Source organism: Lactuca serriola, chromosome 6, assembly GCF_051521515.1.
Source record: "Lactuca serriola cultivar US96UC23 chromosome 6, Lser_US96UC23_V15, whole genome shotgun sequence".
Lineage (NCBI taxonomy): Eukaryota > Viridiplantae > Streptophyta > Magnoliopsida > Asterales > Asteraceae > Lactuca > Lactuca serriola.
In genome coordinates, this window is record NC_136413.1 from 23,799,532 (window position 1) to 23,871,620 (window position 72,089).

At 34.8% G+C, this 72,089-nt stretch overlaps 6 protein-coding genes across 10 annotated transcripts; 4 read left to right on the forward strand and 2 right to left on the reverse strand.

The window, feature by feature from the left end:
* Positions 1-3,351: 3,351 nt before the first annotated feature.
* LOC145057454 (rop guanine nucleotide exchange factor 14-like) lies at positions 3,352-12,375 on the forward strand. Of its 2 annotated transcripts, XM_079005299.1 has the most exons (9): positions 3,352-3,625; positions 5,848-6,032; positions 9,458-9,850; positions 10,568-10,722; positions 10,824-10,898; positions 10,984-11,241; positions 11,404-11,757; positions 11,861-12,029; positions 12,104-12,375. In XM_079005299.1, exons 2-9 carry the CDS (start codon positions 5,948-5,950, stop codon positions 12,139-12,141), a joined length of 1,527 nt encoding a protein of 508 aa, XP_078861425.1. In that variant the 5' UTR covers positions 3,352-3,625; positions 5,848-5,947; the 3' UTR covers positions 12,142-12,375. The 2 variants fall into 2 exon arrangements, with proteins under 2 accessions (XP_078861425.1, XP_078861424.1); XM_079005298.1 differs by having other exon boundaries at positions 3,353-3,625; positions 11,861-12,375.
* Positions 12,376-15,866: 3,491 nt separating this feature from the next.
* On the forward strand, positions 15,867-18,523 carry TRM9 (RNA-binding (RRM/RBD/RNP motifs) family protein). 3 transcript variants are annotated; one of them, XM_079006790.1, is made up of 8 exons: positions 15,867-16,003; positions 16,606-16,912; positions 16,991-17,092; positions 17,235-17,321; positions 17,398-17,523; positions 17,621-17,863; positions 18,016-18,081; positions 18,220-18,523. In XM_079006790.1, exons 2-8 carry the CDS (start codon positions 16,610-16,612, stop codon positions 18,274-18,276), a joined length of 984 nt encoding a protein of 327 aa, XP_078862916.1. In that variant the 5' UTR covers positions 15,867-16,003; positions 16,606-16,609; the 3' UTR covers positions 18,277-18,523. The 3 variants fall into 3 exon arrangements, with proteins under 3 accessions (XP_078862916.1, XP_078862915.1, XP_078862914.1); XM_079006789.1 differs by having other exon boundaries at positions 15,885-16,063; XM_079006788.1 differs by lacking the exon at positions 15,867-16,003 and adding an exon at positions 16,105-16,430.
* A 3,624-nt stretch (positions 18,524-22,147) lies between these two features.
* On the reverse strand, positions 22,148-23,518 carry LOC145058451 (N-terminal acetyltransferase A complex catalytic subunit NAA10-like). The gene is made up of 2 exons (XM_079006357.1): positions 23,085-23,518; positions 22,148-22,601 (listed from the first exon to the last, which is right to left on the reverse strand). The coding sequence occupies exons 1-2, from the start codon at positions 23,382-23,384 to the stop codon at positions 22,350-22,352; spliced, it is 552 nt and encodes a 183-aa protein (XP_078862483.1). The 5' UTR covers positions 23,385-23,518; the 3' UTR covers positions 22,148-22,349.
* Positions 23,519-38,463: 14,945 nt separating this feature from the next.
* On the forward strand, positions 38,464-41,094 carry LOC145056596 (growth-regulating factor 3-like). 2 transcript variants are annotated; one of them, XR_013685836.1, is made up of 5 exons: positions 38,464-38,551; positions 38,642-38,893; positions 38,978-39,335; positions 40,361-40,761; positions 40,968-41,094. XR_013685836.1 is itself a non-coding variant. In XM_079004292.1 (4 exons), exons 2-4 carry the CDS (start codon positions 38,686-38,688, stop codon positions 40,701-40,703), a joined length of 909 nt encoding a protein of 302 aa, XP_078860418.1. In that variant the 5' UTR covers positions 38,464-38,551; positions 38,642-38,685; the 3' UTR covers positions 40,704-40,960. The 2 variants fall into 2 exon arrangements, 1 of the variants encoding a protein (XP_078860418.1); XM_079004292.1 differs by lacking the exon at positions 40,968-41,094 and having other exon boundaries at positions 40,361-40,960.
* A 486-nt stretch (positions 41,095-41,580) lies between these two features.
* On the forward strand, positions 41,581-43,698 carry LOC145056594 (UDP-Glycosyltransferase superfamily protein). Its single transcript, XM_079004290.1, has one exon. The coding sequence runs from the start codon at positions 41,809-41,811 to the stop codon at positions 43,342-43,344; it is 1,536 nt and encodes a 511-aa protein (XP_078860416.1). The 5' UTR covers positions 41,581-41,808; the 3' UTR covers positions 43,345-43,698.
* Positions 43,699-44,953: 1,255 nt separating this feature from the next.
* Positions 44,954-47,744, reverse strand: LOC145056593 (protein NUCLEAR FUSION DEFECTIVE 4-like). The gene is made up of 3 exons (XM_079004289.1): positions 47,271-47,744; positions 45,992-46,854; positions 44,954-45,605 (listed from the first exon to the last, which is right to left on the reverse strand). Exons 1-3 carry the CDS (start codon positions 47,577-47,579, stop codon positions 45,155-45,157), a joined length of 1,623 nt encoding a protein of 540 aa, XP_078860415.1. The 5' UTR covers positions 47,580-47,744; the 3' UTR covers positions 44,954-45,154.
* Positions 47,745-72,089: the final 24,345 nt, after the last annotated feature.

The following is a 72,089-nucleotide window of genomic DNA, read 5'->3' on the forward strand; positions in this document are numbered from 1 at the left end:
ATTCTGACTCTATATGAGTGAGTTATACGCATTTTAAAAAACATGAAAAATGTCAAACCGATTTCGATTTTTAAAACCGGGACCGGTTTTCATAAAAATGGAGAACCGGTAACTGGACCTTATTACCAGTTCTGGTTCGGTTCTGGTCCGACGGTTCTAATATTCATCCCTAGTTGAGACTGTGTGTCAACAAACCCAGTTGGTTGGGTTGAGGCCATGGGCCAACAAACCCTATATGCATGCAATGCAATTGTATTTCCGATGTGTTTGGTATTTTGGGAAACTCACTAAGTTTGGGCTTACAGTTTTGGATTTCTTGTTTCAGGTACCTCAAATGATCGGGGAAAAGCAAATGTTTGATCGTACACGTCCTTTGCAGTTTTTGATTTTCACCTAATTTGAACAATCTAATTTTGAATGTTTATATTTGACACATATGTTGTGATTTGGGTTTTATGAAAATAATGGTTTTATCTAAATGAAAAATAAAAAATTTTATCATGATTTTTGGGATGTTACGTATAATTACATTTAATGCATTAATGTTTCAAATAACAAAGTAATAAAAAAGTGGTTATTATGATTTTTTAGATTAACTTTTAGTATTATAAAACTTGAATTATTAAAACGTCTTCTAAACTTCAATGTTGTATACTAGAGTTATCGGGAAATCCATATAAGTTTTTAAAAAACAAGTTTATTAAAATTTCTATTTTTTAACCACCTATAGACTTTAAAAAACAAACATTTTTTTTCAGCTACATATATTTTATACACCTATTCTTTTGTAGATGTGGTCCGGAAATTACATACATTTTATCTCTTCAAAAACAAACACCTAATATTACATTTTATTTCAAATTTGATAGTAATTATGTTTGCTGCTCTTTAATATAAGTTCTTCTACTAAAAAAATTTCTTATGAATGTAAGCTTTATTGATTAAAAAATACAAATAATTTTATAAATGGTATGAAATATGTTAAAAAAATGAATGAAAGTGATGTATATAATCTCTTATATGACGGTGTCCCACGAATCCGATTATCGCATGTAAACTTAATTTTTATTTAATAAAATGATTCATTCAACATAATAGAAGTTTTAAATAGGCATAACGGGTAAACGAACAATAAGTTGGGTTGCTAATCCTTTTTGGAAGGTCAAACTAATTTTTTTGAAAATCACATTTATAGATGTAGGGGTCATAACAATACTATGAATGACCCGTTAGACTCTATTAAGGAGTTTCACATCATCTGACGCAAGAAAACCAAAAGTATCAGACACGAAAAATATAAACGCGTATTGATTTTTCATGCACGTTTTCTCATATTTAATCACTTTGACTTAGACAATTTTTAAAATAGACCGTCTCATAGTGAAAACCCCACTCTCCAAGCCCACAATAGGAGAAACTCTTGTTAGATCTAAAGTTGCGTGTTTCCCTCATGTTCATCCAAAACCTAAAATGTTGGTTGGTTTAAACGTTGATTTTCTTTCTAACAGGCAGGGCCGGTCCAGACGGAGGGCGACCTGGGCGACTGCCCAGGGCCCATGTCTCTAAGGGGCCCAAAATTGCTAGGCTATATAGTATATATGTATATGTTTTTTGGGGACCAAGTTAGTCCAACCTAAAATTAGCCCAATAAATTAAACAAACCGGCTTGCCATAACCACGTGTCTCGTCTGAACTCTGAAGTGGGATCAAAGAAAATGCAAATTAGGGCGCTAAACTGATAATGAAATCGACATCCTCGATAACTGAATCGTCATCTACATTATGCGGGAATGCCTCGTGAATCGATGAATTATTTAAGGATAATATTGTTCATGATTCATCTCATACCGTTCCATTATCGATTCAAGACTTGTCATCATCATTCTTATTTAGTCGCTTCTTTCTTGCTCATCAGAAGGCAAATACTATTCCTAAAGACCTAAACAAATCAGAAGACTAATCTCGCCTTCCTAATGATTTCCGAACTGAATTGGACTCTCATATTCCTATGAGGTCTTCTCTGTTTCTCACATTAGACCTTCTTTGTTTCTCACATTAGACGTTCACTGCTTCTTGCTTCTAGAATCTTGCAATCTCTCCATCCCATGTGCTTATTATTAAACTGGACCAGTTAAGAGATATCACAATTCGGGTATGGTATGAGATTCTGAGTTGTATATCTAATTTGTGTTCCTGGTTTTTGAATGGATTGCTAACATTTAAGCCAATTCAAATCTTGACATACACCTAACTTTTATTACTGGTTTTTGTATATCAGATTCTTGTTTTTGGCTTTTGTTTTTCAAAGCTTTCAATTTATATTTCTAATTTTTGCTTATATATCAAATTTCTGAAGTCATTTTCATCCTGAAATAGTGAAACTCATTGCTCTATGTTTCAGATTCTTCAGTCAATTAGGTAATGTGTTTGTATTCTTCTTCTTCTTCTTATTATTATTATTATTATTATTATTATTATTATTTGTAATTGTATAATCGTAAGTTTTACTATTCCGAATTTTCTGATGTCTGTTGCTAACTTGATTCTTCAAGTTTGAGCTTCAAAGTATCATTACGACTTGATCAGAATTTTTGGTTATCATATATTTTTCTTTTTATTTTATTTATTCCATTTATAACTTTTTTTACTGATTTTTTTGCAGCTTTCCTTGATATTAGGCTACCAAAAATTTTAGGGAGAAACCAGTTGTATTCATACAATATTTTGTAAAAGCATTGCTTATTTGTTGATGGTTTCACAAATCTAATGTATAGAGAAATGTATGTTACATAAATTTGATCATGACATCGATGTATCTAAAAAATCCAGAATAAGTATTTTACTTTGAAATAGTTGTACTTGTTAAATGTTGTGGGTATATTTGTGTTTTTTTATAAAATGATTTTTGTAATGGCATTTATGCTTTTGACTTTTTGTGATATTTATGATGTGAGGGTCTTTTATTTATTTTTGCCCCGGGCCCAAACTATGTTTGGACCGGCCCTGCTAACAGGTCAGTCAAGAAGTTCACATGTTTTCTTTTATTGACAGAAACCCCAATACGATTATAACATATGAGCACGATTATTACTCATAAACCCATATAGTTAAACGGTTTAGGCGAATTATGTATGTATCTAATAAATACGATTAGTGTCGAACCATATGAAAAATGTAATCATACATAATTACATATTATATCGGGCTATTTTTCTAACTGCCAACCCGAGACATGAGAACCAATATGATTGCCACCCGTATTACCGGTTTAGTTACTCGGACTATCCACCACATATCTAAATTGGAGAGGGAACAAACCAACTACTGCTCCACTGGATCCCATACTCCCCCATCATTATAAAATAAAACGAAATTTCTCTCTTTCTTCTTTACCGTTGCATTTGCTCTTACACACACACACTGACACACACAGTAACAGCATCACTCATAGATGGTGGATTCCAATTAAATGAGCATTGCAGCAGTTTACCTACCAATTTGACCTTCTTCCTTCTTTCTCGCTTTAGATTCTTCATTAATGGCGATGGCAATTCGATGCATGTCTCGTTGCAGTCATATAACTCATGAAGAAGAGATTAATCAATCAAATGCTCTGATCCAGAAGGTATATTCCTCTCCCTTTATTGCTAAATCTGTTTTCTTTTCTGTGAACGATTGATTCGAAATCCGATCAGATTTGAAATACACAATTCTGAAATTTTGGTAATCTCTTTGATGTGTGCAATCAGCAATGCGATCTTCAATTTTGCGTGTAATTACTAAAACTAAAACATTTCTTTTTCTTTTTTCAAAATTATCTTAGCTGTTCCTATGTGATTATAAAAACTTAAAGAAATTAACATTTATTTATCGTTTAAGTTATATAATATATATAAGTTTAAAATTTGAATAATATTTAAGCAAAGGTTATTTTCAGAATATTGGTTGGTTGATCGGGGATGAATTTTATTATTTATGCCTACTATGCATCATACTACATGATATATATTTTTTGTATATACTAAATTTAGGTTTCACCATTACTTTTTGTACTTTGTGAAACTAGATATTTCTATTTTATATAATATGTGGTAACTAGGATCATCATAGAAAACGTTATTCTTACTTTTGTGAGAGAGTCATTGTGTAATTATGTAAAGAAGGAACAGCATTAAAAAATATGTTTATCTTATAGAAAAATAACAATAAAGAACACCAAATAAATAAAATTAAATGCCAACTTCACTTATGAAACTATAAAGTTTGTACTCTCAGAAAACGAAAATTGATCTTCCCTTGTGATGGAGACAATACGACGAAATGATTATTATCATATTAATTCTTACATTATAAACAGATATCTGAATTTCTATGTGGACACGTCTGGTTTCTAACATCACAAATATATTATCTTATTAAATTTTATTATAAAGCTTATATTTAAGTATTTAACAATGAACGCTATTTTTTTATTTATATTATATTTTAAATGATAAATAATAAGAAGAAAAAAAAAGACATATAGAACTTCTATTATGTCTACACCGTTAAAGACAAATGGTTACCAAATATATATATATATATATATATATATATATATATATATATATATATATATATATATATATATATATATATATATATATATATATATATATATATATAAAATTTAGTGAAAAAGGTAACCGCATAGAAAGGTAACAAATTTTTATCATTTTCTAATTTAAGATAACCACCTAAGAAAGTTCTTTACCTTAATAAGAATTTTTCAAACGTCAGTTTTTTCTTCGACAAAAAAAAAGGTTAGATTATATGAAACCAGAAGAAGATCAAAGGTGGTTTTATACTTTTTAAAACATATCTCCCAACGAGTCCTCGGTTATTTTGATTTTTATGAAGGAGATCGTGTAGATACATTTTTGGTATGTGTCATTTTCTAAATTGACATTTAGCTAACCTTTGTTATCAGTTATTTGTCATTTTTTGTCTGTAATTATTTTAATTAAATACACCATTGGCATTTGGTAATGTTTTCTTTCTTAGTTTGTTACAATGTCAGTGTCATTTTAAGGTTGATAACCCTTCAAATTAAAAGTAGGGAATTGGTTAGTACATTCAAAGCACCTAGCTCATTAAGTCCATCTGTGTAAGTAATACTATGATAGTATCATTTTTTCATCTAGGATAAAACAAATTTTGTGGAATATGTAGCTTTTCAAAAGTCTTGTTTATTATATATATATATATATATATATATATATATATATATATATATATATATATATATATATATATATATATATATATATATATATATATATAACGAGAAGAATATGAAGAAATAAAATCATGTTATAATTTGTTCACTAGAAAATTTTATATCCATGGACCTTTTAATTTGAAATGATAGGCAACATTAATGTTCCAACTGTGACCAACTGCAATAATGTTTCATGTTTCATTGTTAAAATACATATGTAAAGTTCATTAATAGATATAGTTCAAAATGAAATTGTTGACAATCATAAATAATGTTCAATCATAATCTTTTTAAAAAAGAAATTGTTAACAATCATAAAAAATGTAAACAATCGTGATTTTATCTCGTTGCCATTCAATTCTTACACCAAGAGGAATGTTTAAATCTTTCAGTATTAATTTGTTGAGATAGATTTCTGGTTATGTCTTTATACCGGTAATACAACCATTTTATATCATTAAATGTTGAAATTTTGTTCCTGTTTATGCAAAAATCCAAAATAAGTCGACAATGAGGAATGGAAATACCTATGAGAATCATAACTTTATTATTATTATTTTTTTTAATGGATTATTGTTGTGATACAGGACCTTGGTTCCTAGTTTTTGTAGTCCCCGCCGAAAATAGCATCTGAAAAGCTTTGAGGCACATACATTAAATTTAAATATAGATAATAGTCCATTAAAGATGGTGTTATTGAGGAGAAGACTCGCTTGTTGTACTTGGAATAGAGAGATCGGCAATAGCATCGATTTTGATCAAACACCAAACGGTATATTCTCTCTCTTTTTTCTTTTTTCTTTTTCCTTCACGCACACAGACATATGGTTACGAATTCATAATCAAGAAAATTTATATACCTTAATTTCTTTGCATCTAATTGATAAAACTCATTGGTTTTGTTTTCTATTTTTCAAAATTTTAATAAGTAATGATATTTTTGATGAGTTGAACCATTTGGGCTTTTTATTGGGTTTCAAATCTTGTTAGTTCTTATCCAATGTTACAGTGTTTTTTAGGTTTTCAACTACTAGAAATTTTTTCTTTTTTTCAGATGTAACCAGTGAGAATTTGTTATTTTTTTCAAACCAGCAACTATATAAATACTTTGAATTCTATAAAATCTAACATTTTCAATTAATTACCGAAAAAAACTTAAAGTTGGTTTTTAAAAGAAAAACAAAAACTAAAAAAAATTAATCGTTAATCCAAAAAAAGAGAGAAAAAAAACTATAACGGTTTGTATGAAAAGTAGATAGATTAGGAGGATGTTTGGGATTTCATTAAAAAAACAATTTATGGATTTACTGTTTTTTTTTAAAATCAAAAAGTCAAAAAAATATATATTTAATAATAAGAAAAAAGACTTTTAAAATATATTATCTTCAATCCTTCAAAAATAACATTTCAATAAGTTTGGATTTCTGATTTGTCAAAACTCTTTATAACCATTTAGATTGTAAAAGACGAACCTTAAAATATGTATAAATTAAGACAAATATTTTTTAAAAACAATTTATCGCCTTATTGATTTTTCCTATAACAAAGTTAATTCAAACATTTAAAAAAAACATATTTTCACAAAAGTTAATTCAAACATTTAAAAAAAAAACATAGTATTTTCAAACACTCTCTAAAGTCTGGATAATAAGATATAAATTTTAACAAGTCAAGTGAAAAACCTTTTTCGATGATATTAATTTGTCTGCTTTTGGATTTCTTATATACATGGTATATAATTCTATCTAGTCTTTTATGTAGGAATAAAAAATAAGTAAATATCTTCATGCATTTTCTTCTTTTTTAGATTAAAAGTGTCGAAATCAAGAAAGAGATTTAAAAAAACAGAATTAATGTTATTTACATGTTATAATCTTATACGAATAGAACGATATATATATATATATATATATATATATATATATATATATATATATATATATATATATATATATATATATATATATATATATATATATATATATATATATATATATATATATATATATAAAAAGAATATTTAATTTTTCATAAAAATCAAACTTTATTAGTGAAAACTTGAATGTTTAAAATTTCAAAAATTGTTGTGAATTTGGAAATAATTGCCGTGATTCAAGTGTCAACTAGTGCCTAGAAACTAGCGGCATGTTGTCTTGTCATGTCTTCTTTGTAAATAGTGTGTGGATGTTGATTCTTCTACCCACTTAAGTACTATCAAACATTGTTGAAAGCAACAACTAATATGTTTTGTGAAGTCCCATACGTCGTCCATTATTGTTTGTGCCACCAATTATTTTCACAATGCTTAGAGAAATATTTGAAATTCGTAAATGAAAAGTGCACACTTTTCTTTTATGATAATGCTTGAGAACTCACTACAAATGAGTAGAGGTAAATAATAATAATAAATAAATAAATGTCATCTATTGCATTTTTGTTACTTGAGTACATAATCCAATTGTATTTAAAATATATACGTACATTTTGCCTGATTTTAGGGGGAAAATGAGTGTGTGACTTGTAGGTTACGTCATAATTTCTAAAATAAAAAATAAAAATAAGGTTTTTATGTATATAACAAGATGACTACTTTTTTAAATCAAGGCCAAAACATTGGTCATAAGTTTTTCTTTACTACTTATCCCGAAAAATTAGTTGTGTTTGTCACGTTTAACTAAAAAGCTAAACTTTTATTTATTTATCAATAATTTATTGCAAATAACTTATCAAAAAACTAGCTTGTAAATTAGTATATAATCTACAATAACCTATTTTCATAAGCTTATTAAACACTAAATTCAAATAATCTCGAAAAATATATTAACTTATACATACCAAATATTGCGTTAGTAGTTGGGATGAAAAAGCTAAAGAAATTCGAATACGAAAGTCGAAAGTGATGGCGAAATTGCCATGAAAATTGCATGGCTATTGTTTACCAGATATTTATTTATCGACCGACATGGAGATAGTGGTCCTTAATTTTTTGACTTTTTATTTATGTAACTAGTTGTACTACACCCACACCCAGAAAAGAAATAACTACAAGATACCTAAATGGTGGTGGTGGGGACACAATAGTCATTTTCTAGCTTTTGAAAAGTCATAAAAAAAAAAAATGCTTAGTTCATCTCCGGTTTCTGATTCTCTCCATGTTACCTTTCATGATTTCATTTTTCCTTTTCGATTAAATTTTTTTAAAAGCAAAATATTATTCATTCAAATTATATTAAAAAAAACATTAATCACTCTATAAATATAATACAATGTGCATAATGTGTTATGTGGTTGTCCTAGGATACATGTTACAACCTTTCTTGTTGCATCAAATAACGGTCGACTTGACTTGGTACTTGGTAGTCTGAAATTTTGCTTTTTATAGTAAAAAGGTACCATATTTTAGTATTATAATAGCAAAAATATAATAATGGCTACCCTAAAAAATATTATTGTAGATTTGTTTCTATCTTAGCCCAAAAATAATGAAATTGACTTATAAAGGTGATTAAACTTTAAATATATACCTTTTGAAACTGTGGATAACCATAAAAAAGGGGGAAATAACACTAGAACCAAAAGAGAAAGAAGAAGAAGAAAATCTATAAAATGGAAAATGGGAAAAAGAAAATAAATGAACTGAATAATACAAAGTTGTACATTAGTAGGGTACTCAAGGACCAAGGTCGACCCAAAAGTTGTACATTTATTTATGTATAGAAATTCATTTATGAGGGCCCACAAAAATGTAATAAGTGTCAAAAAATTGTCATCTATATATCTATCTTCATGTGAGGAATTATTTTTTATGTCACGACTCTAGTGGTATTTTGCCTAAATTGCAACTTCGCCATTTATTTCCTTACATAAAAAAACAAAAAATCCTATACTGCGTTCTATATGAAAACTAGAGGCAGTTTTTAAATGCAGCTACAACACTTGCAGCATGTGCTTGTTGTCACGGAAGAATCTGCATTATTTGATAGTTAGTAACAGTATCACCTGTGTCACCTACCCTCTTTCTAATATACTCTTATCTTGTAGAATCCCCATGTTCTACGTCAAACTCTAAGACTTAATTAAATCAATTTCGTTACACTAAAACCATAATTCATAGTCGACGCCCTTCCCAAAATTAACCATAACAACAACTTTCAAACATTGTTATGTAAATTTAAATTCAAAATTAAAATCTTTCAGGAATTATGACATACAATGGACTTGAAAGCTGCATTCTTAATGCTAACTCATGCGAGGATGAAAGTGTTACAAGTAGAGGAGATGAATGTCCAACTATTGACTCTCTTGATGAAGAGGATGATTCAAGTTGTTCTTCTAGCAACAATGCTTCAGGAGGATCCTTTTCTTCTCAATGGACAATCATGAAAAGGGATGAACATGAACAGCAACCAGACGAATGGGAATACTCAGAAAGTGTCACAAAAGAAAAAGTGTCACCAAAACCACAAATCTCTGATGTGGAAATAATGAAAGAAAAATTCGCAAAGCTCTTGTTGGGTGAAGATACTACCGGAGGGCGAAAGGGTCATTCCTCCGCTTTGGCTCTGTCCAATTCCATAACAAAACTCGCTGGTACATTGTTGGCTCTCTTATAACACTATACTACAAATCAGGCAACCTCTAAGGAATTAGCGACAGATTTTAATTATTTAAAAAAAAAAAAAAAAAAAGGAAAATTTTGAATGTCAACACAAAAACTTTCCTCTTTTTGAACTATTTATTCTATTATGATCGGTCTTATAGGTCAATGGTTTTAATACGTATATAGCGTTCCAAAATGGTCAATAAACTTTTATTTGTACACCTAAGGACTAAGGTCCTGTAAAATGTTTCTTCATCCAAAAACAAAAAAAATGATCGCTTTCTCGTTGGTCTTTCGATTTTAGATTTGCATTTGTGATTTCGATTTTCCAGTATTTGGAGTTTTTGAATCTCCTATTGAGGGGTTAAAATTAAATTCAATTATTTTTAAAAGGTAAAAAAAGTATAAAAGAAAAAATATATTTTTTTTTGTATATTTATTGTTAATAATAAATAAAAAGCGCAATAACTTATGTTATAAAAATAAAAGTGACATTGGTTAGTGACAAAAGTCCAGCAACCATTTTGGAACGCCATATAAGTATTATAAGCGTCGAAAATAGCAGGTGATAATATTATAAATAACACAAAAAATTGTTTTAAGGATGCTTGGTGTACCAAAAATACATTTGGTTAGTGAAATTCAACTTTTTCCTTAAAAGAAAATACTAATAGCAACCAATTAACAATGGGTGATTGAAATGACAGGAAGTGTATTTGGGGAGCTATGGAAACTAGAGGCATTGGGAGATGAGAGAAAGAGCAAGTGGAGAAGAGAAATGGAGTGGTTACTTGCACCTACTAACTATATGGTTGAGTTGGTTCCCGCTAAGCAATATGGTGCCAATGGCCGGACTCTAGAGGCATGCATTTATTCCTTAATTAATACTAAAATTTTCAACTTTCACTTTAAAAAACTCTAACAGATTTTGTACGTATTCCATTTAACATTGAATCAAAGCAGATAATGAGACCAAAAGCTCGTGGGGACATTCACATGAATCTCCCAGCACTACGGAAGTTAGACTCCATGCTTCTTGTATGTCCTCGTGCTCTCTTCCATTACATGATTAAATTCAAATGACATAATCCCAATCCATCATTGAATTGAAAATATATGACAGGAAACTTTAGACTCAATGAAAAATTCAGAGTTTTGGTATGAGGAAGGAGGTGTCCATCTCCAAACAGACAAAAGGAACAATAGAGGGTGGCTTCCTGTCCCACAAGTACCCGTAAATGGGCTCTCCAATGGTGAAAGGAAGAAGCTTCTCAATCAGGCAAAATTAGTCCACCAAATTTTCAAAGCTGCCAAATCTATAAATGAAACCATCTTAATCGAAATGCCTATTCCAAAAATCATCGGAGACGCACTTCCCAAGGTAACAAAAACATAATACTGTGTATGTGGCTGTGCCTGTGGGACTGAGATTGTTTGTGCTGACTGTGACTGTGATTGTGACTGTGACCGTGTAATAAATGCAGTCTAAGTGCATGTGTCGTAAATCCTAATCACTTTGTTTGTTGATTTACATATGTTGCAGTCTGGAAAGGCGAGTCTTGGTGATGATCTTTATAAAACACTGAATACAATCTCTTCTTCAGCCATCGGGATGCTGAACTTGCTCAATTTAAAATCTGAACAGGCTGCTCTTGAGACTATTAATAGACTAGAAACAGCAATATATGCTTGGAAAGAAAAAATCATGGAACAAACCAGTGCATCAAAATCACCAGCAAGAGCAAGAACATCATGGTCCTTAAAGGATCCATCAATGGAGCTTGATAAGATGGAGTTCTTGATAAACCGAGCTCAAGTTCTTTTGCAGCAAATCAGAATCAGATACCCCAACCTTCCTCAAACATTTCTTGATGTCATGAAAATCCAATATGGCAAGGTGAACAAAGCTGATTAATTAATTAATTAACTCCCCTTTTTAGTTTTAGGACATGTTGTCAGTTAGACTAAAATTAAAATTGTGTCTCGTGAAACTGATACAGGATATTGGACATGCGATTTTGGAAGCATATTCTCGTGTTCTTGGAAACTTGGCATTCAACATACTGACTAGAATCGGAGACCTTGCTCAACAAGATGTATTGATCGATCCCAATTCGCTATTAATTGCAACAAATACCCTTCCAGTTCCAGGGATAAAAAATGTGTCAGGTATTTCTGGAAATGTTTACAGTATAAGTGCAAGGCACACACCTACACTGATGGATAATATTAACAACATACAGATACAGCCACAGGGGAAATTCAGTTTGTTAAAAGCTGAAAAAGCTTCGTATGCATCATCGTTATTAAGTGATGATCAATCAAATACAAATTCTGTTGCAGCAACACCTATTCCAAGCCCACGATGTTGTTTGGGAAAAGAGGCTTGTTTTACACCCCCCAAAATGTCACCATAATTAATATCAGTTTTGTAAATTATGCCATGTATATGCTTTATTTAATACTGAAGTACAGACTTGTACTTTGTAAGAATCAAGAACCTCCTTCTTGTCTCTGTACCAATGAAATGAATAGAAAATTGAAACATTATTGCATAAATAAAATTAATCCCATTTCGTCTAAAAATCATTTTGTTGCATAAATTAAGAAAATAAACATTTAACCATATATATTCTTAGACCTATGTAGGAACATAGTTAACCTGTGTGTAACTATGTATGGAAGATTAACAACGACAATTGAGCATTTTTATTCATTTTATGCCTTAAAATGAATAAGAAATAGCTTCAAAATTCAAATCATATACATGCCTTTAAAATAAAAGATTAAAAATGGTCATGGGACTTAAATCCACAATAGATCCTAGTCAAGGAAATATTTCAAAAGCAAAACACAACATGGACATATGACAACGAGTGGTTACAAGAAATGATGATGAAGTTTAACAACTTAAGTTCCATTAAGCTCGTAAACGACACTTAAACCACATTATCATTAACCAAGTCTTATATACTACTCTAAGAAGAGATACAATAAGAATGTGGGGATATAGTAAAAAATAAGAACAAAGCTCGCCTATAAAAAGTATGCAATTGGTTCACTTACTTTAATGGGAAAAAAATCAAAACTCATTTAACCAGTCAGCAAACAGATTTCATGTACCTCTAAGTTGAGGTGCACAAAATAAACTGAATGTTTTTCATATCCGGGGTTATAAGATATCTACGGTATATGGTCCGACCAATCGAATATATTTAAAGTATGAAACTGAAGTATAATCTTGAATCAAATATATATTTAGGGGCAGGGCGTAGCTACCCATTGCTAAGGTAGGTCCTAGGACCTATCTTTTTTCTTTTTTAATACAACAATTATATACAAAAAAACAGAACTACCTTATTTTTATCAAAAGACTTATATTTTCATATTTTTTTCTGTTTTATTAATATAAGGAATCATTTTAATTTTGGTTCTAGATTCGCCACTTTTTAGGGGTATTTAGGATATTTTGTCTAGCCTTAAAGTCCTTTTTATAAAAGAATTTTTTGCAAAAGATCTTTTTCCAAAAGTAGATGTTTAAAGAGTCCTATTTATTTGACTCCAACTATTATGAGTTTTCAGCTTTTTCAAACATTAGGGATTGTAATTGCTTACTTTTTAATTTCATCTATTTTTACAATTACAGTCACTACCTCGAAGTCATTCTTACTTTTTCAATTTTTTTTTGAATGTGAGTGTCTTGTTGATACTAAAACTTATTTCATTTCATCCGGCAATAAATGAGCATCTGGATTATCATTTTTTTAAAAAAATAATAATAAACCATCATATTTTTATTTATATAAAATCCAAACATTATTAACATAAAAATACACAGACTGCAAATTATGGATTATCATTTGAATGCTTTTAGTTGATAGTGACTTTTGTACATAAATTATATATAAGTACTTTATAATATATTTATAAAAAATGATTTTTATAAATTGTATATAAAAAATATAAAAGCTGTTTTATTTTAAATGTTTGATAACATAAAAAATTACCTCATTAAATTTATTTTAGTAAAATTTGTGGTTAAATAGATTTAAGTAAAATTTGTAATTTGTATATTAAAAAAATGTTTCATCATTACTCCATAATTAATTAATAATTGCAAAAAAATGATAAAGTAAAAAAGTTGTCATTATATTATAGGGAAATCTCCAGAAAAGTTCCAAAATTTTAGTTTAATTTATGATAAAGTCCCAAACTAAATTTTGTTTACAGAAAAACATAGAATACCGGTTAAAACTTCGAAAAAAACCCTTTCCTTTAGCCGGTATTTTGTCTTTTTTCGTTAGTTTGCTTAAAATTTTGGGACTTTTCCGGAAACTACCTGATAACCAAAATATTGAAACTTTTCTGAAAATTACCACGGAATTAATGGATATTATTATTAACAAATCATTTATAAACATAACAAATATTTTTATTATAAAAAAGAAAATACACTTGTTGCTAATTTCTAGGAATAATTTGGTGGTCTAAGTACTCCTTTATTGCTTATTGACCACATCAAACTCTCTATGTTCCTCCTATGCATCGTTGTGGGTATGATGGTGAGATGTACTCAGTGAGTGTTCTTCTAATGTTGGAGTTCCTCTTATGTTATTTAACCTAACTACCACCCAACATCCATACCTCACACGGTAACAACCATAGGCTAACACACATCTATCAAATGTGAAAAAGTGAATCATGAATGATAGTTTATATGGAAAAAAAGTGTAGGATGATTATCTATTTAAATTGTCATTCATAGTTTATTTTTCACTGTGTTTGTAATTTGATGGTTGTTACTGAATAATGTATGGAGATTAGGTGGTATTTACGTTAAAGAACATAATGAAAGATCTATATGTTCAAGAATCATTATGTAATAATATTTTCTAATAACATGTGATCCTATAGTGTCACACTTAATAGAAAATAGACACTTATTGATTGTGTATTAATAAATATTATCAACTCTTGTATTTAATTGAAGAAACGTACATAGTACATCTCATTATGACACTCACAACGATACATAGGAGGAACATAAGGAGTTTAAAGTGGTTAACAAACAATAGACCTAGTCGACCATTCTATTCCTAGAAATTAGAAACAAATGTATTTCCTTTGTTTATAATATAAAAATATTTTTTATGTTTATAAATGATTTGTTAATAATAATATCCATTAATTCCATAGTAATTTTCAGAAAAGTTCTAATATTTTGGCTATCGGGTAATTTTCAAAAAAATCCTAATATTTTGAGCAAACTAGCGAAAAATGACAGAATACCGGTTAAATCTACGAAACCAGCCAAAAAGGGTTTTTCGAAGTTTTAGCCGGTAGTTTGTGCTTTCTATAAACAAAATTTAGTTTGGGACTTTTCCATAAATTGGACTAAAATTTTAGGACTTTTCTGGAGATTTCCCTACATTATAATTATAATATTTAAGAAAAAAAAAGTTTAATGATTACGGGGTCATTTTAGACAGTAAAGAAGGTCTAATTAGATCGACCCATATTTAAAATGTGTGTTGATGGAAAAAAACAAAAGTTATTTTTCAAAATACACAAAAGTCTCAAAAGTCAGATTTTGTGACTTGAATCAACTTCTTTTCTCTTGCACAAAAGTTGTTTTCAAAAGATCTTTTTAACTTTTCATATATTTTTTCAACTTTTTTGACTTTTTGGAAAAATAAAAAATCAAAAGTTAGTTTTTATCCCAAACACCCTCTTATATCTATAATATGAAACTGAATTTTTTTATTTGAAAAGAAACCAATAAAATCTATATACAAAAACCGAAAATCTTCAGAAAACCTGGATAGATTGATCCGCCTTATTATTCAGATTTGATAATTACGAACCAAAATTTTTGGAAGGGATTATCAGAATCCGAAATGGAAATTTTCCAATTTTATCGGATCCAGATAAAATAATCCGGGTTTTATCCACCTGTCTCTAGGCCCAGGACTACGACTTTAGCCCAACGTACTATGAAACTTGAAACTTGAAAGAAGTCATGAAACTGGAAGTATCAACTGACTATCTCATCGGAAGGCCCAAAAAGAGATTACCTGCATACAGATATCGCCGGTGGGAGGAACGGAGGAGGAGCAGCTGCCTCATGTTTTAACGCCGAGAAGGTTCTAAATTTTTGAGCTCTGACCACAATTTTTCGTTTTTGATAACGCAAGCGCCTGCAGGTTTGAGATTCTCTCACAAGCTAATTGATTTTGAATTAATAGGTGACTTTTAAGAACTATTTTAGACTTTTAGTCTCAAACTGGAATCCTGTCTTATTTGCTTCCATTCAGTGATTTTCTTCACCTTGTTTGTTTCTTCGCGTTTCCCATTTGTTGTATATTATTTTTTTTCTGACTTGATTGAAATCCGTGGGGGGAGATAGTGGTTCCATTAGCATTGACCCTAATCCCGACCTTTTTTCTGATAATTGTATGCTTTCTATTTCTTGTTCAGATCATTAGGTTCCAGTCTTATGGCAATAAAAATTGGAAATACTTTTTTACTGATGCATTGTGCAACTCCTTCAATTCTACAATTTTGTCTAAAGTAAATCCATGCCCCCGAGTTTACCAAACGTAGTTACTTGTATACTTGATCTTTGTAAATTCGAGAATATGGAATCTATTCAAGGAAGAAAAACAGACTGCATTGTTTTCCTACAAAAAAGAAAACTATCCTATTAGAATTCTTAAAACTGAGTTACGTTCTTAATCATTTGCAGATTAATGGGGTTGCCAAAATTTACACGACCTAGGGGACATGATGATGAATTATGTTGTAACCTTTATGTTGCCAACTGTGGTCCAGCTGTTGGACTTACTATAGATTCTATCACATCAGCATTCAGTAAATTTGGAACAGTAAAAGGAGTATACCCTGCTGATGAGAGTGGCTCTCGTGTTATTGTCTGTTATTATGATGAAAATTCTGCCCAATCAGCACTTAAAGCATTGGACAGGTGTCCATGTCCTGATCTTGGTGGTCGTTCTCTTCACATCCTTTACTCTGTGCAAAGACCACAATTGCAGGTATTCACAATTAATGTTTCCATAATTCCAACAAATGTATTATGAATGGATCTTAAAGATTGCCAATTTTGTTGATAGGTTGTGGCTACTGATTCAGTTGAGGTGTGTTTAGAAGCATCAGAGTTGAATATTCCTGGCATCTACTTGATTCATGACTTTGTTTCAGCTCAAGAAGAGGAGGTGAATGATCCTTACTTAATTTGTATATATAAATATAGGGCTAAATGCAAAAAAAAGCAGCCTACTTCCTTTTCTTTCTATTAGGGATTAAACCTTCAGTTTTTTGATCAAAGCACTTTACTTTTCTATTTTACATTTTCAGCAATTACTTGCTGCTGTTGATGAGAGGCCTTGGCATAGTCTTGCAAAGAGAAGGGTTCAACACTACGGTTATGAGTTTTGTTATGATGTGAGTTGTACAAATATTTATTTTTAATTGCTTAAAAGTTGTCATGAAATAATGTTTATAATCTTTACGGGTGTAGATAAGGAATGTTAATACACAACATCGATTGGGTAACCTTCCATCATTTGTTGATTGTATACTTGAAAAAATTCCTGTCTTTAAGAAGCTTGATGAAGCTGCAGATGTATCATTAGACCAATTAACGGTAATTTTTACTAGTATATAATAAGTAAATAACTGCTATGAAGCCCTTGTGTTGTGTTCCCATTTTTTGTAATGATTTATAAAGTTTTAAATTACAGGTAAATGAATACCCAACGGGTGTGGGTTTATCCCCACATATAGATACCCATTCAGCATTTGAGGGATCAATTTACAGCCTTTCTTTATCAGGGCCTTGCATTATGGAGTTTAGAGGGTCTGATGATAGAGATAAGGAAAGGTCAAATTCTAGAAGAAGGGCAATTTATCTGCCTCCTCGATCAATGTTGTTGCTTTCTGGAGAGGGAAGATATGCTTGGCAACATTATATTCCACACCATAAGGTACATCTTGCAAGATTTCAGTTTTTTATTAATTTGCATGTTCTTGTGATATGATTCTACTATGTAACTTTAAATTTTGTTGTGTGTTATAGTCATTAAGTAGGCTGAGAATCTTAATTGTTGGATATTTTCCTTGACAATTTGTATGGTAGGTTGACAAGGTGAAGGATGCCGTGATTAGAAGGGGTTCAAGAAGAGTATCCTTCACATTTCGCAAGGTATGTCAACTATAACCATCCATTGACATGTGTAAAAAGACTTGAACGCCCTTCTGCTCATCCTCATGGTGAATTTGAAACGTGATCATAATATTGTTGTTGGATGTTAGTAGAAATGTTTTATGTTTGTTTGTGTAGGTGAGAAAAGGACCATGCCAATGTGATTACTCTCAGTTCTGTGATTCTCAAAGCTAAAACCAGAGATTAGGAAGCAAAGCCTTATGGATGTTCATGTTACTATATCATTCATTCAAGATCCAACCTTTGATGCTTAGTTGTTAACCATAACAACACTTCCAGATTACATGAGGATTTGAGCCAATGTCACACTCGGGTATAATACTTGTATGTTTTGATTTTAGTGGAGATGTCAATGGCAAATGCTTACAACCTTTTCATGTTCATTATTTCATTACCAAGTCACCAAGGGGTGGTTTCTATTGCTTGTTGTACATTGATTTTACTTCAGCCTTCACTCTGGGATTGCTCCCAATTAACCAAGCAAAACCGACATAAATAAATTTACATCTTAAAACAAATTATTTTACATGTAAGTTATCCCGGCGTAATATTTTAATGACAACATGAGGCTCTACCAACAATCGACACACATGTTAATGGGACAAAAACACTAACTTTTTGTCCCTTTAAAAAAGGTGGGACAAATGACAAACTTTGTAACTTTTTTGTTTCATCCAAAAAGGTGGAATAAAGAATGTAACACATGCCAATAAGACAAAATTGTGACGGTTGACTGGTGTCGGTAGGTTCCATCCAAAAAGGTTAGGACAAGACGACTAATATCAATGAGACAAAAATATTGGATCCACCATATGTATTGAATTTGTAATATATTTAAATGATTTGTTGATTTAATCCATCTGATCGATCTATTTAACTCATATATATATATATATATATATATATATATATATATATATATATATATATATATATATATATATATATACATTCGGTCCATCTATATACTCTATTTAATCGACTAATCGACCTTATTCGTCTAATAAGTGAATCATTCATCAATTCTATTGATCCAACCATATAATCCATATATTTATTGTATCCATCAAATATGTAAAACCTTGAGTGTTACCATTAAACAACATACAACCATAGCAAACAAATATGAATTACATTGATACCAATATTAAAGAACTTAACAAATTCCATTACATTTATCATGACACATCATTTAGCTTCTATCAGACAGCATTCTATCCTTGCATATAACCTGAGATACATGGCATTAAAAAGAGATATGTAAGACAATAATGTCTCATGAGCTATGCAGATTTATGACCCGAAACATTTATCATATTTTCATCAAAAACATTTCATCTTTGCAAAACATATTCTAAATAGATATTTTCCACATTTTGCTCCATATCAAAACATTTCATTAGTCATAAGATAACTCAAAAGACATTTTTTTCACATTTCATTCTTCTTTCATTAAGGGATAATTCTGGTGTGAACCGTTGCCATTTTTATACATAGGGCCTAGCAATATCCCCAAGTTCATACCAAGGTGGAAAGAACAAAATCAGTCCACCAAGGTATCATTTCCATTAGGCAATCTATCTTGTGAAGGGGTGGCGTCACCCCGATAGATTCTTCTGTATCCTGTTACGAGGATATCATAGTTTGAGCAATATGATGATCCATAAGCTTAAATGAAGGTTTAATTAGTCTAGTTTTTTATTATACATTCTAAAACTCTCATAATTTGTTCCTAATTCATTGAATACTTATGTGTATGTTGTTAAGTACATAAAACCACAATCAATCCCATTGTAAGTGTTTAATTTAGCTATGGAATCCTCACTTCCACCATTACACTTCAAATGCTCATAAACACTCCATTGAAAGGGTTAAGAGTTCACATTGTTCAAGAACACTTTTCAACCTATATGACTTACCCCTTAAAGCATTTAATACATCATTGGGTGTTGTAAAGTGCATAAAACATGCTCTAACCCAATCTAATCCCATACTAATCTCTTAACAACAAAGGATTATCCAATTCCATTGCAAATTCCCAAAATGCCCTTATAATCAAATACTCCATAAATTCAACTGAAGATCATTCAAGTCTTCATGATTTGCATTTAAATCATATTATTAGTATCAACCCATGTTTTTTAGTATCATATACTCATCAAATGATCAACTACAAGGGAATCTATCTTTTTCATCACTATTTCCTCCAAAACAACACAAATCCATATTTACATTTGATTCTACCATCATTGATGAATTTGAGCATTCCCATTGGATTTGTTGCTAACAAATAAATAGGTTATAGAAACCAATCTCATTTCATCATCAATTGTATTATCCCCAATTTAGATTTCTAGGGTTCATAAAGCTTTTTATCAAAATCATCAAATCCATTAATGAGATGATTGGATTGAGATTAGAACCATAGAAACCACTTAAGGGAGGTTAGAAAACCAAACCCTAATAATTGTATCTCATAAAATTCAACATTGGTGTTTTACCCACTTCACAAGATCGATCTATAGACTAAGGTGGGAAGAAATTATACATTATAAGCCTTTGTTCCTTCCTTTCTTTGCTTGGATGTTTCAATTCCTCACTTGAATCAAGCCTAGGCAGAGAAGGGATGAAGAATTGCCATTAGAGAGGTTTTTTTAGAGCTCAAACTCTTTCTTCCTACATAAGAAAAGAGTGTGTGCATCTTATTTCTCACTTTTTCACACTTGGTCCCTCAAGTTTATATCTTTTGGTCAAAATCCCCCAAACCTCAATATTTGTGATTTTAACTCAAGTTTTGACATAAAAAGTCTTTCATCCATTATATATCTTTTGTAGTCCATTCCATTAGTTGAATCAACCCTTTGGTCAACTTACTTTGCCAACTTTACACTTTTGGCCATTTAATTTTAAAATGTTACTATTTTCATTTCTAACTTCATAAACTTCATATCAACTAATGATATGATTATCCCTTGATGATTTAACTATATAAATAATTTTTCATTTATTTACTTTATTACTTTAAGAATCTAGTCTTAAATTTTAAGCTGGTACATTATCCTTCTAATTTGATGGATCGACCGGATTTTTAGGATGGGTAGATTCAATGGATATATTTGATGGATTTGATAGATAGATTAGATAGGTTAATCATACTAATGGATTAATTTTATGGATCTAAATAGATGGATTGAGTGGATAGATTTAGAACAGATGGGTAGAAGGATCAAATTATTGAATGGATTACATGGAACATTCGATTAGATGAATCGATAGTTGATTAGTCGAATGCATAAATTGGATGGACGGATTACGGCTTGGAGAATGGGCAATTGACCGATTAGGTGGGTGGATCAAATGGACAAATTAGATGGACCATATTGATGGATGAACTGGTGAGTGAACGGATAGAATGGAGCATTGGATGGATTGATGAATTAATAAATAGAATGGAGCAATGGACGGATTGGTGAATTAATAAATGATGGATTTATGAATTAATAAATAGAATGGGGCAATGGATGGATCCGGTGTACATGGGGATAGATGGATGGCTAAATTGATGTATTGAGTAAATGGATCATATGGATGGATGGAATCGGATCAAATAGATCAACAAATAGATGGATGACACGATTGATTAGATGGACCAAATAGAGATAGACTGGTGTAGTGGATAGACAGGCCAATTAGATAGGTTAGATGGACCCATTAGACGGAATATATGAATGGATTGCCTGGATGCATCAAGAGGTGGATTAGATGAATGGGTCATATGGGCATATCAAAATGGTCATATAGATTCATTAGATAAATCAAATGAATTTGATCAATTAGATAGATGGTGAGCAAGGATCCACATAAGCCCCATGACAAAAACAAATTGTAGTACATTTGGTATCCATGAGACCCACCGAAAAAGGTGGGACATGGATTCACTCTCAATCACTCATCTGCAAAAGATGTCTTCTCCTCAACAACATCACAAATAAATTTACATCCATGTTAAACACACCACCACAAAACATATTAGTAAAGGACTCAGTTTCAGCAAGAAACCACAACATTATCAGCTTTTTTATTGAAAAACATATGGCACCAAACCAACACTAACAATAAAAAATGCACATTAGCATAAAGTTCCTCGACAGCTTGCCTGCCTCAAATTCAAATACCAAGTGTACAGAAACAAGTGACTCTGCAATCATGACAACCATCCTTTTACAACTAAATCATACCTTCCTTCTTCATTCAGCTTTTGCATCTCCAGAGCAGCAACCACCAGCATGATGGTGGTGATGATGGTGCTGATGTTGATGTTGATGCTGATGCTGATTCTTCCCCTTCAACTGCTTCCTCATATCATATGCATCCTCTCCATCTGCATAATACTTTGCCTCTATGTCATGGATCTGGTATCCAAGTGTCTCTGTGTACAAATGGAACGCTGCACGGTTACTCTTCCTCACGTGCAGTGACACATACTCCGCACCAAACACCTAGTATTCACAACACAATATAATACATAAATCACTCACATATAATGGAGAAACACATCAAGGTACGATTATACAGACCTGTGTGTACTTGTAATCACAAGAAAACTTAACTCGATTCCAGAAAGCATAATCAAAGTATAATACTATACTTGTAAAACGCACTAAATTTCACTACAGATATAAATATAATAAATGATGTGTCGTTTCTTCTGTTATTTGATCTTCAGAGTTCAGATGGAAGGAATGTTCAATTGTATAAATGCCAAAACAAAAAATAACATGATTCGTTGATTTAGAGCTCACAGGAATCTAGAAGACAGTTTTACTAACAGATGCGATCAAATAGGATGTTAATTGAACACCTAGGTATGTACAGAAGCCCTACGTATAAAACCTAAAGCGAAACAATAAAGATCAAGTATGATCGAATTTATTGGAATTGAACACAAAGAAAAAATTAAATCTGAATTTGAAAAAACGAACCTGTTCCATGGCGTTCTGTGAAGCGGTCATGAGCTTTGTCGCAAGCCCTAACTTACGGTGCGTACGGAGAACGGCGAGGGAAGTGATGTGGCCGTGACACTCCGTGGTCTCTTCTTCCATCTTGGCAAGCACGTATCCAACGATCTTTCCGCCGTAATCCTCGGCGACGTGGAGGAGCTGGGGCCAAGAGAGGATGTGATAGAAGTAGTATTTCATTTGGTAGTTCTCAGGGAGACAGAAGAGGTTGCAGGCCTGCATTGCAAACAGGTCATCCATCGTTGCTTTGCGTATGCACACCATTATTGCTCTGCGAATGGATGGAGAATATGGTATGGTTTTCGGCGTTCGCGAGAAGACGATAGATAGATGATGGGTTAGGTTAGGTTAGCGTCGTAGACACTAGAGATATATGGATTGGGAACGATAAAGGACGAAGAGGGCCAAATGAATATAAATTAATTTGGTTTTGGAAATTTATAAATAAAAGCGAAATCATATTTTGGGCTGGTTTACCAAGTATTTTTAAATAAATTTTTTTATATAAAAATTTGAAAAACCATTAAAATGCTGCATTTTGATATTTTTCCGGTCTGAGTAAGAGATTAATTAAATTAATTAGAGTCTATTTCGTAAAATGATCTAAAATATTACTGATTTTTTTGCAAAAACCAACATATTATAACTATTTTGTAAATTAATCCAAAATACATATGGAAAACATTTGTATATACTTTTACATCTTAAAAAACGTTTTTAAAGTTTTTTTCTCATTTAAACATATTTATACGTATTATTAAATACATGTATAAAATATTTAAATAAAAAAAAAACTTTAAAAACGTTTTTAATACATGTAAAGATAAGTTTTTTTTATACATTTTTAAATGTTTTTACACATGTAATGATGTGTTTTTTATGATACGAAGATTATATAACTTCTGTGAAGATGGTGATGAATATTGATACGAAGATAGTCATAACGTTAAGCTTTTTGAAGATTGATATTTTTATGTCCCCATACTTAAGCATAAGTATTTGAGGAGTTTGGTGGCTGACATTGATTCGTGTGTTACTGATATTTTTATGCCCCCATACTTAAGCATAAGTCTTTGAGGAGTGTGGTGGCTGACATTGATCCGTGTGTTACTAATTCGAGTTTTGTTTAGGTCCAGTGGATCTCGTTAAAAGTTAATTGTTTTGCTTGGCGGTTGCTTAAGAACAAGATTCCTCTTTCTTCGAATCTTATTAGGAGGGGAGTGCAGGTTGCTTCGAATTTATATTGTTTCTGCAACATGAATATCGACTATGTCGATCACGTTTTCTTTGGATGTAACTTTGCTAAAGTAATTTGGAATTGGTTGGTTTCGTGGTCGTCTATCTTTCCCCATATTTCGGTCAATATAAGTGATCTGCTCTTGTTGCTCGACTCTCCTCTTCGTAACAAAAGGTTTTCCCTCCTTAGGCTTTCGATGGTCTCTGTGGCTTATATGGAAGGCTAGAAATTAGCTCATTTTCAAGAAAGTTAGAGTGAGCCCCTTAAAGATTGTGGATAACATTCAAAGCTTCACTTTTAATTGGATTAATAATAGGTCTATTTTTGAGAACATTGATTGGCATCAATGGTGTTGTTCTCCTTTGCTAAATTGTTTCTTGTAATTCTTTGTTCTAGCATCTTGCTAGTTTTGTTTTTTCTTTAATATACCGTCGCCATTCTAAAAAAACCTTAAGTATGGTCTTGTATATTCGTCCTACCTTTCTAGTCTATAAACAAAGGGGTTAGGAGTTGTTCAAAAGTGTGTCTTGTACTCCCATATGTTCAATCTAGGGGTGGCAATCCTCGTCCCAACTTGTAACCCAATACGAACCTGACACGAAAATAAACGGGTTTGGGTTGAGATTTCTGACTCACCAACCCACTAACCCGTTTATTTCATTGGTTGTGTTGGGTTAGCTATGTTTATTAAATAAATAAATAAACAAATAAATGAATAAATAGTAGTCCTAAAATCAATAATTATATAGCAAGGTGTTGGTCTTGAGGAGTTAACTGTCATAGTTTTAGAAGTTGGGGGGTTAAAAGTGTAAGTTCCGAGATTTATTTTGTAAAGATTTTTAGAAGACAGGGGGTGTTTAGTAAGTATGGACTTGATATGAAAGGATTTATGGAAGCAGGGACTAAAGAGTAAATTCGGGACCTAAGTTGAAAAGGTTTTGGTAGAGGATGGGCCATTTGGTAACATAATGACTTCAATTGAAAACAATTCATAGAGGGAGGGGTTGCTTGGTAAATTTCGGACTTGATATATAATGGATTTCAGAATGTGGGGTTAAATGGTAAATTATGGACTTCTTTTGGAAAGATTCTTATGGGGGAGGGACCATTACTGTCATTATGGGGTGAAGTTTCGTAATACCGGGTATATAACCCTAGCACCACTGGTTATCAAACCCTAACCCTAGCCGCAACACACCAGCCGCCACCCTTATCCCTCCACTCCTCCAGCCGCCATATTGCCACCATGATCCCCGGATACCGCTGATGCATCGCCGACGTCGAAGCTGAGAACAACTGTTGCATTCATTCCGTTGAAGACCGCCGACGAGGTTTCATGACGTCCGTTGCCACCCTCCTCCGTCATCATCTATTTCTGCCTTCTGTCGCTGATGCTGCTATCATTCACTTCATCCTTTCTTCTCCATCAGTTCATTGTTGCTCCGCCATCCACTACTTCGCCATCGAAGCGCCACCACCACAGTCGGGAACCCAGGATAACTTCGTAGTCGCCATTCCGCGGTGGCTGAGGGCGAAACTTGCATTAGGACATCGTTCCATTCGGGTCAACCTTCGTCTCTTCCCATACCCATTGAAAATAGAGCGGTCGTTGGACGCTAGCCTCTTGTTGCCGATGTGAAACGCCGTAAGCGCCGCTGTTGTCGGTTGTTTCGCCCACTGTCGTCGCCACCCACCACAGGTGGGTGTTGGGTTCTCTTTTCAAGCAAAGACACACGTGTATGTCTCTTCTGCTGTTGTGCATGTCGTTTATGGTGTTTTGTTTGGCCGGAGTTCACGAAAAAGCCACCGCACCACCGTGAGGTGGTGGCTGTCACCATGTACCACCACCGACCACCATAATGGTGGATGTGTATGTGTGTTTATCTTAGTGTGTGTGTATGTTATTTGGGATTTTGCATTGTAAATTGTAATCGATGCTAGTATAATCAAGAAAACTCATAACCACCACCGTGAGGTGGCGGCTGTCGCCTCCTGCCGCCACCAGCCGCCGTGTTGGGTGGCGGTGTGTTTTTGCTTATGATTAGTTTGCTTTTGTGATGCTTGGAAATAATTGGACTAGAACAATAACCACCACCGAGAGCCGCCGTGATCCGCCGTTAACCACCACTAACCGAGATGGTAGTGGGTGGTGCCCGACTTATGAAACCCTAGTGGGCCTAATGAAATCCTAATTGATCTAAAGACTTAGATTTTGGGCCTAATTGGGTTGGAAACCTTAATTAGGGTTTATAAAACCCTAAATTTGGATATATGGGTTTAGGAGTGTCGGGACCCGCATTTTGGATGACCGGATTGGGATTGTGTATTAAGCCGACCACACTTTATGATTGACCCAAGAGTGTAACACCCTGATCCTGGTATGTATTTTTATATTGAGTTGTTCATTTTTGCATAGGGACTCGACGAGTTGGGGCCCAAACTCGTCGAGTAGAATGGGTATGGGACACGAGACTTTAAGAGATCTACTCGACGAGTCGAAAGCCTCGACTCGATGAGTAGAGCTGCCAGGGTGAAACCCTATTTTTCAGGGTTTGCACCCCATTTAAACATCTTTTATGGCCTCCACTCCAGACCTCATCACCTCCAAACCATATTCACGAAACCTTAATCGACTTTTGAGTGTTCTTGAGCTATTTTGTGTCACTTTTGTGATTTGAAGCTTGGTGAAGGAAGGAAAGGCTTGGAGATTCAAGAAGAAGGCAGTAGATCTAGAGCTTGGGTTGCATTTCCAGCTTGTTTAAGGTATAAAGCTTATACCTTGGCTTTCCATCACTCAGATCTTCTTTAAGGCTTGCATATTATCATTTTTGGGCCATTTCAAATTCAATTTCGAGATTTGAGTGCATATTAGAGTGATGACTTCAGATCTGGGAACATTAGAGCTCAGGAAGCTTAAAGTTTCCACCTTTATTGAGTTGTGGCCCTATCCCATGCATTAGAACTCCTTTATGGCTTATTTTTGGTGTTCTAGCTTCATAACGCCATGCATGCACATAAAGTTAGCAACTTTACGTGTTATGCTAGCCTAAGGATCCCAGATCTATGGAATGGATGCATTGAACTCAGCAAAAATCGACTGTATGGAATTGGCATATAGGGGACTTGACGAGTTGTTCATGCAACTCGGCGAGTCGGGTCGTGGTTCCCCAACCTTTTTCTGGTTCTGAGTGATGTCATTGATTCTGGGAGATGACTCAGCAAGTTGGACATAGTTCTTGGACCAGAAGATTGAAGAACTCGACGAGTCCTAGGAGGGACCCGACAAGTTATGAGCAAATGTCCTGATTTTGTAAAGGGAGGACTCGACGAGTCCAAGGAAGGACTCGGTGAGTTCAAATGGAAAGACCTGATTTTGTCATAAGGAGAAACTCGGTGAGTTAGAGGGTAACTCGACGAGTCGGATCGCAAATTCGAGGTTCTCTGAATCATGGACCTCGACGAGCTGACGAACCAACTCGGCGAGTTGAGTCAACCAAAATGTTGACTTGGACCATGTCACACCCCCAAACCAAGGATGGCAGAAACGTCTGAGGGAGGATGACTTCATGTATAGTATCATAACAACGAGTATAATAGCGATCAAAGTAAATACAACCATCATAAATATAATTGAGAACGTTACATGGTTTCATATGTTACATGTTTCAAAATCGATTACAATATAATGATAAAATGGTTTTTCCAACGTCGTAGCGTTCCATCCTCAAAACCTGGTAGTTATCTGTTTTCATTGATTACCTGATAATACAAGTAATTTTGAAATTGTGTCAACAATTAAGTTGGTGAGTGCATAAGCTTTTTTATGTAGAATTGAAAACCTTTCGTTGTAAATGTAGTGTATGCTCAAGAAAAATCCAATATTTTCCTTATAAAATGAATTGTAGTCTTAAAACCCAAAGACCAAAAAGTACAAGTATTTTTCCGTACTCATGATAGTGTAGGCAGTTCTAAATAATTAAAACCCTTGTAAATGTAAGAATTCCCGTAAACTATATGTATCGTTGTTTCCCTATGTGAGTTATTATAATTGTGCAATTGACATAGTAAGCATGTTACGATGTACTTCGGGCGTCGGAATGTTTTGACATTTGTCACCCCAGACCTGCCGGTCTAGCTATTGCATGCAACTTAGGTGCGGGATTGTCAGTCCCAATATAGATCTATATACAAGTATCATGCTCTCCCTACAAGAGACTATGGTTATAATACGGGACTTTAACCAATACCCTAAGGAGTACAATGAAGTAACGTCTCACAAATTTGATTCAACGAGTTTACGTGTAGTGTAAATGGAAATCCTTTTTGTAGTGTAAATGGAACATTCCTTAGTATGTTCGTTGTGTTAATGTACCATAAACTATACTTATTATAGTTTATCCTAAATGTTTGTAGTGAATGAAAAATCCTTATGATGAATGACTAATTCTATTTCGTGAAGGTAAACTAACATGAAGTATAATCAAGATGTAGCTAAACATTGTTATACACTTTGCTCAACATGTTACAAATTGTTAATAATCTTGTAGACTGTTTTTATTAGTTTTAACAGTTATGTCATTGTTTTAGAAAAATCATTGTAAGTCGAAAACTAGATCCGTAAACTCTAAGAGTTTAGAAAATGTGTCTAGTTTGTTCATAATTTTTATTATGATTTTTAGAGGTCTCTAACCAGTGTGAAAATGTCCATATTCGCAGACTGGTCCGAAATCGTTGCTGAAATGATAGACATTTTTGTAAAAATCGCCATAAATTGTAGAAAAATCGTATGAACGTGTGCAATTAGTCATTAGAAAGGTATAAACCTGAACTATTTGCATATTGAACATTTTTGAAAAAATATTAAGTTTAAGATGGTAAAAACAGTTTGTGAATGTACCATAACTTTTCTGACGAAAGTTGTTGTTTGAGTTAGAAGATGTGTTGGTGTTGTAACTTGTATCCCCCCTCAAAACTTGAAGAAAACATGAAAATGTAGGAGTATGAACTCACCTTCTGTGATTTCTTGAAGAAGGGAAGGTTGAAGATGAAAAGTTTCAAGGCAAGAACACTTGAAGGATGCTTGAAGATTTGAAGATCCTAAGAACAAATATGTGTATATCTGTGGAAATGATCACGTTTGTGTGAAGGAATGTAGAATATTTAGGAGTAAAATGAAGAACTTACCAAGAATGGGGGAAGAGCTCGAGACTTCCTGGAGAAATTTTTGAGTTTTAGAGAGAGAGAGAGAGAGAGAGAGAGAGAAATGTTTGTTTTTGGAGGAAGAAAATGAGGTTTTATAGGTGAAGATTAAAGATCTATTGAGTGGATTTGGTCAAGGAAAATCTGATGGAGTGTTGAAGAAAGATATTTATTAGACCAGGTAGGATGTTAATAGTGACATAAAGTTGTTTCTTCACGTGCTCATGTCCTGGTGACCAGAAGGTCAAGTGTGCTCTGAACCTGCTTAGGCTCGGGGCAAAGCACTGGTGGAGATTGACGACGGGTTCATATTCTGATGATCATTAGGTTGCTATTATTTGGGAGCAGTTTCGGGATATGTTTCGCACCCGCTACGTTCCGCGCTTGGAACGGGAGCGGCTTGCTCAAGAGTTTTTGACATTGAAACAGGATGGAGAGTCTGTGATGGAGATTACCCGGATGTTCACTGAGAGAGCTATGTTTTGCATGGAGTTTGTGTCAGAGCAGTCTCAGATGACATGTTATCTGAGTATGCTCAAGACGGATATACGACAGTTTGTGGCTACACAACGTTGTGATACTCTCATGGATCTACAGGAAGCCGCGAGGTGGCGTGATTTGGAGATAGAGTTGCAGCTGAAGGAGCATCGTCAGGCACCAACACAGTCTCAGCTGACGCCTAAGCGGTCTAAGACCGCTGATACACGGTCTGGGGTCAGCAGAGCCGTACTTGTTGAAAGTGTGGCAGATTAATTACCGTTTTTTTTAATATGTGAAATATTCTAATAGAATATTACACTGTACATATTCTAATGTAATTTTTAGAATGTTAGATTAATCTACTAGATTTGTCAGATATATAGAATATTCTAATATTCTACTAGAATATGTAAAAAAAAAAAAAAATTTGGAAAATATATATTTCGAAAATAATATTGGAAAAAAAAATTCAAAAATTTTCAATTATTTTGCATTTTAAAAATGTTTTTGTTTATCTACTAAATAAGTGGCTAGGATTGCGTCTTACGGTTTCACAAAATTAGGCCGTCTCTCATGAACCTAACCCTATATATATATATATATGGTTGAGATCGGTTGAGAGTGTTAGTTTCCCGAGAACTAAAAGTGGAGCGTTAAATCAAAACTAATTCATTAAGGGCATGATCGTAATCTTATCGATTTCATTTAATCTTTAATTTTTTGTGTTATTCTACATATTAATAGAAATGTCTAAAACATTACATAATAAATCAAAATTTCGGAATCTTTTTTTAAAAAAGTATTTTTTTTAAAGTGCAGATTTTTTAATTTTTTAAATAAAACATGAATTTTTGAAAAAAAAAATTCAGTTTTTTGCAGATTTTTTTAAAAATAGTATTTTTCAGTTTTTTTTTAAAGTGCACATTTTTTAGTTTTTTATAGAAAACATGAATTTTTGAAAAAAAAATTGAAAACAATATTTTTTTAAAAAAACTGCATTTTTTTAAAATCATTTAAAAATCAATAAAAAACTGGAATATTTAAAAAATACTATATTTTTTTAACAAAAAAAATCAACATTTTTGGTACATTTATGCATATTTTTACAAATGCATATATGCATATTTCATATACTATAATATTTGTAAGAAAATCATAAGAAAACTCATTTTATTTACTAATTTATAAAACAATACAATAAGTATTCTATTCGATACAATATAAAATATAAAAAAAATGCTACAAAATTTCAAAGCATTTTCATGTCTTCGTGTCAATATTTTCATATTTTCTTCAATTTATCATTTTCCATCTCTTTAATATTCACCACAATTTCTTCCAAATCTATAAGAAAATTAAAAAGAATCTGATTGATGCAAAAACACTCACAAAAATATATATGTGATTTACATGTGAATCACATGTAATTCATATGTGAATTGTGAATCACATGTGATTTACATGTAAATCACATATAAATTACATGTTCATATGTAAATCACATATGAATTACATGTGATTCACATGTAAATCACATGTAATTCATATGTGATTTATATGTGCGACACATGTGATTCATATGTGATTTACATGTGAATCACATGTAATTTATATGTGAATTACATGTGAATCACATGTAATTCAGATGTGAATTACATGTGAATCACATGTAATTCATATGTGAATCATAAATGAATCACCAAGTTAGTATGTGAAAAAAGATGTACATGTATATATACCAAGTTAGTAAGCAACTATGTGAAAAAAAATATGTACATGTATAGATACCAAGTTAAAAGAGGTATATCATCGTCCCTCATACGAATCTGATTATTAATTTCATCAGTTTGGAATTTTTAATTTCATGGATAATAAATAAGGATAATAATAATAATAATGCATACTCGTGATCCAGTGAAGATTGCAGGCTCCTTTTCTACTAACTGTGTTGTAGTCATGGGATTGGCTGCGAGCTTTGTGAACAATTTTTTTACCTGATCCACAACATCTTCATGTTTAACAGCTCCTGAGGCAGAAATTACCTGAAAAGATTCATGATTCGTCATACAAGAATTATATGTCACTTTGAAGTACTATGGAGTTTCTGCCCCTGAAGGTTCACTTGCTCAGGTTTGTTAACATTTGATTTGGCTCCATTTACATTTTTATTTACATCTGATTCAGTGATTCACCAGTTGGATTCTGCTTTGAATGTTCTTCTATTTGCAGAGTGTCTGCAATAAGCAAAAGGCAAATGCAATGGGTGCCAGTTTTGTGTATTTACCTGCTGGAGAGAACCTAAAATGGAGGGCTTATTTGCCATAAATTTGAAATTAATGTGTCACATCGACTTACTACATGAAGTAAGCAACCATTTTTTTTTCAATTGATTTGCCATAAATTTTACCTGAATTTGACTATTTGTACATGCGCATATATTCATTCATGCCTTATTTTATTAGATAAAAATGACACAAGATAAAATTAGAAATATGATATAAACAGATTAGGCCAACTTTAAGAATATAAAAGTTAAAATATGATACAAACTTGAGTTTAGTGTTTACTATTTTATATCTTGATAAAAAAAGGGAAATCTACGAAAAAGCCCCAAAGTTTTGCCCCAGTTTATGATTTAGTCCTAAATTAAATTTCATTAATGAAAAAGGACGAGTTACTGGCTATTACACTCACTTTAGTCCTTTGAACCGGTAAACCTTTAATTAGCCGGTTACCCAAGCTTTAAAATCTCTCTTATGCGTTTCTCCTTCTCCCCCCTCTCTTTCTCTCGTTTTATTTGCAGGTGGGTAACCAAAATTGTGAAGATGAACAAGAATATATCTCTATTCTATCGTTTGTTCACCAAGGCCATATGGAGTTCCTCTCATTTGATTTGTAGGTGGGTAACATGTGAGATGGTGGTGTTCTATGGGAGGAGATATGGAGATGGTGGTGTTCTACAAGCTTCTCAACACCGATCTACTCAAATGTGTTGATTGTGTGATTGAAATCAACCCATATATACACTAGATCCTCTTCGTCTTCAAAACAATCCATCATCTTCCTAATGTCTAATTTCCTTTTTTTTTCTGATTCTGATTCATAATTAGGATTTTAGGTTACCCTCCATTAACCTTCCCTGTCACCCACTCCTCTATAAAAACCCCTCCATAGTGTTCTACAAGCTTCTCAACACTGATTTGGTCGAACTTTTTCCCTAGTCAGTGGTCCATAAAACGGGGCAGAATTGGAATTCGGAGTTAGTGATGGCGGTGGAGTGGGAGGTGGAAAGGGTTGAAGCAATGGGATTCCAATGTTTCTTTGTACATTGAGGGGTGGTTTAAGGGCAGAAACGGGGACAACAGAAGAAGGTTGTTTCATCAATGGTGGAGGTGAAGGTGAAGTCGAATGGAATTGGGATGGGGGAAGGGTTGTCACAATATGGCAATGGAATTGGTTTTGAGTTGTGGTAAGTTGGAATGGAACTGAAGAATCCTTAGGTACATCTGTTGACCGGGAGTTAGTCAAACCTGGTTCCAATGGTCCTTCAGTTACAACAGATGTAGGTACAACTTGAAGTTCACTAACAAAACTCATCATTTTCTCAAAAACGCCTCTAATATCAGAAACTTCTTGAGAGGGATAAAGAGCATCTTTTAAAAAAACTTCAGTTTGTGGTTTCTTGAATAGACCCATGATTGACCTAATAATTTCTTTGATTATTGAACATCTTTTATAGATGCAATTTGAGTCATGGATCGACCTATGACTATAATGTTTGTTCCATGAATAGACCCATGATACCTAATAATTTCTTTGCTCTATTGTTGTTTTCTGCATATTTAACACATATATTATCAATAGAGATAGAGATAAGAGATGTATTGAATATATGTGTTTGTAGAAGAGCAAATGGTAGATTACCACACGAAGCAACAAATTCTTGCTTCAATCTTACTTCCATGTGAAAAGGTAACCTGAGGGAAGAGGTAACCTGCTGAAACGGTAAAAAGGGTTAAAGTGATTATATTACCCAATTTCTTGTCCTTTTTCGTTAACGAAATTTAATTTAGGACTATATCATAAACTGACCCAAAACTTTGGGACTTTTTTCGCAGATTTCCCATAAAAAAACACCAACATTATTAGAGTGATATTAAATATCTGTATCCTGTATCCAGTCAATGAAGTTGCTGAAATTCTTATCAGAGTGGCTACCATTACTTAATCTTCGACAAAGAACAGAGAAAAAAATTTGACAAGATAATTAGAGATGAATTGTTCAATAGTTCACTGGGGCATTTTGTCAAACACCTAATAGGCAATACAACTCGTCGCTTCAAATAAACTCAAACTGTAACATATTAGCAAGCAAAAAACACACCTTAAATTGTAACTAACTCCAAATTATAATGTGAAATAAGTCATATGGTTAAGAAAAAGAATTAGTCTTCAATGATTGAACAAAATTTCACCTGGTATACTTAATGATGAGCTCAACATTGATGCATTGATGGTGACGAACAAGCTGAGACGGAAGCTTTAAATCAAAGCAATGTTGCTTGAAATCAAACACATCTAGACAAAGCAATGTGTGTTGATATTGCAGAAACACACTAGAGATCTCACTTTGAAATACAGAAACATGAGCAATACCTTCATAGCTGGCAATGGTTGTTTCAGAATAGATTAGATCTGTTAACCCGCTGAATGGTGTCAATTTGTTGGTTCATTGATTATTTGCAGATGATTTAGAAATTAGGTATCATGGATTGGAAGTCAACACAAATCAGAACCTGTAAAAATCTCGATTATCAAGTTGAGATGATGAATTTCTGATTTCAGTAAAGAATAATAGTGGATCGTGGATTATTCATCGATGATTTGGAGATGAATGACATTGGATTTGTAGTAGTCTGTAGAGGTATAGGTGGTCGATCAATTGAGAAAGGACGAACAGGGAAGAGATACGATGAAGAAGATGACGTGAAAGAGGAGAGAGAGAGAGAGACGTAAATGAGAGGTTTAATCAGGGAATTAAAATAATTCCTAAAATGACATTGATTCATTTCAATTTCTTTACCCCCGTGTCTTATTTTCTCTAACTATTTACAAAAATGTCATAGATCATCTTGACCCTCTATTATTTTGATCTAACGGTCTTTGTTTGGTTCTCGGGTTCTCGGAAAACTATAGGTTTTCAAATGATCATTCCTCTCTCTCTCTCTCTCTCTATATATATATATATATATATATATATATACACTAGTCGTTTACCCGCGCAAAGCGGCGACGGTGAATAATTTCGTCGAGCCGAATGGTTTCAAAACATTCTATTTGAAGGGCTGCATAGTTTGGCTTTGTGAGCTGTTTCCTTTTCGATGGATAACAAATAGTTTATGGGTTGTAGACATGGAGTGGGGGTTTGTTTCAACGTATTTATAACCTAATGTTATTTATAGTTTAAAAGATATATAATAATAATATATTATAATTTAAGGTCGATATTTGTTAATTATAAAAGTTCATTATTAATTGAAGTTAGAACTTATAAATAGTAATCTAATATAAAATTTAAAGTCCAAATCAAATAATCCTACAAAGTTAGAAAAACATAAAAAAAAATCCGCTATTTTACTTCGGTTCACCGTCCACAGAAAAGAAAAAACGTGATCCGTCAAACCAACTATCTAAATATACTATAATTTGAAAAAAAACACATCTTTAACATTGTATTCAAACAAAATTTTTACAAATACAACCATAATATAACATTCCAACATATACATCGTTAGCCATATATTCGCACAACGCATAATAAAAACTATTAATTTCCAACAAACACAAACGATTATAACCCACAAAAATAGTCGCTCAAGGTCGTTTTAGTAAATCAAACAAACCTTTAAAAAACCACATTCCATGTCTAGCTAAAGAACCAGATCTTTAAAAGTTGTGATTCTTCCTTTGAGATGGCTTTGATTCCTGCAAGTTTGAGACATCCTCTTTGCTAAATTCATCATTTTGAAAATCTTGATCATAAAAATAGGACCTGATTTGAGGATTTTGATAGAACCATGTAAGTTTTTTTAGTCTTCCCCTAGGCATATCCTTAAGCTTGAACTCAACAACCTAAATCTACAAACCGTATGTTTTTTAAACCTAAAAATATAAATGACATTCTTCAAAATCGAACCTATACCAAACAACCAGAAAACAACTTGAAATCGATCTGATCAGGAAGTAACACTGATCAGGTAACATTATCAAACTTATAGAGCCTAGGTACCTCGCATTCTTTGGGAGAAAAACTATGAACTCTTTTATACCTTCTATGAAGTTTTACGAAAACACCATAATGTTGATGAGATAGATTAATTTTTTATGTAGTTCCCTGTCAAATAAACAACAAACAGAAGGTGAAAAGCATCCTCTTGCAACAAAAACATACACACATCAAGCCCAAATAAATAAGTTGAGAAAAAAATTTAAGAAAAAGCATCACCGGTGATTGTGTTTTTAGTGACATACATGGTCTACTGCATGCCTTCTCTGGATAATAAAAAAGCTTATTTATACGTGTCAACATGCTCATTATGTGTATAAATTAGTTTATGGAAACTTGAAGTATCACAAAGTCATTAAAATAGAGAGAAAAATGAATATAATTATGTAAAAAGGCTAACCTTTATTCTTAAATTACAACCCAAATTATATTGAGCATTGCATCACCCATATATTCAACTTCCTCCAGCTCAGAAGCTCATCTGTTCCAAAAACATATTACCGTCAACCAGAACAACAACAAAATTAGAATGTCTATACCTAAAAAAATATATCCATACAAACACTCTCTCTCTCTCTCTCTCACACACACACACGCAGAGAGAGAGAGAGAAGTAGAGAAGTTGATTATTTTTTTTAATTTGATCAGGTTGATTCTTTGCATCTTCTACAACAAAAAAAAGAAAAAAAACTCAAGAAAATCAGGAAAACGATAGAGAAAAACAACAAACTAAATTAAAATTAATAAGGCATAAAATAACATATATTTAACAAAAAAAACATGATTGGATAAGCGCAACTTCATTACCTGGTAGTCTTTTCTAGATTATTCGATTCCGGATGGGAAAAACTCATGTGGAGATGAAGGTGTTTCATGTTTTCCAAGATTTGTATTCTTTTTCATGGTCATCTATATGAAAGAAAACAAGAAAAGAAATTTGGGATCTGTGAGCAAACACTCACGTATTGAGTTAAAACTTCCAGTGTTGAGGAGACAAAGATGAGAAAAAGAGACGAGGTAAGAAAAAGAGTATGTGATATTTTACTTGGAGGCCATCGAATTGTTTGTGTATTAAGTAGTTTTCTCAGAAACTCACCAGAAAAGAGGAGGTGATGACAATGTGGTGTTGACTTCATTTGGTGGTTATGGTGATGATAAATGATGGATAGGGGAGGAGGTTGAAGGGTGAATGTGGGTTCCTAGGTTTTAACGAGAAGGAATGAGAGAATGATTTGCTTTTTCCCTGTAATATATCGTTTAACTTAATTTCAACTAAAATTGGGGATGGGCCGAGATATGAGGCTTCCTTGGTCAATAATAAAATACCGGGATGTACATTTCCAAATGAAGTTTAAAATTTGAATTACAACTTATCATTTCTACAATATAAGGCCATGTTTTTTTCTATTTGGTATTCTAAATACAAAGTCATCTTGTTTATACATTAATGATTTTAACCATAGCTTACTTATTTGGATGATTTAAAAGTATAATATTATTTTATTAATAAATTTGTTTTATATAGTGTATAAGTTATAACTCTAAAGTAAATTATAAAACTAATGGTAATAATGTAGTAATGTTAATATGTTATGCTTCAGCAAACATGTATGGATCAACAATGTTAAATGTGTCTTTTTTGAGTTGTCAATTAAATAGGAATTAAGACCTGCGAATTAAATGAAATTCACTTGTTCAAATTTGAAGAGGATTATGTCAAGATAAGCTAAAAATAAGAAGGAAATGATGACCGGATCAAAATCAAAATAATATCTTCTATATAGTGTGTTGGATACTTGTATATTTATATTGTTTTTTTTGTACCATTTAATCTAAATAGGGTTAAGTATAAATTTTAATATTATTTTATTAGTGAGTTAGTTGTACAATTAGCTTTATGGTTTGGCCGTCTTAAAAAAATATTATTATATTCAATTTATTTTTAGAAATAATAAGATTATATATATATATATATATATATATATATATATATATATATATATATAATCATAGATTATAAATTATATATTATAAATATAAATAAAAATAGATAATAAATATATTTTTAATTATAAAATAAAAATTAAGGGTACCTTATATATTTCACTTTTACATTTTACTTCATTTTTGTAAACTTTCCACCGCCCTCCTATTTGTAAATTCCATTTCCTGTTTGTATTCAGTTATTACCCCCCATCACGACCAAACCCTAGATGCTTTCCTTGAGAGGTAAAACCTTCTATATACCTTTACCCTCATTCCTGTTCATATATATTATGAACACGATGTGTAATTTGTCTATATTTATATCTCTTGCAGTTTAATATACAAAGAAACGAGTAACTAGTTGTTTGGGGAGGGAGATGAGTGGCAGCAAGTCAGTGGCGGTAAGTGGTGGTGGCGGAGACTGGTACAGGGCACCATTCACGGCGGTTCAGTGGCAGGAGCTGGAGCATCAAGCTTTAATATATAAGTACTTGGTGGCGGGGGTGCCTGTCCCTTCTGACCTTGTTTTGCCGATTAGACGGAGCTTCGAGGCTCTATCTGCTAAGTTGCTCCATCATCCTGCCTGTAAGTTTGAATTACGTTTTCTGGAATGTATTGTCGATGCACAGATACATAGATATGTTTCTGATTTGATTCAAATATTTGCAGTGGGATATACGAATTTAAGTTTGTACTACGGGAAAAAGTTTGATCCTGAGCCAGGGAGGTGCCGGAGGACAGATGGTAAAAAGTGGAGGTGCTCGAAAGAAGCTTTTCACGAATCAAAATACTGTGAGCGCCACATGAACCGTGGTCGTAATCGTTCAAGAAAGCCTGTGGAATCTCAATCAACTGCCAAAGGGGGGAGCTACCAGAATGTTATTAGCACTGCAACTGTATCTGCAACTGCAAAATCGTTGAATCCCATCACTACTAATTCGGGGACAGGTAGTTATAATTTTGGAAACAATGGATCAAAGTTGCAGCTGGATACTATTCCGTATGGTATCAACACCAAAGATCTTAGGTACTTAATTTCTTTTCATTTTGGGACCATTTCTGTTTATGCATTTATCATTAAGAAAAACTGTTTATGAACATACTTGTATATGGTTAGGTCAAGTGGTCAACCATGTCAGAACCACAAAAGGTCTGCCATAAATATATTGACCTGTGTAGTGTACTATTAATATTATAACCCAAAAAAAAAAAATTCTCCCACTGAGGTTAGATATTATTTATATTTTTATATGTAGTCTCAAACATGAACCATTTGTGCTAAGGTAGTGTTTGGTATGGAGAGATCAGAACCGGAATGGAATTATTAATCATGTTTGTGTACCAAGTAGGAATGGAATGAATGTGATTCCTTCTCCTAGGCTGATGTTCATTCCATGAGGAATGAGTGTTTTTTCTCATGCCTTAAAGGAATGGAATGATATATCGCCACTATAAATTTTGTTTTATTTATGTAAATCTTTAATATAAATATTTTTTTTTGTATTTCAGTAAACAAAGTTTTAAAAGATGATGAATGAAAATCTCATAGATTATTTGTGAAATATATACAAAATATATTTGAAACAAACATATAAATATATTTATATGTAACTTCTGTTAGTGCAGACTGCAGAGGCAGAGGTATATCTTAATTTGATTATATAAAACAATAATTTTGTATGTTTCTGTCAGTTTTTGTTAGGTGTGTAGTAGTTATGCATAAGAAATAAAAAACAATGAGAAATTAAATATCCTCCTACTTTTGTTTCTTCCTACAAATCCTCCTACCCAATTAAATAGTGACATATGTCACTATTTAATTGGGTAGGAGGATTTGTAGGAACAAAAAGTAGGAGGATATTAAATTTATCAAAAACAATATATAGTTGAATAATGAAATGTAATGATCCATTCCATTATTATGTTGCTCCTTCCATCATACCAAATAAGTGAGCATTGGATTTCTAGACATTGATGGTTGCTGACGTATTCATTAAAATTAAATGAGAGAAATAATTCCTTTCCTATTTGTTTTGAAAATGGAACATGCAGGTATTCTCAAGAACAAACAGTAACAGTGAATGTTGATAATCAAAATTACGCATTGAAATTGTGTGGTGATAGCAATGACAATGATTTAGACAATTCTTGGTCTTCCCAAGTTGTCACAGATTCTTCACACAACGATTCGTACTCCAATACTTTTGAGCCTATTCCCATGCCCATGATCGATGATGATGCTAATAATTCCATTTCCATGTCGTCATCATCATCATCATCAAAACAACAAAGTCAACAACATTTTTGCTTTTTTGGTGGTGAAATTGACCAAGTAAACCATGATGAGCAAGATAATTCAATGCTTCCAATTCCATGGTCCAATCTCAATGCTTGATGCAACAAATGCTTCTCCTAATAACAGCGAACGTGCTTTCATACAACTGTTTTTGATGGTGAGGACGAGGGCATTCACGTCTTTTCGACATTATTTCACAGTTTTTGGGTTGGACAAAAATTTGCAATTTATGTATGTCCGGTTGACTTGACATTATCCTAATCCCAGTCTAATGCATGCCAAACACAATATAAACAAATGGGAAGTTATGTTTGATTGATGGATTCTCTTATTATATATTTATATTTATATTTATATGTGCAGATGCCAGCTGTGCAAGAGATGCTATGACTAGTGTTGTATATAATCTACACATGTATCAGTTTCAGGTTCTCGCCTATTTATGTGTATTACAAAATTCACAAGTATAATAAGATTTTGATTTACTTCATATCTACTCTACTCCTCTACTTTATTACAAAAGTAGAAACCAGTTTATAAAAAGGGCGAGTAAAATTGAAGTCAGTTGCATTTGCATGGGGTGCTTGTGCTTAAGCTTAATTCATGGCCAAGCAATAAGCAATGTATTCTGTAACCTTCCTTAAATTGTTGAATACGCACTACAATACATATAAATAAATTAAAAAGTATAAGGGTGAGACTTGTACAAGTCAAAAGTTTCTTCATACTTACATAAATTAAAAGCCCCCAAAATCTGTGCCTAATTTCACTCCTACCACCTACACTACACATGCCCCATGGGTGGTCTCATTTCAGGCAAGCAACCACTCACAACTCACAATGGTAATGGTTGACCTTTTATTTTCTTTTTAATTTTTTTTAATAAAAACTAGTTTTACTTGAAAATGATTATAGGAGACCTGGATAAATTTATATCGTAACGTTATATCGGTTTCCTTGTGAATTTTTTTTTCCTAACGAGCTTCCTTTTATGTATAGTATAATATAAATATAATGTAGAAAAAATGGTATACAATTTACACATGATAATGAGTGCAAGAAGGTTGTGTGAGTCACAAGAATTCACATTCAAATTCCCAAAAGAAACGTGAGAAAAGCACTTGGAAAAGCACAAAAAGCACTTGCTTAAGTGCGTGTATACCTTCCCACCCATCCCTATACTATCTATATTCCCACGCACACCATGTTCACAACTACAAAAACCAGACCAAACATCATCAAAAGGACAATACCTCCATCTCCGTCACCACCACCACAAACCTCCACCATGGTCACCAAAACCAAGAAGCCTGTTTGCTCTATCCAATCCAGCCTAGCCACCACCCTCTTTTGTGTTCTCCTCTTCACAATCCCAGCCCTTCTCCTCCTCCACACCCCTCCTGCCTCCATCTGCAACACCGCCTCCACCACCTCAACCTCTTTCTCCGGCGACCTCCGCTCAGCCGAATTCTCCTGGAACCACCTTAGTTTCTCCTCCCACATCCCTCCACCAGTCCCCCTCAAGATAGCCGTCTTCACCAGAAAATGGCCGGTTGGAACAACCCCGGGAGGAATGGAGCGACACGCGTTCACATTATACACCGCTTTAGCAACCCGCAACCACGAGATCCATATCTTCACTTCCCCACCAAACGAAGACGTTAGTTTAATCAACACCAAGAGAAAAGACGATAATGCCCTCATCGTCCATTTCCACGAGGGCAACGAGCCGGGACAATGGCGTTACAACAAGGCAATGGAACAGTACGAGGAGGAAAACAAGGTACGCCCGTTTGACGTGGTCCACACGGAAAGCGTCGCGTTACCTCATTACAAAGCTCGCGATATCCCGAATCTTGCAGTGTCATGGCATGGGATCGCTTTGGAAAGCGTATCATCAAGCATCTACCAAGATCTTATACGAAATCCCAAAGAGCCCATGTCCCCGTCTTTTAACGAAAGCTTACAAGTCATGATCCCGAAAGTCCTAAACGAAATCCGATTCTTTAGAAATTACCGACACCACATCGCTATTAGCGACAGTTGTGGCGAAATGTTGCGAGATGTATACCAAATCCCGAGCAAACGAGTACATGTGATTGTGAATGGAGTTAACGAGGACGATTTTCGGGAAGATCCAGAATTAGGGAAGAAATTTAGATCCAAAATTGGGGTACCCAAGAATGCTAGTTTACTCCTTGGGGTGGCTGGGAGACTAGTGAAAGACAAAGGGCACCCTTTATTGTATGCAGCCTTTGCAAAACTGATGAAAAAGTACACAAATGTGTACTTGGTTGTTGCTGGGGCTGGACCCTGGCAACAAAGGTACATGGAGCTAGGACCACAGGTCAAAGTGTTGGGCTCAATGAGCCCAACAGAGCTTCGAGGGTTCTATAATGGGATTGATATCTTTGTGAACCCGACACTTAGGCCACAAGGGCTTGATCTAACACTTATGGAAGCTATGATGGCTGGGAAACCGGTTATGGCATCACGGTTTCCGAGCATCAAAGGGACGATTCTTGTTGATGATGAATTTGGTTTTATGTTTTCACCGAATGTGGAGTCGTTGGTGGAGGCGTTGGAGGTGGTGGTGGCGGAAGGTCCAGGGAGGCTTGTTCAGAGAGGGAAGGCTTGCCAGAGATATGCAACCTCCATGTTTACAGCTAGAAAAATGGCGTTAGCGTATGAGAGGTTATTTCTTTGTATAAAGAATGAAACTTTTTGTATTTACCCTTAGGTTATACTCCATCTCCATTTCGGTTCTTGATGATTATGTAGGTGGTTGGTTATATTGAAACGGGGAACATACTCTGATACTCCTACACTAATGTTTCTACAGAGAGTTGGACTTACAGCTTCAGGGTTATAGACATCGGTTGCTAGATTTGTTGTCATCAATTGATTTTTTTGAACTCCCGATATTTTTCGAGTGATTGTATAAATAATTTCATAAGTAAAAGGATGTTTGGTTAATAGAATGCAATATGTCTAGGAAAGTATCTGAATACTGTTAATGCAATGTGTAATCTGAATCAAATCAGGTGTGTCGCTACATTTGAAATTTCTTAAAATATTTGTAATTGGAATCTGTTTTAGTTAGTAAGATTATAAATGAAAATGAAATCATTTTTCTTTCGTGGGATAATGTTTTGTTCGTAAATTTGACAAATAATTTGGAATATATATATTAGCAAAAAATCGATAGTTTGATTTTTTTTTGGTTAACAGTCAGAAAAATCATTAAGATTTTGAAATATAGATGTTGAATTCTATAAAGTCGTTATGTATAGAATGTTTTCGATTCAACTAACCAAAATCTTTTATAGTTTGAAATTAAAAAAAAAAAAAAAACTATAACCAAAAATATATTATTTTTTGCAATTCTGACAAAGGCTTACAGCTTTCTTTAAAGAAAAAGAAAAAGAAAAAAACAAAGTCATGGTGGTTGGAAGTTAAACACAAATATATATATATATATATATATATATATATATATATATATATATATATATATATATATATATATATATATATATAAACAAAAAAAACAACCAAGTGTTTTATGAATTTTGACCCATATAGTAAATTTACTATGATAAAATTGACATGTACATATCAGATTTTTTGTTGTTGTTGTTGTTATTATTATTATTATTATTATTTTATGATTTAGGGGTTATTTGATATGCATTTTATTGGGTCTTATAAGATGTTGAGTTGACTTAGTCAAATTAGAACTTAGAAGTTTCTAATTTGGTTCTTGGTTCTACTAGGTCATATTCCAGACTAATTCAATTAACAACTATAGGATAACCTTTAATCATTATAGTTTGGAACTGAAAAGTAAAAACTTTAACAAGAAGAACATTTTACTCCATCTCCATTCGCTTTTTTGTTGATTGCTACATTTGTTATCACCAATTGATTTTTTTAACTCCCGATATTCTTCAAGTGATTGTATAGATAATTGTGTAAGTAAATGGATGTTTGGTTCATAGAATGAAAGATGTCAAGGAATTACATCAAATCAACAATCATCAAGTATCTGAATCCAATTAGAATGCAATTTGTAATCTTAATCCAATCAACTTTAACACTTTAACTAGAATGCAATTTCTAATTTGAAACTGAAAAAAAAAAAACAACTTTAACAGAAAAATACTCTTCAGATTGTGTTTCACAATTCATTCCTGAAAAAAACAACTTCAACTAACCAGTTGAGGGGCACCTTACCAACAACTCATCATGTACCTTTTGCTAAGTGATTGGAATGGAATTCAATTCCAAATCCCTTATGCGAAACACCCTGTTTGTTTAGATGATTTGAAGAAAGCTTGAACCACATATGAACAAACAGTGAAACAGGTATATACTATAAACACAAAATTTATACAACATGGTATGAACATTCTTCCTTTATGAACCTAAGGGGAATGCAACCTTCCCTTGAAAGTTCACCAGGGTATGGACAAAGTATGGGTTCTCTTTGTATCCGTGATACAAAAAGAGGAAAAAACCGAACAATTTGTAACCAGATATATCATGAATCATGATACTAGAGAAATCTGGTTACGTTCAAGTCGAGCATAAGCATGTCGAGTTCTTAGAAACAACAACACACTTAAAACCAACCCCAAAACCGAAACACAACCCCACAAAACAAACGTACCAAAATAGCAGTCTCTTCCCATACAAACGGATGCTGTCTTAAGAAGAGCATTTCCATCATAAACAAAGGCGGAAACAAGACCATAAAAGAGGGAACCAATTGGGATGTTTGTGATGAGAATGTTGTGGTTAACACCAACACTTTTAGGTCCAAAAAGCTCTGATGTAATCGACACGGCTGATGAGAAAATGAAACCCGAACTTAAACCAATGAGACAAGTTCCAATTTGAAGCGCTATCTTGGCATCTGTCAACGAGAGCATGAGAAATGCTAATGGTGTTGGCACCAGTGCTATGGCTAGCCATCCGGTCCTTGCCACATACAACTTCCTATATAAACATGTATATATATTTTTTTCAATGATCAGGAGGGCATTTATGTCTTTTACACAAATGAGAGACCGAGAGCAAGTCCGTATTCTGTTCCACCTTTTTGTACGGGATAAAAATTGCAATTTTTGTCCTGGAGCCAGTGTCAGTCTTAGTCTTAGGATGTATCTGGCATGTAACAACTAGTTGATAAGTTAACTTATTTTTCGAGATTTTTTAAGGAGTTTTTTAAATTTTTTCATAATATACATTTAATTAATTATAAAATCATATTTTTCTAAATGCACTTTTATGTCATTTTATATATATCTTCTAGATTGCTTATCAGCTAGATTTTTCCAAAATTCATTTTTTATCTTGAAAAGATGCCAGATTTATTTACTTACGCTTTCAAGAAATCTGGAACTGCTGAAAGTAAGCGGCCGAAGAAAGAGAAAGAGGAATAGAGTGTGATGAGTGTGGAAGTAGTCGAATCTAAACCAAGAGATTGAGCTATCTGGCCTAGATTGTTACTGTACACTAGCCCAATTGTTCCACCACAAAAGTATGCAAAGTAATATAACCAAAAATCAATCCTAAATAGGAGCCTCTTCATATCATGCTCTTCCTCAAGAAACGCCAATCTGTCACTCATTATTACCATCTCCCAACACCCATTACCATCTCCATCATCATCATCATCATGGCCACCATTGATGAGCTTTTTACGGAGCCCAAGATCATCATCATCATCATCAAGCATGAAGCTTGTTCGTTTGATAACTCTTGGGGTTACATTTTGTGTAAACCAACTTCGAGCATAAACCATTCCCGGGACTCCTAAGGGGAGGACAAGGAGGCAGATGGCACCAGCAAAGAAGAGTTTTGCAGGATTTGGAGGGATGGCAACGAGATAGATACCTGTGATGACAGCAAAGATGAACAAGATGATGAATATGATTCGATCATGGCGGAGTGTTTCAGTTGAAATTGGGTTTGAACTTGCTGGTGGTTGCCTGAGAATTGGGATGAGGGCGGCAAAAGAGGTGAAGAGGGGAATGAAGGCGTTGAGAAGAAGGTAGAGGGAGTAGGAGGTTGGGTCTATGGCTTTGGCTGCGAGGTTGTATAAGGCTGCACTTACGCCATTGAAGCTTACAGTGAGAGAGATGGCTAGAGGTCGATTTGTGGGGAAGTTTTGGGTGCATAGGACAAAGCAAAATGTATTGAACCAAGTGATGCTACATCCTGCCAATAAGCACAGTAGAAATACCTGCAATCAATGGTAAATGAAGTCCCTTAGAACTGAATTTACCAAGGCGATAATCAACATTGTGATCAGCCGATGAGAAAAAAAAAGATCGTAACAAATTGATTGAGCATCATTTCTAATGGTCGAGTTAAATTAACTTATAAGCTGTAGGTTATCATCAATAAGTTTCAATTTAATTTGTTGAAAAACAATGACAACTGTTAAATTTCAGGCATTAATTGGGGTCAATGGCATGACCCTAGAACGACTTGATAGCACCTGACGTCGCTTTCAAGACGAAACTCCATGCAATTGACCATTAGGGTTAAGTTGTAAGATTATAAAATATTGGGGAAGAATTAGGATTGTAGATTTCATTGACATGGATTCGTGCATGGATGCATGATGATGAATTAATTGGGGGAATTGTAACTCACCGGAAAATAAGGGAGAGTAATTATACGACGAATGAGGAGCCACTGAACCCCGTAACCGAATAACCCCATGAAAGCCGCGATGAACATCACCATCCATATCGGCAAATAAATGAGCGCCAGTCCCGACGACCACCCAAACGCTTTCCCTAAGTCGGAGGCGGTGGCCAGGTAGTTCAATTCCATCTGCGAAATATCCAGAACCTTCTTAAGCTCCGACGAGTAAGCCGAGAAGTCGAAATTGGTACCGGTGAAGGCCTGGATCCATATGGTCGCCATCAGAATCATCCATTTACGGGATTGCCCCGCCATCACGATTCACGCCGCCGATAACAAAACTCCGAATGAAACAAACGTCGGAGAATGAGAGTGATGGGGGCAAGGGTAACCACCCTCGTGTCCTGGAAATGAATTCGGGGAATGTTGGAATGGTGGTTGATTGATTTTTGACGAATTTGCGTTGCTCCGAATCTCTACGTGGCCTCATTTATAGACGATAATATACACTTTTCATTCTCTTCATACCGAAAACGACATGAATAGACTACAGATTAAAAAAAGGCTAATCTTCATAATAAAGTAATGATAAAATATTTTTAAAATATTATTAAATTAAAAAAACGATTATTGTTTTTACTTTTTAGAATATTTTTGCGCACTATTCTTTTAATTTCTAACTGTTTATTTTCTAAAAATACATAAAATTTATTAAATTTGAAATCTTAATAATTACATATCAATATCGTTATATTCTTGCAAGTTGCAATGATATCTATCTTAGTTGGGTTAATGCATCTCGTTTTATATCCATATGGGGCTTGTGGTTGGAAATTTGATTCTCTTAAAAACTAAATATTTTGAAATGGATATTCATTTTGTTTGTGATAAAGTGTCAAAGAGAATGATAAAAATTGTAAGATAGTTTCTGAAAATAAGAGGGTTGATATTTTTACTAAATCTATGAATTCGAGTCAACATAACTTTTTGTGTGAGTTAGGTTTACTTGATCTGTTTCAAGTATAAAAAAATTTAAAATTCTTTTATGATCATCTTGAGAGGGGGTGTTGAAAGTATTAAAGTTGGTTGCTATTGTTGCAAGATTATCATAAAAGAATGTTGTATTTTTGTAGTGTTTTGTGGTTTGTATTTATTTGTGTGCATGTAATTATTTATGGAGGATTGAATGTGTTATTGAGTTAAGTTAGAACTTGAAGGACTGCGACTCGTTTCCATGATTCTACAATTGACACGCGGATCTTAGGCGGGTTGGGTACAAGGTTTGGTATGGGTAAAATCTATGTTTGACCCAAGTTCATCACTCGTTGTATTTAATGTTGATTGCAGGTTCATTTGTGATTATTCAATCATTTTTTTGTGAGTCTAGCTTTCTTGCTATAACATCTAATTTCAAGTAAGCATTTCTGTTGAGTTATCAGTTAACTTTTAAGGATTTAGCCTTGGTCACGACGTGACCATACCCGAGGAACGCGCATCCCATTTGATTCATCACGACATGATAGCCTTGCGAGCCAAAACCCTAATTTCGGGGGTTGTCCCCCTATTTAAGGGAAGTGAGGGCTAGTTTTTGCTCACCCTCAGTCCCCATCACCTTCGAGAACCCTAATCTCCATTTTTTGTCATTGACCTCCATTTTTGGGTGATTTCTAGCCAAGAAGAAGAAGAGGTAGAGTTTTGGTGCATCATCCTAGCTTGTAATCCTCACCATCATCTTCTCTCACACACTCTGGACTTTATGATCCAATGTGCATAGATCTAGGTTTTTATGTGCTTTTCTTCATGTTTAGGCTAGATGGAGTGTTGGGTTCCATAAAGTTGCCAACTTTATGGATCCCTAGAGTCCCTTTGTAGAGAGAAGTGTTAGATATGAAGTTTGATAGAGTTTTGAACTCTTGCATGAGATTTTGACCCCATTTTATTACATCATTTTGTCCTAGATTGTGTTTAGGACATGCACTGGACATGCATGTCCAAAAAGCTACGATTTTTATGGTATTTTGTGATAGAGAAGGCCTTTTGGAAGGTTTGATGCATAGCTTAAAGGATTAAGAGCTTAATCCTTTAGTCTATCTACAGCATTTGTCACGACGTGACACTTTGGGTCATCACGACGTAACGAGGGACTGATCCACAGTTATGACTTTTTGAGTGTTAACTTTGACTGGATTGTTGATTTTGTTACCAAGTTTGACTTTAGGTCAAACTTAGGGTTTTGTGTTGTAGTTTGAGGCTTGGTCCTTGTTTTATGTATAGGTGACATGTAGAGTTGTTTATCAGATCGATGATCATTCTTGTTATCTTTTGGACTACGTGGTGAGTTTTCTTACTATACTTTGTATTGTAGTATGTATCCTTGTGTGTAGGATGTTGGTATACTGTAGCGGATTGTTAGATTGGTAGATCTGTATCATTACCTGTATTGTTGTTTATTGTTTATCTATTTGCATATGTCGACATAGTATGGTTGGGTTGAGGCGGTACTGCTTTGTGTTGTAAGCCAACAAACCTGGGAGCAATCCAATCATAAGTTGGGGGTCCGGACGGGCAATCAACTCTTATGTTGTGGGATCAGGAACAAGCCAGTCTTGAGCTTTAGGTCGGGAGGGGCAATCCAGTCCTATGTTGTGGGCTCAGGGGCAATCCAGTGTGATGTTGTGGACCCAATGTGCATGCACTGTATATGTATTGTTGTGTGTGGTATTTTGGGGGAACTCACTAAGCTTTGGCTTACAATTGTTGATTTCAATGTTTTTAGGTACTTCTGACGATCGGGACAAGACAAAGGCGTTATCATACACATCCTCGTATTTGGGATGTTTTGAGAGATAATGTTGACAGTCTAATTTTCACATATATGATTCGAAAACAATGGTAAACATCTATGGTTTTCTTGTGGAAATGTTTTATAAAAATGAAAAATTTTATCATGGTTTTTGGGATGTTTCATTGGCGTTCTCTTTCGTTGTTCTTACGATAGAAGTTATGGTTTCATAGGTCTTTATTCAAATTGCTTTTGTGGCTGTAATTCATATGTAGTCTAATTCATTTCTTTCTTTTTTAAAGTGTGAGTGTGATTGTAGTGAGCTCTGTAAATCAACTGATTCTTTGTTAATAAAAGGATTGTTGATGTTGTGCATATTGTGTTCTTATGTTTTTATCTGACATATATGATATTTTGTTTATAGAGGACAAAGAATTATAAATTTTGATTAATTTTTTGACAAAAAATAAACCTAAAAGTACAAACAAAAATAAAACTTAGTAGTCGCAAAAGTTTTTTTTTTCTTTTTAAATATTGGTTGTTTTTTCAAACTAATAATTGTTTGAACGACATTTGCGCAAGTAATAATAGTCACAATAGTCATTTTATCCAAACATGAGTTTGTTTTTTTTGGAACAAATGAATATTAGATGGTTAAATTGAAAAAAAAATGTTTTTTATGTCGCTACATAAAAACTAAAATAGTTGAAAAGATGTACAATTACGGGAACTGTCAGAAAAATCTCAAAATTTTCAGAAAAGTTTCACTTTAGTTCCCAATTTTTTTTGAACATTAAAGTCTTGATTATTTCATTTTGGCTCGAATTAATTTTTTTTTCTTTTAACAGGAAATGACATATTATCATGTAAAATCTAATAATCGGGACTTTTCTGTTAAAAAAAAAATAGGACTAAAGTGAAACTTCTCCGAAAATATTGATACTTTTCTGATAATTTCCCGTAAAATTACATTAAAACTAAAATCTAAAAACTCTCAAAGGCATTTTAGATGATAAGTTTTTTGTTTAAAATAAAAGTTTTAGACATTTATTCTCGAACAAGGTCTTTTTTTCTAATTCGTTTTTTAATAAATCGCTAAAAGCTCTTAAAAGTTGGCTCGCAAAACATACTGATAGTCTAAAAACCCAATTTGTTGCATAAATTGGAACGTGTTCGATACGAAGCGTTGAGAGCGTTTGAGAGCTTCTTGTTTCTAGCATTTGACTAAACGCTCCGCTTAAACAAAATGTATCGTTTAACATCACAAGTTTTTAGCGTTTAGTTTAAACAAAATGCTCTAAATTCAAATTCTACCTCACGTAGCGTTTAACAAAACCTACCAGCTACCAGCAAACCATCAGTTAAGTGAAATACATCATTACTTGAGTTGATTCATTCTGATATATGTGAATTAAATGGAATACCTACTCAAGGAGGAAAAAAATATTTCATCACATTTTGTGATGACTCCAATCGATATCTACATGTTTATTTGCTGAGATCAAAAGATAAAGTTTTTGATGCATTTATATAAGGTTGAAGTCGAAAATCAACTTGAAATACATATCAAAATTCTTCGCTCGGACAGAGGCGGAGAATATTTCAACCAAGAGTTTGACACATTCTATGAAGAGAAAGGAATCAAACATGAGAGAACTTCACCCTATACTCCCCAACAGAATGATTTGGCTGGAAGAAAGAACCGAACCCTTTGTGAGATGGTCAAGTGTATGTTGAAATAATCAGGTTAACCAAACAATCTGTGTGTATGTGTGTGTGTGTGGGGGGGGGGGGGGCACTATTGACAGCTTGTTATGTTCATAATAGGATCACTAGTCGTGAGATTCTTATAAGCCCTTATGAGTTGTGGAAAAGTAGAAAGTCTAACCTAGACTATTTGAAAGTGTGGGGGTGTGTTTCTTATTATCGGAATCCCGATCCTAAGCGAACCAAATTGGGAGCACGAGCTAATAAGAGTATATTTATTGGATATGTTCACAAAGCAAGGCTTACCGGTTATTAGATATTGAATCAGGTGTTGTTATGGAATCCAAAGATGTGGAATTCTTTAAGGACAAGTTTTCTAGGGATGATGAAAACTCCAGTCATACAACACCTACAAGTACTTCTTGAGAAATACTCCCACCTGCTCCTATTGTAGAGGAACCAAGGAGAAGTACTAGGGCTAGAATAGAGAAAGGTTTTGGAGATAATTTTTATTCTTATTTGGTTGAAGGAACGCAAAAGAAAGTGACAAGAGAGGTCATCTTCACCATTAACTTTGATGATGATCCTAAGAACTTTACTAAAGCCATGACGTCTAGAGATGCTCCTTCGTGGAAGGAAGCCATCAATGATTAAATGGACTCAATTATGGGTAATGGAACTTAGAAGTTAGCTGATCTACCCAAAGGGAGGAGACCCATATGATCCAAATGGATATTTAAGAGAAAATATCATCCAGACGGATCTATATCTGCCTATAAGCAAGATTAGTTGCTAAATGCTACAGGCAACGAGAAGGGATCGATAATTAAGTCCAAAACCTAAAGTAGAAGCTTATGGTTGGGATTATGGTCTTAAAATGGTTAAGTTATCTTCAATGAGGTCATTTCTGTTGGAATAGTGTCTAAGGCTGCAACTATATTAGGCAAGTATTTGACCCGATTGTGTATGGTCCTTTTGGGTTGCCTTCACCATAGCAACTTGATAGGATGATTTATTAAGAGAGAATAAATATTATTATTATATTATGAGAATAATATAAAGAATAATAATATTGTTATTTGATTAATATAAGTCATAAATTAATTGGTATTAGTTTGGTGACTTAAAGAGATTAATTAAATAAGAGGGTATAAACTGTCAATTGTTTGATAGTTAAACTTTAGACTGTAAATCCATATTGGATAGGGGTGGACGGATTCTAGAAGCTAAAGGATAGCTTAAAATCGTCCAAGGCTATCTAAGGAATGGATTTGGATTGCTTTAAGAGAAGATTATCCAACTAGGGTTTAAGTTGTAACCCTTAAGGAGTCTACAAGTATAAATAGACCCTATGATAAAGGGAAATCGACACTTTATAAAAAGTAGAGAACCCCTGGCCGACTTCCCTCCCCTCTCCTCTCTCTCAAATCATCATCCTTGCTATTTGGTGTTTGTAAGCCATTAGAGGAGTTACAATTGTGACTCTAGAGCTCCAAGACAACAAGATCAAACAAGAGATTCAAAGGTATGATTCTAGATCTGTTTTGTATTGTTCTTATACCTAATTAGTCATTAGAAGTCTTGGATTCAAAGCATGTTTAATTAGAAAGCCTAGATCCAAGCATTAGAGTTTTGCATGCGCACATAGGAAAGTCCTTATGGCAAAAATCCATCAGTGGTATCAGAGACTAGCTTGGTTTCTAATAGATTGTTGCTTGTTTGTTTGAAACTTAACTGCAAAATTCGATTTTTGTGTTTGAAACTTTAAGGAATGATTATCCAACTAGGGTTTAAGGGTGAAACCCTAGGAGCCTTACAAGAATAAATAGACCCCTAGGGAAAGGGAAATCGGCACCTCTGCTAAAGCAAAGAAACCCTTGCCGATTTCTAGCCCCTCTCCTCTCTCTCAAATCATCCTCCTAGCTAGTTGGTGTTTGTAAGCCATTAGAGGAGTGACAATTGTGACTCTAGAGCTCCAAGACAACAAGATCAAAATAAGAGATTCAAAGGTAAACTTCTAGATCTGATTTTGTATTGTTCTTATACCTAATTAGTCATTAGAAGTCTTGGATTCAAAGCATGTTTAATTAGAGAAACCTAGATACAAGCATTAGGGTTTGCATGTGCACATAGGAATGTTCATATTGCCAAAAACCATCAGTGGTATCAGAGCCTAGATTGGTTTCTATTAAATTGTTGCTTGTTTGTTTGAATCTTGCTGGAAAAATTCGATTTTTATGTTTCTGAGTCATGGACTCGGCGAGTCCCATTGTGGACTCGGCGAGTTGGCCTGACTCGGCGAGTCCTTTGGTGCACTCGGCGAGTCCAAGCGTCAGGAATGGCCAGATTCGGGATTTTTTCATGATTGTCTTATGGAAACTTACCTTAATCATATTAGATCAACCCTAATCCGATTTTTTGATATATATGTCTATAATCTTGATCTAATTAAAGATATTTATCAACTAATAAAATATTTAATTTCCTTATATGATAATTAACTAATTATTTTGATTAATTTGGTAATTATCTTGCAAGAAATCTTGAGTAAATCAAATATGGATAATTAGGAAATTAATTGTTAATTAGAATTATTTGTTATTTGATCCTCCATGTTTTAAATGTTTAAAACTTGTCCTCAAGTTTTGAAATTTATGTATTGTAATTAAAAGTTTTAATTTAGACAATTTAAATTTCAAACCCTAAGTTTTTAAAAGTTTAAAATATAACCCTATACTAATATAATATTACAAGATTAATATATATATATATATATATATATATATATATATATATATATATATATATATATATGTATATATGTATAACTAAAATGCTAGTCTTACCATTAGTAGGCCTCATTCACGAAGCCGATCTATAAGGTGGGTATAAGGTTGCGGCCTATAAAATGGCGCTTAATGGGTGTACACTCACACCCACCGCTTGCTTGATCGGTGGAGGGTCGTTAGCCGAACGGGTAGGATAGGGCAACCTCATCATCTCATTAAAAGTATAATATGAAATACAAAGTAACTACACATTTTTAAAATTTCCCAATCTTAGTTACTTTAGGAAAAGTGAATTGATGCAATCCCATGAAATTACACTTTGCACCCTTGCTAAGAAGTTAGTGGAGCGTGTGTGGTTTACCGGCACACTAATTGGTTATAAGAAAAGGTGGCAAAGGGTGATTCATTGTTTATCATAGTTCGATGGAGCGTGTGTGGTTTACCGGCACATCGAATAGGTGATCGTTACAATGAAGGCACCATGTGAATTTGCATGGTAATTCACACCCGCTTTGTGATCCTCGGTATCCCAGTCACAAACAAGAGGGGCATATCGAGATTTAAACATGCCATTGAATAGTTTCAATGAATCTCATTCGAATCTAGGAATTCTCCATACATTTAGGACTTATAGTTAGTTTTTTTTTATGATGGAGAATTAGTGAATCGTCATTCACTTACCTTCATATTATTTGCATGTTGGATTACGGCACCCCTTTTCTAATATGTAAATATTGTTGTTGGATCCTAGCCTAATTTTTCTTATTGGGTGATAATTAAGGATTCATATTCTAATCTATCTTTGTCTTTTCTATTTGTAGATGTCGAACGCAAACAACGCTGCTGCTAGTTCTTTCACATTGATGAGCCTTTGTCAAAAGGTTACTTTCGATGGAACGAACTTTAGCGAATGGATAAGATACATTCGCACCATTGCTCGCTATGAGGATAAGGAGTATGTCCTCGATGAGAAGCTCGAGAAAATCAACCCTGAAATCGCTACTCCGGCTGAAATTACCGCTTTTGAAACTCATGAGCGCGATGCAACGAAGGTACATTGCATCATGATAGCCACCATGAACTCCGAATTCCAAAAGTCCTATGAGGACATGTACCCGTACGAGATGCATCAAGACTTATTGGAGAGATACCACCAAAACGCGAGACAAGAGCGTTATGAGATTTTCACTAACATGATTTCCGCTAAGATGGGTCATGGAGAGTCTCTTACCGTGCACCTGCAAAAGATGCAAAGGTATGTCGACCGCCTTCGCAAGTTAAATGTTGACTTTGGGGAAGACTTGGCGATCGACATGGTGCTTCACTCTTTGCCTCCGATGTACAATCAATTTAGGATGACCTACCACATGAACAAAGAGGAGGTCACCCTAAGCAAACTCCAAGGTCTCTTGAGGGTCGCTGAGAGCAACTTCAAAGACAAGTTTGTTGCACCAACTCCCAATCCACCCGCTGCTCCTGTCTTGGCTATTGGTCAAGGAAAGGGAAAGAAGAGGAAGGCTTCGTCTAAAAACTATCGCAAGGTTAAAGCCCGAGATGGTGCCTCTTCTAGTGGGAACAAAGTTGATCCTGCTAAGCCCTGCCCTAATCCTAAGGAGGCAGAGTGCCACCACTGCCACAAGATAGGACATTGGAAGAGAAGCTGCCCAGAGTACCTGCAAGCCATCAAGGAAGGAAAGATCAAGCCATCTTTCGCAGGTATATACACAATTAAATCTAACGATTCTAATCATGCTATTTCTTGGGTTCTTGACACCGGTTGTGGTTACCACATTTGTTCTAATGTGCAAGGACTAAGAAGAAGTAGGGATGTGGAGCAAGGAAGAATCAATCTAATCATGGGGAACAGAAGATCATCGCATGTGACCAAGATTGGAGTGTATTCTTTAGTGCTTAGGAATAATTTATGTTTAGATTTGAACAATTGTTGCTATTCGCCAGAAATGGCTAGAAACATCATTTCATTTCATGGTTTGTTTAGACAAGGTTTTAGATTTTCTTTTAATAATGAGAATGGTTCTATTTTGGCTTATCTAAATGGTGTCTTTTATTTTGAAGCAATACCGTGTAATGGAATTTATGAAACTATTATGATTGTTGATAACTTAGGAAATGATGTTTTGAACATAGATTCTTCCAATAGTATGGATAAAGCATCCTTGTGGCATTGTCGTCTTGGACATGTCAACAAGAAACGCATAGCCCAACTCCAAAAGGATGGAGTGTTGGAGTCATTCGACCTTAGGGAAGATGACACACTCCAAAAGGATGGAGTGTTGGAGTCATTAGGGTTTGTATGTGCACATAGGAATGTTCATATGGCTAAAACCCATCATACTGTTCTAGCCCTCTAGGGGTTTTAAACTCTATCTCCACCCTACATACTCAAACCCGCCCTGATCCCATGCCTTCCACAATCAGTCACCCTTGGTCTGCATCCCGCCCCGCCTGTCTGACACTTGCTCATACCAGCCTACGCTCGACTGACAGAACCACTGTTGAATCCCACCGCTAAACAACCTCTCATACTTATCGATCTAATGGAGAATTCTCCAATTCTCCCCTACTTAGAGAACTGACTATCAACCACCGGTCGCCATCACCGACCTCCCTCGACAACCCTACACAACACAAACCCTTACACACGAACTGATTCCCACCAGAACGAGAAATCTTCACAAATTTACATAACAACACCGATCATCTCGGGCTCGAAAGAAACCCGATCTTCAGCTAACCACTCCTCAGACTACAGATGCTACTTGGCATTCATACCAAAAGCCAGATTTCCACTAATAATCCTCATGAATGATAATCAACGAAGTTTTCCAACACCAAACCCATAACCATACCACAACCCTCAAGGAACAACGAATACAATTCCAAAAATCATACAGCGAGACTAGAAAATAAACAATACTCCACAATAATCACCAAATAACAAGACATCAAGAAAGATACATACCCGCAGTTGCATCCGGCACTGCCCTAACATCCTCCGCTGTAAGCTGAAAAGCACGACCCTAAGCCCTTGGGGGCTCCGCTCCACCCTGACTTCCACCCGTAATCCTCAAAGTGGTCAGGGCTGGAGCCTGCACCGGTCCTGTAGCAAGCTGTGGACAGTTGACCCTCAAGTGTCCAACCTGATGGCAATGATAACAAATCCTCAAATCCCGAACCGGGATGTCTGCCGACAATCCTTCGCATAGTGCCCCTCCTTTCCGCACTTGCGGCATGCACCACCGGACCTACAAACTCCGGTGTGACCCTTCCCACACTTCCCACAAGTGTGGCTGCTCTGATCTCCCAATCTAGAATCAACGGTCTTGGACCGTTTCGGCGCCGGCTTCAACTGCACCGGAGCCTGCCTCTGCTCTGGCAACTGCAACTCAATCTCCAACTCACGCCGCCTGGCGGCCTCCTGCAACTCCAACAAGGTCTCGCACCTCTGCGTAGACACAAACTGCCTGATATCCCTCTTGAGCATACTCAGATATTGGGACATCTGAGCCTGCTCCGAAGCGAACTCATGGCAAAACATCACCCTCTCAGTGAACATCCTGGTGATCTCCGTCACCGACTCCAAATCCTGCTTCAGCTCCAGGAACTCCTGAGCCAACCTCTCTCTCTCAACCCGCAGAACATAATGAGTGCTAAACATCTCCCGGAATAGATCCCAAGAAACCGCAGCCCTCTGTGCATCCGAATATGACCCCGTGGTCAATCTCCACCAATCCTTCGCCACGAGCCTCAACAGGTTTATAGCACACCTCACATTCTGGTCAGTAGGACATGAACACGTGAAGAAACTGTTGGAATAGTGTCTAAGGCTGCAACTATATTAGGCAAGTATTTGACCCGATTGTGCATGGTCCTTTTGGGTTGCCTTCACCATAGCAACTTGATAGGATGATTTATTATGAGAGAATAGATATTATTAATATATTATGAGAATAATATAAGGAATAATAATATTGTTATTTGATTAATATAAGTCATAGATTAATTAGTATTAATTTGGTGACTTAAAGAGATTAATTAAATAAGAGGGTATAAACTGTCAATTGTTTGATAGTTGCACTTTGGGCTGTAAATCCTTAAGGGATAGAGGTTGGACGAATTCTAGGGCTTGGGATAGCCTCAAATTCGTCCAAGGCATTATCTTGGAAAGGATTTGGATTGCTTTAAGGAAAGATTATGCAACTAGGGTTTAAGGGTGAAACCCTAGGAGCCTTACAAATATAAATAGACCCCTAGGGCAAGGGAAATCAACATCTCTTCTAAAGAAAATAAACCCTGGCCGATTTCTAATCTCTCCCCTCTCTCTCAAATCATCCTCCTTGCTAGTTGATGTTTGTAAGCCATTAGAGGAGTGACAATTGTGACTCTAGAGCTCCAAGACAACAAGATCAAACAAGAGATTCAAAGGTAAACTTCTAGATCTGATTTTGTATTGTTCTTATACCTAATTAGTCATTAGAAGTCTTGGATTCAAAGCATGTTTAATTAGAGAAACCTAGATCCAAGCATTAGGGTTTGCATGTGCACATAGGAATGTTCATATGGCCAAAACCCATCAGTGGTATCAGAGTCTAGATTGGTTTCTATTAAATTGTTGCTTGTTTGTTTGAATCTTACTTGCAAAATTTGAAATTTGTGTTTCTGAGTCACGGACTCGGCGAGTTGGCCTAACTCGGCGAGTCCAGATTGGGCACTCGGCGAGTCCGAGCGTCAGGAAGGGCCAAATTCGGGATTTTTTGATATTTATCTTATGGAAACTTGCCTTTATCATATTAGATAAACCCTAATCCGATTTTTTGATATATATGACTATAATCTTGATCTAATTAAAGATATTTATCAATTAATAAAATATGTAATTTCCTTATGTGATAATTAATTAATTATTTTGATTAAATTGGTAAATTATTATGCAAGAAATCTTAAATAAATCAAATATGGATAATTATGGAATTAATTAAGATTATTTGTTATTTGGTCCTCCATGTTTTAAATGTTTAAAACTTGTCCTCAAGTTTGAAAGTTATGTTTTGTGATTAAAAGTTTAATTTAGACAAATTAAATTTCAAACCCTAGAATTTTACAAGTTTAAAATACAACCCTATACTAATATAATATTACAAGATTAATATATATATATATATATATATATATATATATATATATGTATGTATGTATGTATAACTAAAATGCTAGTCTTACCGTTAGTAGGCCTCATTCACGAAGCCGATCTATAAGGTGGTATAAGGTTGCGGCCTATAAAATGGCGCTTAATGGGTGTACACTCACACCCACCGCTTGCTTGATCGGTGGAGGATCGTTAGCCGAACGGGTAGGATAGGGCAACCTCATCCTCTCATTAAAAGTATAATATGAAATACAAAGTAACTACACATTTTTAAAATTTCCCAATCTTAGTTACTTTAGGAAAAGTGAATTGATGCAATCCCATGAAATTACACTTTGCACCCTTGCTAAGAAGTTAGTGGAGCGTGTGTGGTTTACCGGCACACTAATTGGTTCTAAACAAAGGTGGCAAAGGGTGATTCATTGTTTATCATAGTTCGATGGAGCGGGTGTGGTTTACCGGCACATCAAATAGGTGATCGTTACAATGAAGGCACCATGTGAATTTGCATGGTAATTCACACCCGCTTTGTGATCCTCGGTATCCCAGTCACAAACAAGAGGGGCATATCGAGACTTAAACATGCCATTGAAATGTTTCAATGAATCTCATCTAAACCTAGGAATTCTCAAATTCATTTAGAACTTAAAGTTAGGTTTTCATGGTGGAGAATTAGTGAATCGTCATTCACTTACCTTCAAATTGTTTGCATGTTAGATTACAGTATCCCTTTTCTAATATGTAAATATTGTTGTTGGATCCTAGCCATAATTTTTCTTATTGGGTGATAATTAGGGATTCACATTTTAATCTATCTTTGTCCTTTCTATTTGTAGATGTCGTACGCGAACAACGCTGCTGCTAGTTTTTTCACATTGATGAGCCTTTATCAAAAGGTCACTTTCGATGGGACGAACTTTAGCGAATGGATAAGATACATTCGCACTATTGCTCGCTATGAGGACAAAGAGTATGTCCTCGATGAGAAGCTCGAGAAAATCAACCCTGAAATCGCTACTCCGGCTGAAATGACCGCTTTTGAAACTCACGAGCGTGATGCAACGAAGGTACATTGCATCATGATAGGCACTATGAACTCCGAATTCCAAAATTCCTACGAGGACATGTATCCGTACGAAATGCACCAAGACTTGTTGGAGAGATACCATCAAAACGCAAGGCAGGAACGTTACGAGATCTTCACTAACATGATTTCCGCTAAAATGGGTCATGGAGAGTCTCTTACCGTGCACCTACAAAAGATGCAAAGGTATGTCGACCGTCTTCGCAAGTTGAATGTTGACTTTAGGGAAGACTTGGCGATCGACATGGTGCTTCACTCTTTGCCTCCAAGCTACAATCAATTTAGGATGACCTACCACATGAACAAAGAGGAGGTCACCCTAAGCAAACCCCAAGGTCTCTTGAGGGTCGCTGAGAGCAACTTCAAGGACAAGTCTGTTGCACCAACTCCCAATCCACCCGCTGCTCCTGTTTTAACTATTGGACAAGGAAAGAGAAAGAAGAGGAAGGCTTCGTCTAAGAACTATCGCAAGGTTAAAGCCCGAGATGGTGCCTCTTCTAGTGGGACCAAAGTTGATCCTGCTAAGCCCTGCCCTAACCCAAAGGAGGCAGAGTGCCACCACTGCCACAAGATAGGACATTGGAAGAGAAGCTGCCCAGAGTACCTGCAAGCCATCAAGGAAGGAAAGATCAAGCCGTCTTTCGCAGGTATATACACAATTAAATCTAACGATTCGATATTTCTTGGTTTCTTGATACCGGTTGTGGTTACCACATTTGTTCTAATGTGCAGGGACTAAGAAGAAATAGGGATGTGGAGCATGGAAGGATGAATCTAATCATGGGGAACAGAAGATCGTCGCCTGTGACCAAGATTGGAGTGTATTCTTTAGTGCTTAGGAATAATTTATGTTTAGATTTGAACAATTGTTGCTATTCGCCAGAAATGGCTAGAAACATCATTTCATTTCATGGTTTGTTTAGACAAGGTTTTAGATTTTCTTTTAATAATGAGAATGGTTCTATTTTAGCTTATCTAAATGGTGTCTTTTACTTTGAAGCTATACCATGTAATGGAATATATGAAACTGTTATGATTGTTGATAACTTAGGAAATGATGTTTTAAACATAGATTCTTCCACTAGTATGGATAAAGCATCCTTGTGGCATTGTCGTCTTGGACATGTCAACAAGAAACGCATAGCCCAACTCCAAAAGGATGGAGTGTTGGAGTCATTCGACCTTAGGGAAGATGACACGTGCGAGTTTTGTTTACTTGGAAAGATGACTAAGTCACCCTTCACAAGTACGTGTGAAAGGGGTGAGGGTCTATTGGACCTAATACATACCGAGGTATGTGGACCATTTAGATCAACCACGAAGGATGGGAACCGCTTCTACGTAACTTTTACCGATGATTATAGTAGATATGGGTATATCTATTTAATCAAGCAAAAGTCAGAAACCTTTGAAAAGTTCAAAGAGTTCAAGAATGAAGTGGAGAATCAATTGGGCAGGAAAATCAAGATGCTTCGATCCGATCGAGGAGGAGAGTACCTAAGTCTTGAATTCCACGATTATCTCAAGGAGTGTGGAATAGTTTCACAATTGACGCCTACTAGGACACCGCAGTTGAATGGTGTGGCAGAAAGGTGTAATCGAACCTTGTTGGACATGGTTCGCTCTATGATGAGTCGTGCTTCACTACCTATCTTTTTTTGGGGGTATGCCTTAGAGACTGCCGCCCATATCCTTAACCGAGTCCCTACTAAGAAGGTTGTCAAAACACCTCACGAGATGTGGGCAGGGAAAGCTCCCTCGTTAGCACATATCAAGGTTTGGGTTGCGAGGCTTTCGTAAGACGAGATACTCACGACAAGCTCGAACCTCGTAGTGAGTGATGTATTTTCATCGGCTACCCGCATAAATCCTTTGGATATCTCTTCTATAGACCGAAGGACAATGTTGTCTTCGTTGCGAGGAGAGGAGTTTTCCGAGAGCGAGAACTCATAAGCCAAGGAGACAGTGGGAGGCAAATCGAACTTGAAGAGATTCAAGAGTCGATAGATGAAGGAACCTCTACCACCGGCACTCAACCCGAGGAGGAAACTCCGGTTGAACCGATTGACGAATCCTTACCTCTTAGACGTTCCGATAGAGTTAGAGTTCAACCCCAGTTTTATGGTTTTCATATTACTACCGAAGGGGACACGTATATTAGTGATGGTACACTAATAAATCTTGATGAACCTAATAGCTATAAGGAAGCCATGGTAGGCCCGGAGTCTGCAAAATGGAAAGAGGCAATGGATAGCGAGATCCAATCCATGTATGATAACCAAGTTTGGAATTTGGTCGATAATGTGCCCGAACGTAAGACCGTTGGGTGCAAGTGGATCTTCAAGAAGAAGACCGACGTGGATGGAAACGTACACACATATAAAGCGCGATTGGTCGCGAATGGCTTTACTCAAACTCCCGGAGTTGACTATGATGAGACCTTCTCACCAGTTGCGAAGATAAAATCTATTAGAGTGATGCTAGCGATTGCCGCATTTCATGGTTATGAGATTTGGCAAATGGATGTCAAGACCGCTTTCCTTAACGGAAAGTTGGCTGAGGACGTTTACATGGCTCAGCCAGAGGGGTTTGTGGATCCGAAGCATCTGAATAGAGTGTGTAAGCTTGAGAAGTCCATTTATGGACTTAAGCAAGCGTCTCGCAGATGGAATCTTTGCTTCGATGAGAAAGTCAAAGAGTTTGGATTTGTACGAAGCGAAGATGAATCTTGTGTATATGTCAAAGTCAGTGGGAGTATAGTAAGCTTCCTCGTTTTATATGTCGATGACATATTACTCATAGGAAACGACATCCCGACTCTGCAGGAAGTTAAGTCCTGGCTCGGGAAGTGCTTCGCTATGAAGGACCTCGGAGAGGCTTCTTACATTTTGGGAATAAGGATAGTAAGAGAGAGAAGTAAGAGACTGATTGGACTTAGTTAGAACACTTACTTAGAGAAGGTACTAAAACATTTTAGTATGGAAAACTCGAAGAAAGGAGAATTACCGATACAAAGTAATGCCAAGTTGAGTAAGACTCAAAGTCTGAGTACCGAAGCTAAAATAGCAGAAATGAGCCGAGTACCATACGCTTCCATAGTTGGCTCAATCATGTACGCTATGACTTGTACTCGCCCTGATGTAGCCTTTGCTTTGAGCATGGTTGGTAGATATCAAGGGAATCCTGGCAGAGCCCATTGGATTGCGGTGAAAAACATCCTTAAGTACCTTCGGAGGATGAAGGAATGGTTCTTAGTCCTCGGAGGGAGTGATGACTTGAAGGTGTGAGGGTATAGTGACGCCAGCTTTCAGACCGACAGGGACAACTACCGTTCGCAGTCGGGCTGGGTCTTTACCCTGAATGGAGGAGCAGTGACTTGGAAAAGTTCCAAGCAGGAAATTGTAGTTGATTCAACGTGCGAATCAGAGTACATTGCAGCAAGCGAAGCATCGAAGGAGGCAATATGGCTGAAGAACTTCATCGGTGATCTTGGAGTTGTACCTGCCATAAAGGAGCCCATGGAGATTTTCTGTGATAATGAAGGAGCGGTTGCCTTGACCAAGGAACCGAGAGATCATGGTAGATCAAGACATATCGACAGAAAATATCACTTTATTAGACATCGTGTAGAAGAAGGACAACTCGTAGTGAAGAGGATATCATCAGAAGATAACCCAGCAGATCTGCTTACGAAGGGACTGAGCAGGGTTAAGCACCTGCAGCATGCTAGGAGTATTGGGCTGAAGGATGATATTAGCATAGATTAGATAGTAGTAGGAACGTGTAATAGATAAATGTAATTAACATTTGATAATTAAATAAAGGAGTTTTATTTATGAGTAATGTTACTATCTTATGTTAATTGGTTAACTATTGTTTCATTTTTTCCTGTTTTGACTTCCAGAATAATTGAGTTTATTAAGAATAATCGAATTATTCAAATTGTCCACAATCGTTCATATGTTGGAAGTAGATATGAGAGAAGATTGTCGTGAATTGGTGCGTAGATTGTCTAAATGGTATTAGACATAGCAAAGGGTTGCTGCGACGTTCATGAGTGCTTATGAACTAGTTTTGAGCATTGGAACAAACCCGCGCTTGCTGGAATCACCTTATGGAATATGATATAAAAGGGTGATCGCAAGACGATAATATCATATAGTCTTAAAACCTAGATATATGGTTTGTTATTTGTTAATTGATTATACATTGATAATGCGAAAACGCATCAGTAACTCGGTGTTATAAAACGCATTGTTGTGTATAGTTGATTAATGAATAAGTAAATGCATATAAGTCGAAGTTTATCTGTAACTTTTATCCTAAGTAGGTAAAAGCGATATCTCGGCCGCTCGATGATTTGATTTGACTTATGTGCCGGGCCCGGTCAGAACTAAATTAATGTGTTCGATTAAGTTCTATGTCAAATAAATCAGAGATCGAGAAACCTAAATGCTTGACTGATCATTCCATAGAATTGTCAGCATGATATCCAACAGAGGACTGTACGATCCCTTATCTAAAGGAGAAGATTTATTAGATCAGAGTTTGACAGCGTCTTTGAGAGCTACGATTTCAAATCGAATTGTACTTGTGCATATAGTTACTAGACTTATCCAAGTGGGAGACTGTTGGAATAGTGTCTAAGGCTACAACTATATTAGGCAAGTATTTGACCCGATTGTGCATGGTCCTTTTGGGTTGCCTTCACCATAGCAACTTGATAGGATGATTTATTAAGAGAGAATAAATATTATTAATATATTATGAGAATAATATAAAGAATAATAATATTGTTATTTGATTAATATAAGTCATAAATTAATTGGTATTAGTTTGGTGACTTAAAGAGATTAATTAAATAAAAGGGTATAAACTGTCAATTGTTTGATAGTTAAACTTTAGACTGTAAATCCATATTGGATAGGGGTGGACGGATTCTAGAAGCTAAAGGATAGCTTAAAATCGTCCAAGGCTATCTAAGGAATGGATTTGGATTGCTTTAAGAGAAGATTATCCAACTAGGGTTTAAGTTGTAACCCTTAAGGAGTCTACAAGTATAAATAGACCCTATGGCAAAGGGAAATCGACACTTTATAAAAAGTAGAGAACCCCTGGCCGACTTCCCTCCCCTCTCCTCTCTCTCAAATCATCCTCCTTGCTATTTGGTGTTTGTAAGCCATTAGAGGAGTTACAATTGTGACTCTAGAGCTCCAAGACAACAAGATCAAACAAGAGATTCAAAGGTATGATTCTAGATCTGTTTTGTATTGTTCTTATACCTAATTAGTCATTAGAAGTCTTGGATTCAAAGCATTTTTAATTAGAAAGCCTAGATCCAAGCATTAGGGTTTTGCATGCGCACATAGGAAAGTCCTTATGGCAAAAACCCATCAATTTCTTCATTTTGTTACATCTAAAAGGAATACAAGTAGTCTAACTAATTTATTACAACAAATCAACAAATGAAAAATTACCTATTTATCTATTAAATCTTATGAATAAATAAATCTCAACCAAACACAACACAAATATCCAAATGACTTGTCTATACACAATAAAAACATCAAATATAATAACAAATAACTCTTTATTTTTTTAAAGACAACTTTTGTAACGACCCAAATTTTTAAAGAAATTTTTCACTTTTAATTAATAAAACATAATTGCATAAACCATGAAATCCCAACATAATTGTTTTCAAGTCAACGATTCATCACAATCTTATTCAAATCATCAGAGTGTCCCCAAACCCTTGGGCTTACATCCAATGTCATGGGCTACCCCACATGGTCTTGCCCTTGGGCTTAGATGTACTTGAAACAAATCAACAACCTGTAAGCGGAACGCTTAGTGAGTCCCCCAGAGCATACCACACACTACACATACAGATATCCTAGTAGCTAATTACAGCTACACACATATCACATAAGCCATGCATATATAAAACCTGCAAGAATGCCTTGGGCTACCCTACATGGTCTTTACCTAGGACTGCCATGGGCTACCCCACATGGTCTTACATCCAATGTCATGGGCTACCCCACATGGTCTTTACCTAGGACTGCCATGGGCTACCCCACATGATCTTACACCCAATGCAATAGGCTACCCCACATGATCTTTACCTAGGACTACCATGGGCTACCCCACATGGTCTTACATCCAATGTCATGGGCTCCCCCGGAGTCTTCATGCAAAACACACAATCATATATCATACCAAATCACAGAGTGACTAACACATATATCATAATCACATAATGAGCCGGCCTTGGTCCCTTAGACCCATGGGTATGGTGAGAAGACTCACCTCCGTCTGCTGAATACAAAAGTTGCTCTCTTAACAGTCTGTAACCTCCGGTGCTGAATAATAATATGAGATAATGTTAGGACTTTGAATAACCAAGGGACACCCAAACTCCCAACCCTTCCTTAAGGCCCAATTATCCATCCCTTGCTATTGGGCCCAAAGTCCAAGTCCAAAACCATTAATGGGCCACTTAGCCCAATAAGGCCCAATCAATATGTCCATGGTCCATAACGGAAGATATAGCCCATAATTCCCAGAATACCATCAAGCCCAATAATCAAATGAGGCCCAAAAGCTCAAAGGCCAAAAACAGATTTGGCTCTACTGTGATGCGTACGCGTAGTGTACTGTGGTTCTAAGGCTTACACACAGTGTACACTGGGTTACGCCCAACGTACTAACGGTTTAAGCACTTTTTCCATTAAGTGCTTAATACTTCATTCTTTTACGTCCAAAAGTCAGATCTAACCCTATTAAGATGACCTAAGGCATAAAGTGGGCAACTTTATGCCTTTGTATGTCTCAAATGCTCCCAACACCCTCATTAAGACCTTTTTAAAGCTCTTAAACCATGCATGAGATCAAGATACCCATCTGTTGGGTTTTGAGCATTCTAACACTCCTAAGTGTACATGCAACCCTAAATACCTTGGATCTATGTTTTCTCTATTATACATGCAAATAAGAACTTCCAAGGTATTATCCTAATCTAGCATACAAAAACAATGACTATAGCAAGATAGAATACATACCTCTTTGATGTAGAAAGTCTTCATGAAGCTTGAGTGCCTAGTGCCCCAAGTGTGACACCTCAAATGGAATCACAATCATCAAAACACTTAGAATAGCTTGAGAGAATTCTACACTTCATGAAATCGGCTAGCCCTCTCTAGAATAATACTAGTGCCAATTTTGGTCAAGAATAAGATGCTTATATAGTTAGGGTTACACCATGTAAACCCTAATTGACATGGCCTTTCATTTCCATGATCCATGGGTACAAATACACCATGGAGCATCCATGGACCATCCTATGGGTTTTAGCCCAACTTGATTATCCATGGAGCATTAGCCCACTATACAAGTATGGATGATTTACACAATCAACCCATATATTTAATTAGTCTTCTTTTGATCACTTAATTAATCCTAGATTAATTCTTGATCAATACTAATTAAATAATCTTATTATTCTTATTATTAATATACTAGAACTTATAATATATTAATAACCATAAGTGTCTTATTTCTCTCATTATAGTCTATCCAAGTGCATGATGGTATGCAACCCAAATGGACCATGCCGGGACGGGTCAAGTCTTACCAATTATAGTTATGGACTTAGACATTAATCCAACAATCTCCCACTTGGATAAGTCTAAAACTATTATTGCGTATGACTTCAGGAACCAACTGGCAATCGTAGCTCTCAAAAGCTTCTGTCGAACTCTGACCTTGTAGATGAACTCTGACCTTTGTCAATGACTTGTCCATTAGATAAGGGATCATATATTCCTCCATTCTAGATATCATATGGACTGAGACATGGATTATAATCATTCTCTCTGTCCATTTGATGTTTCCCGATTTGCGATTTATGACGACTGACTAATTGAACAAATCAAATCAGTCCTGGCCCGGCCGAGCACTTTCATTTGTCATCATCAAATCATCGAGGGGCCCACAGATGTCGCTTTTATCCCGAAGGTAAAAGGAATGGATAAACTTCGACTCATATGGCTTGTTCTACTACTTGTTGAATCATACACAAAGGCACGTTTTATAGCACAGAGTTACCAAATGCGGTTTCGTGCAATCAATGTACTATCAACTCATAGTAACAACTCATATCTCTAGGTTTGAAGAATATAAGATATTATCGTCTCATGATCACTCGTGATAAAATTCATGATGTGATTCCAATGAGCGCGGGTTGAATCCAATACTCAGAACTTATGAGCACTCATGAGTGTTGTAGCCCTTTGTCCAACACCTTAGACCTCTACAAGCCAACCCATGACAGTCTTAATTCATATCTACTTCCAACATATGACCGACTGTGGATGGTTTGAATAACTTAGTCATTCCGGAAGAATAACCTAGTTTATTCGGGAAGTCAAAAACATGCAAAATGAAACACAATAATAATCGAATCCAATATGGTCTCAGAACTTATGAATATAAATAAAACACCTTTTATTTATCACCATATGATTACACATTATTCATTGTATACTGTTTCAGCTATCAACTTTATTCTTGAATTTCAAACAATAGTTGTCCCATGCTCCAAGCATGTACACTATGTTTTCTTAAACACTAGTCATGCCACACACCAAGTATGCATACTATGTTTGTCTATGACCTTTACTTTGTGAACTAGATCAATTGAACATAAACTCAATGATTCTCTTTTCACACTCCCAAATCCTTATCGCAAATGCAAGAATTCCAAATTCATGCCATTTACTGAAATCTGTTAGATTCTAAACTTATATGCATTGATACTCTTGTAAGGATTATGCACAAACTCACAAAGACTTGGCAACAATCATTACAGAGTATTCCAAAGGAGATCAACTCCTTGGAAATATCCTTCTTGCATTAAGTTTCCTAATCTTAAACAGATTGAAAATTCTAACTTTGAAACATTTCCAGATTCCATTTTGACTATCACTTCTGAACAAGAGTTGCCTCCTTACAGACTATGTCAATATGGTCCTTCCAGAATTATCACTATACTTCCAACTGTCCTTGAGCAACCAATCTTTGGTAAACCTTAGATTGTCCTCGACAATTGTTTAATCCTTTTAGTCATATCCAGTTCTAAACCTTTTCCCTTCTTAATGCCCTAGGCATTTGGAAAATTTTTAGAAAGAATGAATATAGCACATGTAATCGATCCTATATCCGAAGCATATGGGACACGATTCATGATGTCTCACATAAAGACTAAACCAGTCTTTTGCTATAATATGTCCATTTCAATTTGCCAAGTTCTCATAATTCAGATTATGAAAAGGGATGCCGTAATCATAATCGAATTTTAGAACACAAATAATGGACCCATATACAGAATTTCCTTATGTTGAGCCATTCCAACATGAAATTCATATATATCCTTGACTAGATGATTAAAAACTCACAATCTAAGCTTATAGATTTGAGATGAAGTATAATTTCCTCTCCCTTAATTATAGCAAAAACAACTTTTTTCCAATTGAAACTTTTGTTTTCTATAATTAACATTGCTAACTTGCAATACTTATCATAATTATCATGCTCCCACTAACATGATGATTATTAGCATAACACTTATGCTCCCACTAGCTTTGACATGTTCTCAGAAATCACTTGGACTTCTAGAAGTCAATACTTCATTGACTTTCTTACCAAAGTTCAGATTTCTGATACTAGATTGTTTTGATAAAACTTTATCAAAATCATACACCTTCCCTTAGATAGCACACTTGTGTGTCTAAACAGTTATGAAGAGGTATGCCGTAATCATAATGGTTAGACCTTTTTGCCACTTCTCACAAGTCCATATTAGTGTGTCGGTTAACCACACGCGCTCCACTAACGACTTTGAGAATGCAAACATCACAATTGCTATCTAGATAAAAACTACTTAGTGAAAGTGTTTCCTCACCATCATTTTCATGAATCGGAGAGAAACCTTATGACACTTAGATTTATATGGTGTATGAGTTCCTACCCATATGAATTTGTCAAAACCATAATCACAAGACAAAGATAATGACAAATCCAAAACCATATGGATTGAACTCAATCTTAACTTCTTGCCACCTGGCAGCTCAAGGGCCTGCCATTGTTTCCAAGTTGTTATGCAACCAATTGAGAACTCTAAGAACTCATATGCAAAGCCAAATTTAACTGGAATAGGCACAGAATATGTCAACATGATAGATTATAAACCTCAAATTGTGTGCTAGAGAAGAACTTTAGGTTTTATTCTTGATTAGTTCTTGAGACTTTCAAGACCTTTAAGACTCCCACTGTCCTCTTGACATATAAGACACCCTTGTCAAACATCCAAGAGACAGTGTGGATTCTAATCAAGACAAACACTTCACACATTTGACCTAAGTTGGTCTTTGTTTTATCCAAAACATCACAACTTACCAATTTCAAATGTACAAGAGTAGAAAACTTTTACTCTTACATTTGACAAGTGTTTTAAACCTTCTTTAAGACATGTCACTCAAATTACAATCTTGGAGTATGACTCTAAGACTTGTATTGGAACGAAGTATGACTCATCTTCTTGATTTAACCATTTCAACAATTCAAGATCCCTCTTCTTAGTCATAAGAATGCACTAAGATTTCCTTAGAGAACTAATTTTGATATGGTTTCTTAATCATTAAGATGATCACAAAACTGATACTAAGGTACTCTCCCATCTTTTCAGATTTGAGAAACTTTTATCCTTCTGCCTAATTTGATTCTTCTTATTCGCTCTGTCATACATTGGAACCTTTTTCCAATGTCTCAGAGTTACACTTAAGCTTGTAAGTATAATCATATTTACTGAGCTTTAGTAAACTATGACGAATAGTTTTATCAACCTTTTGTGGTGGACTTGACCAGTGCACAAGAATGTGTACTCGATCCCTTAGTCCTTCACTTAACTCACACATCCATGTGAGCAAGTACTTAGTCTTAATTTTCCAATACTTGAAGGTTCTCATTCATCATGCTATACAACTTGCATGATTCCAAGTTCCGGTCCAATTGAAACTTGGGTGATGAGAATCTTTCCTTATTTGGTAAATTTAGACATTACCACAAATGAAAGAATCAATTTCATATTTCCACTCTTGCTCTTAATGGAATCATATAAGCAACAATTTTTCCTCAAATGCCATTGTAAGGATATTTTAAAATAAATAAAATCAAAAATTTTCTTTTATTTTAAAACTTTGCGGAAAAAACTTATCCTTACAATCCATATGAAAAC

Bases quoted from the DNA above. Each gene is read 5' to 3' on its own strand.
- LOC145057454 (XM_079005298.1), top strand. From the start codon at position 5,948: ATGGTGTTATTGAGGAGAAGACTCGCTTGTTGTACTTGGAATAGAGAG. The intron at 6,033-9,457 runs GTATATTCTCTC...AAAATCTTTCAG, and splicing joins TTTTGATCAAACACCAAACG to GAATTATGACATACAATGGA. The intron at 10,723-10,823 runs GCATGCATTTAT...GAATCAAAGCAG, and splicing joins CCAATGGCCGGACTCTAGAG to ATAATGAGACCAAAAGCTCG.
- TRM9 (XM_079006788.1), top strand. From the start codon at position 16,357: ATGGCAATAAAAATTGGAAATACTTTTTTACTGATGCATTGTGCAACT. The intron at 17,322-17,397 runs GTGAGTTGTACA...TTACGGGTGTAG, and splicing joins GTTATGAGTTTTGTTATGAT to ATAAGGAATGTTAATACACA. The intron at 17,524-17,620 runs GTAATTTTTACT...TTTAAATTACAG, and splicing joins TATCATTAGACCAATTAACG to GTAAATGAATACCCAACGGG.
- LOC145058451 (XM_079006357.1), bottom strand. From the start codon at position 23,384: ATGGTGTGCATACGCAAAGCAACGATGGATGACCTGTTTGCAATGCAG. The intron at 22,602-23,084 runs GTTCGTTTTTTC...TGTGAATACTAG, and splicing joins CACAGAACGCCATGGAACAG to GTGTTTGGTGCGGAGTATGT.
- LOC145056596 (XM_079004292.1), top strand. From the start codon at position 38,686: ATGAGTGGCAGCAAGTCAGTGGCGGTAAGTGGTGGTGGCGGAGACTGG. The intron at 38,894-38,977 runs GTAAGTTTGAAT...AAATATTTGCAG, and splicing joins GTTGCTCCATCATCCTGCCT to TGGGATATACGAATTTAAGT. The intron at 39,336-40,360 runs GTACTTAATTTC...TGGAACATGCAG, and splicing joins ATCAACACCAAAGATCTTAG to GTATTCTCAAGAACAAACAG.
- LOC145056594 (XM_079004290.1), top strand. From the start codon at position 41,809: ATGTTCACAACTACAAAAACCAGACCAAACATCATCAAAAGGACAATA.
- LOC145056593 (XM_079004289.1), bottom strand. From the start codon at position 47,579: ATGGCGGGGCAATCCCGTAAATGGATGATTCTGATGGCGACCATATGG. The intron at 46,855-47,270 runs GTGAGTTACAAT...CATTGATTGCAG, and splicing joins TTACTCTCCCTTATTTTCCG to GTATTTCTACTGTGCTTATT. The intron at 45,606-45,991 runs GTAAGTAAATAA...ATGTTTATATAG, and splicing joins GTTCCAGATTTCTTGAAAGC to GAAGTTGTATGTGGCAAGGA.